Source organism: Nyctereutes procyonoides, unplaced genomic scaffold (genome assembly GCF_905146905.1).
Source record: "Nyctereutes procyonoides isolate TBG_1078 unplaced genomic scaffold, NYPRO_anot_genome, whole genome shotgun sequence".
Taxonomy (NCBI): Eukaryota; Metazoa; Chordata; class Mammalia; order Carnivora; family Canidae; genus Nyctereutes; species Nyctereutes procyonoides.
In genome coordinates, this window is record NW_026575024.1 from 4,231,985 (window position 1) to 4,294,686 (window position 62,702).

General features: G+C 49.1%; 1 protein-coding gene across 10 annotated transcripts; it reads right to left on the bottom strand.

Annotated features, from left to right (window-relative positions):
• Window positions 1–6,000: 6,000 nt before the first annotated feature.
• GNAS (GNAS complex locus) lies at window positions 6,001–60,605 on the bottom strand. Of its 10 annotated transcripts, none has more exons than XM_055306943.1 (13): window positions 58,682–60,605; window positions 21,127–21,199; window positions 17,857–17,901; window positions 13,515–13,569; window positions 13,309–13,428; window positions 11,265–11,362; window positions 8,058–8,112; window positions 7,853–7,926; window positions 7,680–7,738; window positions 7,451–7,571; window positions 7,145–7,275; window positions 6,748–6,815; window positions 6,001–6,511 (listed from the first exon to the last, which is right to left on the bottom strand). In XM_055306943.1, the coding sequence occupies exons 1-13, from the start codon at window positions 60,588–60,590 to the stop codon at window positions 6,365–6,367; spliced, it is 2,955 nt and encodes a 984-aa protein (XP_055162918.1). In that variant the 5' UTR covers window positions 60,591–60,605; the 3' UTR covers window positions 6,001–6,364. The 10 variants fall into 10 exon arrangements, with proteins under 10 accessions (XP_055162918.1, XP_055162978.1, XP_055162985.1 ...); XM_055307003.1 differs by lacking the exon at window positions 58,682–60,605 and adding an exon at window positions 27,531–27,726 and having other exon boundaries at window positions 13,515–13,572; XM_055307010.1 differs by lacking the exon at window positions 58,682–60,605 and adding an exon at window positions 27,531–27,725.
• Between the last annotated feature and the right edge of the window lie 2,097 nt (window positions 60,606–62,702).

The following is a 62,702-nucleotide window of genomic DNA, read 5'->3' on the forward strand; positions in this document are numbered from 1 at the left end:
TTTATTTATTCATTCACGAGAGATGGAGAGAGAGGTAGAGACATAGTCAGAGGGAGAAGCAGGCTCCTCACAGGGAGCCGGATGTGGTCCTTGATCCCAGAACCCCGGGATCTGCCCTGAGCCAAAGACAGACACTCAACTGCTGAGCCACGCAAGCATCCTCTCTCCAGATGTTCTATCCATTATTAAAAGGCTATTGATTTCTCATGTAGATCTTATAAACTTCTTCTTTACTAAATTCTTTTTTTTAGTAATTACTTTTCTGTAGATTTTTTGGGGGAACTTATGATAGTTACATAATTTGCAGTACAAGATAAAGTAAAAGTTTTACTTCTTTCTTTCAAATTCTCAGGCCTCTAATTGCTTTCTTTTGTCTAATTGAATTGGTGTATATTTCCAATACAATGATAAATAGTATGGTGATATGGCATCCTGGTCTTTTTTGTTTCTTGTTTCTGACATTAATGGGAAAGCTTTTAGAGGTTTCTCATTAAGTAAAATATTGGTTTGTTTGGAGTGAAAAAATGCGTAGAGATACTTAATATATCTATATTAATTGGTTACTTAATCATCAGTTATAATATATTTATATCTATAGCTAATGTGTGTATAATGTTTTTCTAATATTTAATACATTTACATATATAAAACATAGGAAAGCACATTTTGATACTATATGTTCATATACACACAATGTATTTTATATATTATATATACACACATACATATATATATGTAGTATACATATGGTCATTAAGAAAGCACCCATTACCATTTTATTGGATTTCCAAAAATATAAATAGATATTAAATTTTGCAAATATTACTATTCTGCTAAGATTGAACCAACCTTGAATTCATAGAATAAATCTCATCTAGGCATGATGTATTATTTTTTAAATGTAATATTGGATTCTATTTGCTTATATTTTAAGATTTTCACATTAATATCATAAATGAGATTGGTCTGTAATTCTATTTTTGGATGCAGTCTTTGGCATATTTTAAAATCATTGTAAGGGGTGCCTGGGTGGCTCAGTCAGTGAAGCATCTGCTTTTGGCTCAGGTCATCATCCCAGGGTCCTGAGATCGAGTCCTGTGTTGGGCTCTCTGCTCAGCCTGCCACTCCCCCTGCTTGTGCATGCTCACTCTCTCTCTCTCTGTCAAATAAATAAATAAAATCTTTAAAACATTTTTTAGAAAATCAATATTATAATTTCTTTACAAAAATAATTTTGAAATTTTCCTTTGGTTATACTCTGGAATAATTTAAGTAGTATTGGAATTATTTGATCTTTAAAGATTTAGTAGAATTCTCTGTGAAATTACCCAAGTCTAGTGCTTTCTTCCTTCCTCTCATTTAAAAAAATGTTTTTGAAGTATAGTGTACAGGCTGAAATCTTCATGAATCATGGCTATATAACTAAATGAATTTTATTAAATAACTTTGTTTAATCAGCATTTAGGTCAAGAAACAGATATCCCATAAGCCTCCCTCATGTCTCCTTCCACTTGCCAGCTTCCCACTCCAACATCAGCCCGGAGCCATCTTATCATGGTGCTCACTAGGCTCTGTGGTTTGTTTGTTTTCCTACAGTAACTGATTTGCTTAGATTGTTTTTGTCTCCACTGGAGTCAGTTTTGATAAACAGCATTTTTCTGGACAACTATCTATTTCATCTAGGCTTTCAAACTGATATACATAGAATTATCCAAATTGCTCTCTTATGATTTGAGAGTTTTTTCCTATTATCTTCCCTAATCCTTAAAAACTACAAGCACTAGATAGATCTTTCTAGATGCTCCATCAAGGTCTGTGCAACAGAAAATTGCAAATCCTCCTCTCTTTGTGATAGTGTTATTAAGCATACATTTTTCTGTCTGTCTAGCTAGTTATCTAGGCATCTAACTATCTTGCTCTCTAGGTATCTATGTGTATTTCACGTGGTTGAGAAAATGGAAGGGCAGCTACAAAGCATTTGCATTCCTGATAAAAGAGAGAGTTGACTAGGCTTTCTCTCCCTCTCCTCTCTGCCTTGGGCTAAGATGTGATACCATGTCTTGCAACCAGGAGAGAGACGCCAGGAGAATTGTGGCGGCACCGGCCCTGCCATTGATGAGCTGCTTAAGTAACAGGAGGAACCACTTTCAGAATTCTTCAGGACTCCTGTGAAGTGAGTTACAGGCCTCTCTTTCTCTGTGGCACTCCAAGTCAAAGGCTGTAACGCGTTCCTGACTGATAGAATAAATTAGACAAAACCAGCAAACTTTAGATGCTCATAGTATATGCGTGTTTAAACATACCAAAATTATCACAGAGACGCCAAATCCCTTAACTCTAAAATAGGAACCTGGGTAGCAATTACTCCAATCAAGTGCTTACTGCAATGGCCTTTTTAGCATAGGCATTGTTAAAAAGCATAATTTGCATAAATTATTCACCATGTCTCAGATACCACTTTTTGAAATTTTGTACAATGGGGTACAGATTGCGTACATCTTGTATAGATGACAGGACACATCCTCAAAGGGTTTCAAAGAGATTAAATGAGATAATTCACAAAAAGGGCCTCGGACAGCACCTATCACATGTTAAAGTACTCCATAAATATTATTTATAATCTTTGAATAATCAGGATTAATAAAACCCATTGATGTGAGCTACTCCTATGGATGGCAAGTGCCTTCTCAACTTTTGCATTCCCATGAGAAAATCACCTCCCCCGAGAGGCCCTCTCTGGCTGTTCTATCTAAAGTGGAATCCCTCCCCAAATACCTCCCATTCCTTATTGCCCCGTTCTTTTTATTAGCTCAGAGACCTTGTTGCCATCTGTAATTCTTTTGATTATTTATTTGGTAAATGTGTGTCTCCCCTGATAGAATGTAAACCCCATGAGAGCAAAACTCTCAATGGCTGGCAGGGATTCTGTACTCTGTATGCTTGTATTGCATAAAGATGACCAGTAATATCCGAGGAACAATTATAATAGAAGGCCATTTGACGTAGAAGGGTTTTGCAGAGGTGGTCATTTTTTTGGATATGATTTTGCCCACATTTAAGTAAAAATGACAGTGGATAAAGATTCTGCTCAATTCTAGATACTCCCCATATACTGGCCTTATTGGAGAGCTTGCTGGTTTATTATATTTATTTATTCTCTAAAAGGTCACTAAATAGTTTTATATGGTCTATACACCTTTAGAAAGGGTGGCACAAATTGTTACCTTTATTTTTTAAAATTTTTAAAAGGTTTTATTTATTTATTCATGAGAGACACACAGAGAGAGGCAGAGACACAGGCAGAGGGAGAAGCAGGCTCCACGCAGGGAGCCTGACAGGGGACTCGATCCCAGGACTCCAGGATCACACCCTGGGCCGAAGGTGGTGCTAAATCGCTGAGCCACCCCGCTGCCCACAAATTGTTACCTTTAGAAAAATGTTGTTTTGCATTCATATAGAGATGTAAAATTCAGCTGAAATTTTAAAAACTAATGGCTACTTGTAATCAAAGATTTAGATGAAATTCCTCATAATTTTTTGGTCTTCTGAAGGTCCTAGAATTTAGATTTTTAAAGTAGGCCTATAAAAGGAATGTTTGGGACCAGGTCCGATGGAAAATAGAAATGGAAATGTTTTAAGTAGAAGGAATAAATCCATAGGAACAGAAGGAACCCTCAAACACATTTGAGTGACTAGGGGTGGCCCCATGGCAAACGTCTGAACTGGTGGGGAGGCAGGAGTATGGCCAATGCCACTGTCAGAGGGAAGAGGACCCCCTCCCAGCTCAGCCACTGACCCCACCCACCCCATCATCACCACTGGCTTTAGAACCCAGAAGAGTCCTGCAGGATTTCCCCTCCTGACAACTGGCATCCTGGACCCAACGACAGGAGGCCATTTTCTCTTTTTTTTGGTACCTTCCAGAAGGACAGTATGGTATGGTACTCAAGCAGTGGGCTTTGGCTACCAGAGTTTGAAGCCCAGATTCCTGGTTAACCAGCCATGTCTTTTGTAGCAAATGATTTTGACCTCTCTAGGCCTTGGTTGACTCATTTGTAAAATGGTGGTGATGGCCAAAACTGTCTCATTGGGCAGTGGTCGGCACATAGTAGGGGCTGGATAATTGTGACTTATGTGACCCTCCTTCTAGAGGTTATTGTGAAGTCTGCCAGTTCCAGGGGGTGGCCAGGGGGTGGGGTTCTGGGGTATCATTTTCTGGGTGTAATTGCTTTATGGCCTGAGAATTTGTTTCTTAATTTTGATGGATCTGTGGCTAGTGCTGTGGTCATTTCCTGTGGATTCTTCAGAGAAGGTTCCAGAATATGTAGGGAAGCATACAGGCAGCCATCTTAGAAGAGCTGGCCATCTTGGTGGGCTGACCTTGATAGCTGATACCCAGATTTTAGTTAGCTGTTTATTTGGAGTACTTTGGAGGATTATGGGGATTGGTGGGCTGGTCTTGTGGCTTTATTTGCATAATAAGCACTTAAGTGGATTGATGTTAATTTGGGGGATTGTATGTTAATTTGAGGGTACTTTTGAGGGTTGTTTTGCAACAAAATCTACAGAGTATGCACACAATTTTTGTGTGGACTGAGACTGAATATCGTGTAGGAAGCTTTCAATGGGTTCATGGAGGTGAGTATTTGCTACTTTTTCTGCCCTCCTTGGGGCTTATTTTGCTCACCTCTGGTGAGCTATGCTAGAGGATTAATTTGGCTAGGATTAATTTTATCTGGAAAATAGAACCAGAAGTGGATTTTTGGGCTGAATTACAGAATCAACTTAAAGTTTCATTTGGCCACTTTCAGAGGGTGCAGTGGTTGATGCTGAAGAGGAGCTGGTCTCACTCTCCCACTTCCCCAGGAAGCCACACCAGGGGTGACCACAAGCTTAAGGTGTGACCCTGGGGATGAAGATTAGGGAGCCCAAGTGGACCTCAGGTCCAAGCCACCCACAGTTCATTACAGCTTTACTGAGTTTCATGTGGGGCCTGTGAATGCTGACGATCCCCACCACCCGAGTTTATAGTGTATATTTCATTATAAGACTCCCCATTTTTCCCTTTATTTGTAATTTTTTAAAGTAAACTAGGTTTATGAACTTTGCATTTTTATGATGGCTTATTAGGGAAAATCAACCCTGTTACAGATTTTTACCCAGTCTCCACCCATTCATATTTTGTTTTATATAATCTTAACTTCCTATAGCCCACCCCACCCCCATGGCTTGTGGCTATTAGGTCATATAGAAGGGGCCTCCTATAAACCAATATTCTGATTGTAAATATACCCATTTTAAGGTACATTAAAAAAATTAAACATGTGATTGATCAACCTAAAATTCCTTTGTGTATGGAGTGAGGTAGGGATCCAGTTTAAGTCTGTCCCCAAATATTTATCCATTGGTTTAAAAACCATTTCTTTCTGATAGCTTGTTCATTTTTTTCTGCCAGGTTTGAGGGTAATTGACAAAATTCTGAGATACTTATTAGAAGTGTACAATGTGAGGATTTGATAAAGGTCTACATTATGCACAATTTGAGTAAGCCCACTTCCCCTTTTGAAACTGCATTCCTGAATTTCCCCCGTATACGTGAGCCCTTACCCTCAAGTTGGACAGAGCCCCAAACTGAAAACCTATTTTGGGGAGACTCTAGGCACACTGTGATGCTATATATCAGGGAAGCTGGTGGAATGGGTAGGGTGGCAACCATCAATGCAGAATTCTTAGACATGGGCCAATGGTTTTCTATGGGGCATGGGCAAAGGACAGGGGTGGACCTTTATGAGTTATCTGCAAATTGTTTTCAGATACCCAAATCAGGTCAACAAAAAAACAGAGTGTCAAGATTTTACCCCATTTTATAAACCTTGGGGACTTTTCCACGTGGGGCTTCCCATCTCCTACAGCCATCAAAACCGTTAACAGGTATTTGCTCAAAACTGCAAATAATTCACAGGACTCACATCTTTTGCTCACATTTAATTTTTATTTTGATTTTTTTAATGCTGCACAAGACAATATTTATTTCATTTATTTCTTTTATTTCTTTTATTTCATTTATTTCTTTTATTTCATTATCTCTGTTTGCTGCTGTTATTTTAATTACTGAAAGAGAGAGGGAACTTTTGTGGCCTTTTTCCTTTTCTTTTTCTCTGTAGGCCACCTTAAGCCTTCTAAATTTGGAATATTTAAGCAAGCGGAAGGGAAGAAAAGGGGGTTTCGCAAAATCACTTGGGGAGAAAAGGAAAGGTTGCGTTGTTAATCATGCCCTATGGTGGGTGATCAACTGCGTGTACAATTACGTTTCACTCTTAATTAATTGTGCTTAAGGCTTTAATTAAATTTGGGTGTTCCCTTCTTAGAGCAGCTCATACTGACGAAGGTGCATGCACTGAATGATGTCATGGCAGTCGTTGAACACACGGCGAATGTTCTCGGTGTCCACAGCGCAAGTGAAGTGGGGGTAGCAGTAGTGGTGCCCATCTCCACTAGCAGTGCTGATTCTCTGTGGCACAAACACAAGAACATGGAGTCAGTGCCACCACTCTACGATCATCAACTGGGGATCTGCTGAGGACTAGCTGACCAGCTACTGATGTTATGTTAAAGCTAAAATTCTCAGTGGCTATCAGTGACATAAAATGGAAGAATTCAAGAGTTTAATCCCCAAATGTTCAAGTAAATTTGCACTTCTGAGAAAAAGAACCAGTAAAGAGAGATCTAAAGATGGGCTCTACTCACCAGAAATTCGTCGCGGATGAAGTACTTGGCCCGGGTCACGCGTGGGTCCTCTCCGGGCTCGGGAGTAGCTGTGAAGAACAGAAATATTTTGGTAAGGTAATTAAAAGGTTAGGAGCAGAGCTTGAATGATGGCATCCTTGTAGCCCCTTATCTCCTGGGATTTTTCCATATGCAAATTAGCAGAAATAAATTTTTCTTGCTTCCCCACAGACCCCCTTATACTTTGGTGGTGCAAGTGAAGGGAGACTTCCATTCTTAGAGGTGGTTCATTTAGGTGATTCTTCAACTCTACCTACATGAAAAACCTCCAGAAATGGAAACTTTTAGCACTTTCATGAATGTATAGGACCGATGAACTTAGACATGTCCCAGTGCAATGGCAGAAGGCCATACGTACCATCCTCAGGAGTAGTGTAGCGAGCAAATTCTGGAAAGTAGTCCTCAATCTTCGATTTTCCAGCAAGGACTTTCTCAGCGAGCAGGTCTTGCTTGTTGAGGAACAGAATCACAGAGATGGTGCGCAGCCATCTAACAAAGAGGGATGCAGGTTTAATGTCCAGGAAAAGAAATCATTCTTTCTGCGAGGGGTTTGACATTCTTACATGAATCTTTTTATAATAGTGCAAATACAGGGCCTTGAGATCACAGTAACAGGACCCCTGGGTGGGAGGGTGGGAGAAGCCGGGGAAGATGCTCCAGAAACCTGTTGTTCCAGATGCTCTTGAAAAGGTTCAGAGCCTCCTGCAGGCGGTTGGTCTGGTTGTCCTCCCGAATGACCATGTTGTAGCTGCTGCTGGCCACCATGAAGATGATGGCAGTTACATCTTCAGCACAAGAAAGCAAAAGCAATGCACGTTAGAGGTGAAAATGACCTTTAATGATCAAAAGAGCAAAACGTGCTTATAGAGCCGAGAAATCCATGGCTTCCATACCATTGAAGCATTGGATCCATTTGCGGCGTTCATCGCGCTGGCCACCCACGTCAAACATGCTGCGGAAGACAAGAGGACACCGGGTCGCTGCAAAGGGCTAACACCACTCCACCACTCTGCTGGTGGGAACGTAAGGGAACAATTCTGTTTCAAAATGGGAGTCATTCACTTACTGGAAGTTGACTTTGTCCACCTGGAACTTGGTCTCAAAGATTCCAGAAATCAGGACGCGGCAGCGAAGCAGATCCTAAAACAAAACCCAGGTTAACAGATCTCCCCAAAACCAACTGCAATATTAGTAATTGCCAATTGGAAAGCAAAATCTTGACTAGCTTGGAATGAGGGCTCCGAGTCCCCCGACCAAGAACTTCTGCATACCTGATCACTGGGCACGTAGTCAGCCTGCTTGATGACATCAATCTTGTCCAGGAAGCTGGGAGGCAAGGAGAGACACACCGCGGTTTTCAAGGAGCTCATAAGCTCATGGTGATTGGCCCCCAATTCCTGCCTCGCTACAAAGCTGAGCTCAATGGAAATGATGGTGTCATCGTTACGTGGCGTTAAGTCAATGGGAGTTTTGCCTGCGTTGGGTATGTTTATGACTCAAAGCTTATGCCTCAGAAAGGTTAGCTCAAGCAGCATTAAAGATAAATGCATTCGGCTGATGAGGAGATCTAGGAACCAGGAAGTAGGATGGACTCTTGGAACCCCTGGCCTACAGGTACAGCACAGGACAAAAGGTGGGGTTCTGGTTCTGTGCAACCAGCGGAGGCCCCCAAGCCAGGCCTATCTGATCTTGTGCCATTTGAAAATGATTGGCTAAAGATTTAAAATTTCTCGGGTTGTTTGGCTTGGACTAAAATGACAAGTAATCTGAAAACTGTATACTTATGCTCCATACCATTTTTTTTTAAAGTAAAATGGCACACTTAAAAGCAGCAAGGATTTTCCCCTCAAGGGACTCATGAAAATGAGATTGTTTGAATTACTCAGAATGGGTATCCCTTCCTCCTACTTTTTAAGAATCTCACTTATTAAAAGAGAACAAAAGAGGTTGACACAAGAGGCCCTTTCTGGCCTAACCACACCGAACAGGAAACGAACACAAAGTTCCCTTCCGTTCAATTTGGTCCATGAAATAGAACACTCCAGAGAGGAGACTTTTAGTTATTAAAAAAAAATCCCACAGCCCTCCAAGGTTATGGATCCTTCTCTGGCTCAGATCCTGCACAAAAGAGGGGCTTGGGGCTTGAGAGTGGATCTTCCACTGGAGGGGAAGTTATGTGGAAGAGGGGGCCCCGGCCATAACCTTCCCAGAGCAAAGAGGACCCTGCTGGTGTTGCTGGACTAGACACACCATTAGGAAAAATAACTTTGGAAAGATTGGGGGGGGTCATTTAACTAATATGCAAAGTTCATGTTAAAACTAGGGGGGAGTTTTGGGGGCACGCCGAGGGGAGGAGGGAGGGAGTATGGAACTGTTTGAAAACTGAAAAAAAAAATCACAAAGGGAGAAGAAGTCTACTGAACGACATTCTGCAAGTTTTTTCTCCCCTTCTTTTTTACCAGTTTAGAGTTAGTCTGGCTTAGAGGATACACTAACTTGCCCAATCAGTCCCACATTACAGCACCGGTCCAGAAATAGCTCCCCAGCCGCCCTGGCCTCCAGCATGTTGCCATGGCAACAGAACCACAGTTCTATAAATAGATCATCAGCACCAAATCTTGTGAGAGAGACATCTGGAGCCCCGCCAGCCAAACCCCAGCTCAACAAATAAAAATAGGCAGCTTAAGAAATGGGCAAGAGACCAGGATGGCAACTTTAACGTAAAGGCAGTTAAACCAGACACACGCTGGTCAGCGTGAATGCGGGGCTGTTCCAATCATCCCGCCAGGGAAGACATTTTAAAAGTTTGAAGCTGGGTTTTTTTTTTCCCCTCCAAGTTTCCTTAAAACTTTCCATAAACTGTGCAAACGTTGCCATTTTCAGATAAAATGGTGCTTTAAGAGAAAACTTTTAAATGGTGGGAAATAAAAATAATAATAATAATTTAAAAAATCCCAGAAACCTGGCTAAAATTCCGGTCAATGAACTTGTTACACCCTCCCCTGCCCCCTTCCAGGGCACTCAAAGCCTCGAGGGTTAAACCCTCCTAATCTTGTACCTGTGCTTCTGACTTGGATCCAAAATACAAAACGCAAACAATTCCAGGATTTCCATTTGTTTTGAGTTACTATAATTAGCACTTCCAGCTTTTAGTTCAAACTTTTGAGAAAATCAGGGACTTTGTTAAAGAAGTGGTAGGGGGTTGGGGTCACAGGGACTGGCCAAGATGGACTGTTTTTGTGTTCCTTGAGAAAACACACAGATTGGCATGTCTAGTCCACTGCGACACAGCTCTGTCTGTGACAACTGGAAACAATCCACTGGGCACTTCCTATGGGAAGGCGGGGCCAGGGAGGGAGGAATTGATAGGTTTCACAGACCCTACGAGAAGCTTCTGTGATTTGTAGATAACAGGATTCTAGGGGACTTGCTGTTTGTTTGCTGTTACCTATTCCTACCTCCTATTTATTCAACTGGTGATAGAGTCACAATAAATCCCTCAGGTTTGGGGCTCCTAAGTAATGCACTTGTTGCTGTTGCTGAGCCAACTGGGAACCTTGCTCCTGACTCCTTATTTTCTATAGCAAAGTCGTTTCTGAGTTTCAGCTACCTACATCACCATTTGTCACCTCCCTCCCCGCACCAAGTCATAAGACACCCCAACTTCAGAATATTTTCACCGAGACCACGTAGCGTGTTTGCGCTACCTTCAAAAACCCCTTTATGGCTCTGACCGTCATGTATTTACTGTGTCGGGTACAGGATCGGGGAGGCTGTAGGCTATTTAAAAGGCAACGTTCCAGGTAGGTACGGTGCTGTCCATTGGAAGAGAGCTCAGGAGGGGACAGGGCAAGGACCCCACAGGGGGAAGCATCCTTGAATTAAAGCCCCGTGTGAATGAACAAATGAATGAATGAATAATATGGGTAGGCAATGGAATTCAACACAAAACCTCAGTCCACATGAACAGCACCCAGTAACGCTGGACACGTCCTGCAGTCCCTTACCTGATCGCAGAAATAGCAAGGCCATCATCAGCCACCAAGGAGGGGGCAGGGCATGGTTCTGTCGTCATCATTTGTTAGGTTTTTAAATTATAGCAATAAAATATAGTATTTTTACATTATTCAAAGCCCGAGAGCTGCCCAGTCTTCCTTCCAAAAGCTTGGAGGTCAATCCAATGAATTACTTCAAGCTAATTAATTACGAACATCACTTTACTGCAAGTAATTATCATTTTGCTCTCACAGGCATTAATTGTTTATATAAAATAATGTCACTGCACTGAAAAGTGCAATTAAGGGCTTTCTGAAACAAATGAATCAGACTAGAACTTTCTACGTGCAGGTGGAGCTGACTGGCTGGCGTCTATGAACAGAAGCCCTCTGCCAGTAACTTCACAAGCGGGAATTGAGAGTTTGAGCACTTTCTCCACGTGTGCGTATCCCGCGTGTGGCTGTGGAAGAGGGGTTACTCACTACTGGGCGCAGTCAATCAGCTGGTACTCGTTGGAGCGCTCATAGCAGGCACGCACTCCTTCATCCTCCCACAGAGCCTTGGCATGCTCATAGAACTCCTGAGAGCAAACACAAGAAAGGCCAGGGATGAGCATGTGCCTGGGCAGGAGCACGACCCCTCCAACCCTCCGACTCAGGCACCACCAGGCGCCCTGTGACCAGCATGGGGTGGGGTTCCCGGTGGCGAGCCAAATTAATGACTCTCTGCTCACAAGAACTTTCATTCAATTTGTTAAACGTAATTAAAAGCCAAAGTAATTAATTCCTGCTGTCCTCTTATTGTGAATTAACTGGTCCTGGGTAGTGTTCCTCCTATGTTATTTTTTGGGGGGCGAGAGGGGGAACACAGGGCAGAGTAAACTACTGAATCATTTTGTTTCCTCACACAATTGCCTTTACGGGAAAGATATACATTAATCTGAATTAGGAGAATATGCCAAGGAATGATTCAGTGTTGTGAAAACAAGATATTTCATTTGTAAGATGTGCTGGGATGAAATTTCCCTTCCAGGAAAATTTGAATTTTACCCCAAAAATATGATGGTTAGGAATTGCTGGCAAAGCTGGCCTTCTTGGTGCCCATCCCTCAGGGAGGGTGGTGATAGGGAGAAAAAAAGGGAGCAAATGACCTCTGGGTTGTTCTGAACTGCAGTGGGGGTTACGATGCCCATTTCATTTGAACATAGAAACGTTTTTAATGATTTGGGGGCGATCTTCCCTTAACAAGGAAAGAGGTTTTTTTCTTCGATGTGAATTCAGCAAGAGAAGGATTAAAAGTAGGAAGAGACACAGTCTAGCTATCAGCACAACTAATAAAAGGTTACTGTTCTGGTGCATTTTCAACAGGCTGCCATTTCTTCTTCTATTAGAAATAGGCATTATATATATTGTGCTGACTGCTTGAATTTTTTTTTCCAAGCAAATGCTGTTTTAAAAAAAAGCACCTAGCCCTACTTATTAATACTGCTTCCCTGCTAGTAGTAGTTTGCAGCCAAGCCCATTTAAAATACACAAACACAAATTCCCAGGAAAGCCTGACAAAAGGCAACAATAAGTCATTGTTTTAACTGTAGACAAGTCCTTTCCTTCTGGGCCTTATAAACTTGCGCATCTTTCCATCTTGTTTCCCCGTTTTCCTCTCATAAACTACTCCTCCCCTACAAACAAGGGTGGGGGGGTCAAAAGGTATATGCTTGGGCCTGGGCAGTTTTGTGTTACCTAAAAATAGTCCTTTATGAAACAGAGGATTTTTGTAAACAGCGTCCTGCACACCAACCAGGGTGCACAGAAGAAAATCTCCAAGTTATAATTTAGGTGAAAGTCCTTTCTTTTCCTTTTTTTGCAAAAAAAGGGAAAAAAATGAGAAAGGGTTTCATTTGCCCAATGCCAAGGACTGATTTTTGGGAAAAACAAGACAAAAAAACCTTAATAAAGGTCAACTAGCAAATTGTTTAAAATGAGAAAACTCAGGGCTGGCACTTCGCTTCTGCATTCTTTGGTATCTTGGGATACTTTCCTCTAACTGGACAATTCGCATTTGTGTGCCATGTTTAACATACAGCTTTGCTTGTCACAAGTCGTGTACAAGGGCATGATTAAGGCTGTGACACAACTCCTGACACTTTCCCGCATGAAAATTTACGATCTAATCAGGTTGAAGATTAAAGTGTGTTTACTTGTGGGGATGGGCGAGGCAAGATTTACAAGGGGTGATGGAATTCTGCTCACCTATTTTGAGCAAAAGCTCTAATGATCTGATTATTAGGGTTTTGTTTTGTTTGTTTGAACATTAAGGATCCTAAGGGAATTCACTTTTTCCTAAGAATCAGGATTGCTGAAACGAGTTTTGCCCGAAGTGTGTGGCTTTGGCACAGGTGTGCCTGGGGGTTGTGTGTCACCCATGTTCCTGTGCCACATACAGGTGACTCGCCAACAGAGCTCACCACCCGTGCCGCCCAGCGTGCCGGGGAGGGGGTTAAAGGGACAATCCAGGAGCTGAGCTTACAGGAGGGAAGTCAAAGTCAGGCACGTTCATCACGCTCAGAATGTAGTCCACTCTGAACTGGTTCTCAGGGTTGGCCAGCTCCACGGGGGGCACCAGGTTGCTCATGGCGGCCACGATGGTCTGAAAACAATTTAGCAAAGAGGTCAGGGGGACAGCAATGTCTGAAAGGGAGGCGAAGAGAAAAGAGAAAGGACCCAGACACGTACTTCGATCGCCTCTTTCAGGTTGTTTTTGATGTCCTGAACTTTGGTTGCCTTCTCACTACGGTGGGATTGAAAAGAGAAAGAGATCATATTGCATCACATTGATGAGCAGGGCCTCTTTAGACAAGATATTCCAACTAAAAGCATAGTATTCTGTTCTTGTAAGAGCCATGGCTTCCAATCTGTCCAGATTGGAGGTTCCTGAATAAAGGATGGTTTCAAATTATCACTCCCAAAGGTGTGTCCTGAGGACATGCCCGATTGGGGCAGATTAGCAAACTGGCATCAAGATAATGATCAAGTCTACTGTACCAGAAGTCCGGCCTGGCTCATTGACCGTTTCAGATGGGCTCCATTTTGTGAAGCTCCCACCGCACAGCAACACTCCTACAAGGTTCCTATTGGCCCTTTACAACACCCCTGTGTGTGTGTGTGTGGTATATATATTGGGGCTGGGGGAGGCTGATAGGTCAATCACATATTGGGGAGGAGAAAAGGTTTCATGGTTCCACTTGGGGCTTACTCCATCACTGGATTAGTACAGGGAACCAGTGAATGCAGATGAGGATACTATGAATTTTAAGAATTTGGGGACATTTTTAAGTCACCATGTCAGTCACCAGCCAGCAGCAATGATGTTTTTCAGTGACATTAATATAGGTTGATCCTTTGATATGAATAGGGATAATGTAAGATTCTGTCCCCAGAAGTCTTCATGACCTGGGACTTGTGTGCTGGGGGTGGGGGGTGGCAAGAGGAGGGGTACCTGTTAGGAGAAGTTAAAGGTTTAGCAGCCTTTTCAATTGCGATTTGAACTTAAGTCATATAGGACATGTGGGATGATCTTTATTCAGAGTCACTGGGGCTGTAAGTAAAGGCCACACCCTTTGGCTCGGGGCGGGGGGGGGGGGGGGGGGGTGTCAGGAAGGGACCCTGATGGAATGTGTCAAAGTGCAGCAGGTGTCTTCAGCGCTGTCATTTGAGACAGGACCCAAGCAGATTCAAGAGTCTGTGTCTTCAAGGAATAAAAAGGACCTCTGCCTTGGGGTATAAATCTTATCACACCTATTGCCTCAACCTTGTGGTTTTGGGTGGGGGGGAAGGGAACCCGAATGCAGGACACACCTACAGTGCATTAGAGCCGCACAGCGGGACTTGATATTACCGTCACGTGGCAGGAGGGTGCCACCCCTCAGAGGGAACTAAGGCTGAGGAAAAGTGAGTCACAGAAGCAGAAGGGACAGGGCCTCCTCTTTTTCTTGCTGTGTAGGACTTTTAAAAAGAAGCTCAAGATTCGTATCTGTGAAGCTTTCACTTGGTGGATTCACCAGGAGTCCTGGAAAGGGGGGAGAATCAGGCTTGTGACCACCCAGGAGAAGAGGAAACACAAGGGGGGGGGTTGGTTAACAGCTCCTGCAGGCTGCAGGGTGATTAGTAGTAGAGCAGGGTGCAAGGGGTGGAGGGTAGAGGGGAGGTGCAGGGGGTCGTGTGCTCACCTGCCAACAGCCCTGCCCCCCCATCCTGGCCTTGGGCCTTCTAAGGAATAGCTAACATTTCCTGTTTCAATCCTATCAAAATAACGATCTGCATATTGATCTGAGGGGTGAGCCCAGATTTCGGATTTCATTTCACCCCTTCTCCAGAGTCAGCCCTCTTTCTCCCTTAAACTGGCCTCTGAGAAACTGCTTTTGATATCGAAGAGGCTGGTTTAGGAGTGTTCTCATCAGTGGGGGGAGGGTATGTTGTGGGGTGGGGGTAAAATATGGTCCCAGGAACACGCCCCCCCCATCACACCCACTTAAAAATGCTGAAGTCAGGAGAGCTTGAGGAGCAGACATGGCAGCGAGAGGCATCCTGCAAACAGTCCTGCAAACCGGGAGTGTGGGCATTCATGCCTCGATGGGAGGCTGGGCTCTGGCCCCCTCCTCTTAATGCAACCTCCCTACGCTGTCCTGACCCTCCTGTGGGGCTTTTCTGCTCTCCACATGCACCACTGAAGCTCATTTCTGAAATTAGGAACCCTGTGCAGACCCAGTGCTACTAGGGTCAAAATCAGTTATTTAGACATGAGAAATTTCTAAAGGATGTGTGTTTGCCCCTAAAGTTCACTTATGGACTCAAATTTACCTAAAATCCCACGGGACAGATCCATTCCCATTCATTAAAAACAGGCTCCATTTGCATGGTAATGAGAGCCATTAACCTTCGCTTTCAACGTCCCAGAGTAGTTAAAATTAGAGATGTCCGGGTATTAAGTACCCAAATGTACATACAGCAAGAGGAAAGTACTTCCAGAAACTAGGTTCTTTCATTCAGTTTGATATTTTGGTCTAAGTAGTAGTATGATAATTGGAAAACTTCCAGTCTTAAATACGGATATTTTGAGAACGTGTTCAGTATTCATCTACGTATGTGAATAGGTGTGGGAGTATATCAAGTATAAAACAGCTAAAATAGAAATCTAAAATCTAATTCGGGTGTGTAATACTAAAACATAAAATTCTTCCATTGAAGCAATTACTATGTAGATGGAGATATTATACTGGGGCTGGCAGGTTTATCATCATTTTTACTATCACTTAATGAATTTAACGTTGATTGTGAAAATCAGAGAAAAATCCCTCAGAGGTCTCTAAAACTACTTACAAAGCCAAATTATGTATCCATGACCAAGTCTGGATGGACTAAAATATCAGGACTGAGGCTGAAGTGCTTTTAGCACATTGCTCCCCCCTCCCCCCATATGTATATAAAGCCTGTTGTCAGGGTTTGAATTTTAAGAGCCCGTCCCCTCCCCCTCGTCAGCTGCCTAAGGGGTAGGGGGGAGGCTAGGTCGTCCTAAGAGTCTCTTTTCCGTCCTATAATACCTTATCATTGTGCTTTTGTGGGAAAGGACAGACAAAAGAAGACAGCAGACAGACGCAGGATACAGGGATTGCTGAGACATGCAGAGAATTTTTATTTATCACGTATGTTAATTCTTATATTTACTTGCAGAACAGAGTCACAGATAGAAGTGCAGGCAAGGTATTAGTAGGGTGCAAGGGTCTAGTACACAGTAGGTGGTTCAGTTAAGGGCTTGTCAGGTAGTTCTCAAACGCCAACTTTTGGTACAGTAAACGGTCACTTTTACGTAGATGCCTTTGGATTGCTGTTACACTAAGTTTTTGCCAATGAAGGATTTCATGTCATGTATTTTTTGTGTGTGTGGGGTTTTTGTAAATTGTTTTTTTTTTTTGAAAATTTTTTTGGTTTTCGGTTATCTTTAGAGGTTAGGTGGTAGGGCCCCTCCCCCTCCCCCCCACAACAGAATAGTATTCTTATTAGAAGTTCCTAAGACCAGGCAATTCCAGCATGCAAAGTGTGATAGGACATAGCCAGGAAGATGAGAAACTGTAGCCATCATCTAGGGATAATATATTCTAAAAGAAACAGATGAACAAACATGTGTAAGTTACTTTGTCCCAGGATCCTTTGCCCCGCCCCACCCTGGCCTCAGAAGCTATTTCTTTGAGATACCCTAGGCTAGGTCAATTGGCTCTGCGTGTTCTCATGAGAAATAGCTGCTTCATCACTGCATGCTGAATGTGCAAGCAGACCTGCAATGGTTACCTGGCATGCGTGTGCGTGTCGGCATGTGATGGGAGTGGGGATGGAGAACTGAAGAAACACAAAAAAATTGACAATGAATGGAGAAAAAAAAAAGCGGATGCCATCGTGAATTTCCTATCCACCAGCTAACACAAAATGCCTCCAATTAAAAAAGTACTTGAAAATCTTGAAGAGATCGGAGACTTTTCGAGATCATTCTTAACAATGACCTCCTGCGAGGTGCCGAGGCACTTTTTTTCCTCCCCAAATTACAGACAGTGCAGCACCACGTATTTTAATAGGAGAGAAAGATTTTTGTCTTCACCCCCCTCAAAGGTCTGAAATTTTAAAATCAGACCAAGCACTGGGTGGAGGGAATTTAGTAGATAGTTTTTAAAAACAAGTAGCCAATTTGAATGGACAGCTGGGGTAGGGGTGGGGAGTGGGGAAACAAACCATACGGAAAAACATCAATTCTCGAAATCTTAAACTGATCAGCTAAAGCTGAAATGAAATCTATAATTTGTCCCCAGCTGGATTTAATTATACTTAAAGGCTCCCCCCCCCATTACGTTCTGCGCTTCCCTCGCTCTGCAATGTTAAGAGACTGTTCATGTGTCATGTGCGAACGTGGACCATGATGGCTGATGGCCCTGACATGAGTTCTGCTTCCTCCCCGGGTCTCGGGTTCCCAGTGTGATCTTCGTGTGTGTGTGTCTGTTAAAAAAGTTTTTCTGTTTTTGAATGTGCCTACCCATCGCTGTTGCTCCTTGCAGCTTGCGGGTCCTCTTCGCCGCCCCTTTTAAAGAGAGATTGAAAGCTCGCCTCATCTGCAAGGCACCGCGATTTCCCAAAAACCCCACACAGCCTCTCTACATTCCTAAACAAATGTCCGCCATCCTCCCGGGTCAATCCTGGTCGCCTTCCTGGCTAAGCTGGAATGTCTCCTGAGACTGCGGCCGTGGAGGGAAGAATGCCACACCTCCGCCACCCTATTAGCCGAGCCCTCTGGAGACTCTCTGGTCGGGTATACAGAAGGGACGGATAATTATTTTCTTGTGCTTTCCCTAAATGTACACGCATCAGGGAGATAAAGCAGTGATTTATCTCACAATTCTTTTGAGAATACAGCAGCTCGTAAGGCTTATTTCTCCCAGATCTCAATCTCTCCCATGTTGTATCTGAACACACAAAGGCACAGACATGCCTGATTTTTGCCCATGATTTCCTGGTGCAGTATTAATTTCCTCCCTTCTTGTAGTCGGGGTAACTACCTCTAAAGTGTTTTTATTTATATAATTGTTCCCGATAAATTGTCATCAATTAAAATTGTGTCTGCACCGTGAGGCAGCAAAAAAAAAAAAAAAGAAAAAAAAGAAAAAGAAAAAACTGGAAGAACAAAATCCACTACCACCACCATAAAAAAATAAAAAACCAAAAGCCCCAAAACCCTACTCAAAACCTAATCTTCATAAATGGTAGGAATTCCTCCTTGAAGGTGGGAAGGGCAGCGCAGCTAAGCGTTCTACATGGGTTTTTTTAAAATTGATTAGCTTATTAGCTCAACCAATGTTAATGGCACCTTCCCCCACCACCCCAACATGAGGAAGAGTTAGCTTTGAGTTAGGAAAATCCACACTTGACCTCTGTATTTCTCAAGGTCAGATTAATATTACACTTTACTCTCAAAATGTAACCGGCCCGGCAGTGTGCGGATAGTTAAGGCAAATTTAATAGCTCAGCCCAGCCCTGACAAAGCGCACATTCACGGGAGTGAGGAGGGAAAGGCCCCGCGCCACGCAGAACACCCCGAGTGGATGGATGTCACCATTATTTCACAGGGAATCCCTAGTGAAGAAGGAAACCGCTTTTGTTGCAATACCGCAGTGAGGAAAAAGAAAAGAGGAGGCTCATTTGAAGGAGACAAAAATAAAGTTTCTAGACTCACACGAAGAATTCCCCTGTATGTCACTTCCACGGGCTAAATTTAACATCCTGAGAGATTACCTATGGCTTCCTCTACCAGGCAGGCAGACTGGGAATGTTGCTTCCTCTTTTTAAAAAGAAAATAGAAAAGAGAAGTTCTGGTTTAAATGCCTCGTGTGTGTTACAGACTGGTTCGTCAAGGGAGAACCCTTTCTCTAAAAATTAAAAAGAACTGTAGGGCAGCCTGGGGAGTGAGGAAGCCTTAAGTTATGGCAAGGATGTCCTACCTTCTGCTGGACTCAAGAAGGTAAACAGCGGCGGCTGCGTCCTTTTAAAAATGCTAGCCATGTCCAGTTTTAATCAAAATATTTATCTAGAGGGTACATGGTCAAATTATTTTTGCTTAACTAGCCTCGTGAAGAAGCACTCCCCGGCAAGTTGCGGGAGTGGGGGGGGGATAATTATACAAGATTTATCTTTAAATTACAAATTCACATAACTAAAAGTCAGTTTTGGGCTTTTTGTTTATCAACTGCTGGCAATCTCTGGGAATAGGGCTTTATTGAAGGGTGTGTCAGGAATTAAGAATCTCAGAATTGCTTTGTGACAAGTGAGAGTGAGCCGCTCTATTAGTGACCTGCATGTGCATATTGATAACACATCGGGTCACTCCTAAAATTGGTAAAGTAGCCCATCCTTGCGAATCCATGCTTAAAGCATAGAAATCATCCTAAACTAAAACACCCAGTTGTATGTGTGACATCATCCTCAGCCCCGATTAGCTGACCTAAGAAAATTCTAGAATGTTCCATTAAGGGCTGCCTTTAAGTGCAGTCCTTTTACCTCTGAAAGGTAATAAAATCCATCATTGTGTCCTCAGTGCCTGGTGCGTAGAAGGCATCCGTACGTAAAGTACGTAAATGGCATTTTATTTGGGGGGGGCAGAGGGGGTGCCTTTGGTGCATAACAAACTATGCAGCCTTGACTCAATGTCCCCTTTCGAAACCAAAGGGGATGCAACGGAGAGACAACTTTTAAACTGAACCCAGGTTTAGGGAAGGGATTAGGACTGCTAACCAGCTAGTAATTCCAAACTAGTGCCTTCAGGTGTTTGCAGTCTGGTGCAGTGAATGGCTGTCACCCCAGTGAAAGCAGAGGATGAGAGATTTAGTGTCTTCTGTTTCCCCAGGGGGGAGGAGGGGGTGTCCATTTGGGGTCTGGAAAGAAAAGCCAGTGCCCTGATGATATTGAAAGCTCCCCTCCGTTTGCATTCTTCATGGCAAACAGGACCCTACATTTCTCTTAGGTCCCTCTCTCTTAATCTTTGTTCTCAATGCGGTATTGTCACCCTGTCCCTATACCAGGATGCCTGCAAGGACTTTTCAAAGGCAAAAATGCCCCTTGACCCGGCCGGCCGGAAGTACCTAACTCCCAATCTCCATCACTTACATGTCTCCTTTTTCTTTCTTTAGGCAAGACTATGGATTTTTTTTTTAAAGAAAGGGAAACAATGATTTGCCCATAATATTAATTCCAAAGGGGGCTGGTGGGGGAACAATTATTAACAGGGACTACTTGCCTCTTCTAACTTTGTTTTAGGTGAGGACATTATTGAGACAGTGTTTTTCTCTAATAACTTAAAACATCCTGCATTGGTGCACTGCGCTGACATCTACTGTGATGCGGGGGTGGGGGTGGGGGGGGCTTCTCTGCAGTGGCCAGGGTGCCCGCAAAGGGGGTGGCCTCGGCAGGTGTCAGCCATGTTGAAGACCCACTGCACCAAAATCTGTGGGCAGGCCTGCGGCAGACCGGTCACAGGGCCAGCCAGGTGCTGTTTTCCTGGGGTGGGGTGTGGGGTGGGGGTGTTTTCCTAAGAACCCTGGTGCTTTATTATTACTGTTATTATTTATTGCTGCACCAAAGATTAAAAGGAGGGGGGGGAATCCCCAAAGAGCTCTTCCCTGGATTTTCTAACATGTAGGCTGAAAAAAATCAAGTGAAAATTGGCTGCCCAGCCCCCAAAATCTACCTAAACTTCCTAAAGGTTAGTATCAAATGTGTTAATCCTGCTGTGCCCTTGCCCAGAGTTGACACTTACTCTCCATTAAACCCATTAACATGCAGGATCCTCATCTGCTTCACTATGGTGCTTTTACCAGATTCTCCGGCACCTAGAAAATGAAAGTAAGTCTCAGGTTATGAAGGAGGCATTTTACACACTTCGGGCAGGGAAGAGGACTGCCGTCTTTTCCATAGGAGCAGCACGCAGAAAAAACAAAATAACAAGACTTGCAATTTTCCTTGACATTTCGACGCAGAGAAAAATGAAACACATGCGCAACGCTGTCTACCTGCAGTATTCACCATCACCGTTACCGAGGATTCAAAAGGGATTGCTGTTTTCGGGATTTTTCTGTCCCCCCCCCTTTGGGTTGTTTTAAAATTTGTGGGGTGGGGAAGCCAAGGGGCAAAGGGAAGGAATGACGCAGTTTTGTCATATGGGGGGGGAGAGAAAATTGAAGTTAAAACTGAAACTGAATTCTTGAAATAGGAGCATTCACTTGGTGAAACGCACACATCACTGTAGGCGGCCACAGAATTCACTGTTTGTTGGAGGTTTCATGGTTAAAGCCCCCAGGACTCACAAACAATGCCCAGACACCGCAGTCTCCTTCAGCTTTGCACGGACGCAGCATTTCCCTCCCGCAAATTCTCACAATGCAGCTTCTTTGCGGGCAGCTTTCTCCAGCCTTGGGCTACTCAAAAAATCAACCCCAACCCTCAAGGTTACGAGGATCCTCCCTCCCTCCCTCCCCGCCAAAGGTACTATCCTAAAGATAAATTCTCTCTGGATACAAGCACCACCATGTTGCAGGGTGGGGGGTGGGGTGGGGGTAGCTGGGGGGGTGGGGGGGAGTGGAAGCCCATCAATTGTATGTCATCTTTCTCGAAAAACACACTTTAATATCAAACGTAGTGCTTGAGAACAACCATATTCACATACAGCAACAACTGTAGAAAGTCTTAAAAGGACACGACTTAAATCATGAGGAAAAATATTCCTGGGAGCTACTGAATTTTCAGAACCCTCAAGCCCTTCTCCGGAAGTCAGAAGGAGCACATGCCTCCATTTGAAGTCACCTTTCATTTGTAAACATATATTTTATGGGGAAAAAAAAAGGCACATTTCCACCCAGCTAGAAGGAGGATTGCTATTTTTTTTCTTTTTTGCAAATGTACACTCTCCTCAACAAATACTCTTTGTGTGAAAAATTTTTTGCCCTCCTCCCACACAATCCTGTTTGGGTTTTTTAATTTAATTTTTTTCCACTTTTCATTTTATTAATTGCTTTTGTTTTACTGCCCAGAGAGCGAAGCATTCCTCCTTCTCTTGCCTTTTCACAAGGCTGTAATCAATATCTGTAAAAGTTAAAATTAGTTTCCACAGAAACATTGATTTCAAAGCAAACACTGTATCTTAATGAGACCAACTCTAATAAGTCAAAATATTATTCTCTAATAATGCAGAGAATACAGGACATTAATCAGGATCTGCAAATTCTTTTGTCAGAAGTGTTAACGTGTGTAACACCTCTCTCTCACAGACGCAAACAGGTCTGTGCCTCAGTTTCCACATTTATGAAATTAGAGGATTGGGCTGAAAAATTACTGCAGGGGCTTTAGTGGTGCTGTAATTTACTCAATTTCATGTGATTAATAAGATGCATTTACAAAGAGGATCTGGGGTATCATTAAGGTTTCCTCTGGGGGGGGCATTATTTGGTGAGAACTACCATTTAAAAATGCAAAATGTGTGGCACTGAGTTGGGCTGCAGACCCTTATGCCAGGGGCTATCAATAAATCATGATAAAATGTAGCCATAAAAGCTAGGACACCTGGGGAAAATTAGCCCACAGGGATGCAAGGTGTGTTTCAGAGTAACAGTCTCAAATTAAGCGGAGACTTTGTGATCTCTGAGCAAAGGTGTCAGAAATCTAAGGCACCTTTAGTATCACATTTGTTTCAAATTAGTATTCAGGTAGCAAGATGGCATTCCTAGGAAAGATTCTAGACTTTTCCAGGCTTCTACTTTGAAATCAAGTTATATACACATTAATATTCACATAGCATAATTCTACCTTTAGCAGTTTTAGGCAAGACTTCAACACAGGTATCATTTAATTTTTGAAATGGCAAATGCATAAACACCAGACTTATTACCACTTAATTTTCAGCTTTATAGAAATCTGGACCCAGGAGAACAAAGGGGTGACCCATCCAAAAAAAAAAAAAAAAAGCAAACCAAACACCACCAACAAAGAAAAACCAACCTTTTTACATTTTTATTCTTTATATTCAAGCTGTTTTGTTGAAATGTGACCATGAACTAGGCTTTAACCTAGCAAATTCACAAATTAACTCAGATAGCCAAATTACTAAGGAAGTGGAAAACTTCCATACTAATTAATGCTTGTGTAATTCTTCTGGTCATTTCAACAATTTCTTTTATGCTTCTGTTTTATTTTGTTCCATCCCCCCCTCCCTTAAGAAAAAAGGAGGAAAGGCCATCTCCTTATAGTTAACACGCCCCCCCTCCCCGCCTTTTTTTTTTTTTCTGGCCAAAGAAGAAAAACCGCAATCAAGAGAAAACCCAAAACCAAACAACCAAGTGTCACTTGACAAACAACTAATTAACGTCTTTTCATCTCCTTCCACCTGGAAAAGAAGTCTCCTCCTGAAAGCGCTCTCAATGCCCCCTCCCACCTTGAAAAGGACAAAAAAAAAAAAACACGCCATTTCCAGACCAAGAAGCCATTTACAGACAAATGTCATTTTCCAGTTCTGATTTGTGAATGTCTTTTTTTTTTCCTTCTTTCACAAAGCACTCTCAATGTGGCCGACTAACAGGAAAATGTGTGTGTGTGTGTGCGCGCGCGCGCGCGCGTGTGTGTGTGTGTGTGTGTGTGTGTGTGTGTAATGGTTTGGTGCTGGTGGTGGTGGTGGTGGAGGGGCTACAATTAAATTCTCTTTGCTTTTCAAAAAAGCCTGCATGTCTGGAAGAGGATAAAAAGGTCATACTGTAAAAATGACGTGTCATTTGGCTTCACTGGGCACTTAGCTTACTAACTCCATTTTTCCTTTTTTTTAATTTTTTTTTTTGTCTTTTTTGGGGTCTTAATTGTATTGGATTCTCCTGGTCTTCCTTCCACGGCCTGACCCGGCCCGGGACACGTCTGCTCCGCGCACACGGCGTGTCCTGCCCGAAACGCACCGAGTCGCGCCCAGCGGCGGCCGCGCTCCCGCCCCCCGCCCCCCCCCGCCCCGGCGCCACGACTCGCCCGCCCCCCTCCCCCCCACTGCACCACCTTTACCGCTGCGATCCCTTCCGAGGGGCTGATGTCACCCGCCCCCCCGCACGCTCCTCGGGCACTTCCCCCGCCGAAGCCTCCCCTTGGCGAGGTGCCACCCCGACCCGCGTCTCCCCCTCCTCTCCGGCCCCTTTCTTCTCCTTCTCCCAACAAATCACACATCCCACGGAGGCGGGTCCCCCTCCCCCTGCCCGCCACCCCATTTCCTGTCCCCGAAACCCTCTTTTTTCTTTTTTTTTTTGTCGCAGTCTCCCGAGCCCGGCGGGGCTCCCCCTCCCCCTCCCCAACATGCACCCAAACCCCTGGCGTCGTGTAGGCCTCGCGGAAAACAGAGAGAGGAAAAGAGAGCGAGGGGGAGGCGGGAGAGAGAGGGGCGGACAGACGGACGGACGGACAGAGCGGGCGGGCCGGGGGGGGGGGGGGCCGCGCCCGCGCCGCCGCGGCCCCCTGCCCCGTTTTGAGCCCCCGCCTGGCCGAATCCGCGCCCCGGGGTCCCCCTTCCGGCCTCGCCCCCCCCGGGGACGGCCCGCGAGCGGGCGGCGGGCTCGGGAGCACGCGCCCGGGGCGGGGGGCGGGCTCGGCGGGCGCGGCCTGCGGGGCGCCCCGAGGGGCCCCCGGGCCGGGCCGGGGCCGGCGCCGGCGCCCCCCGCCCCGCCCTTACCCAGCAGCAGCAGGCGGTGCGTGGCCCGGTAGACCTGCTTGTCCTTCTGCAGCTGCTTCTCGATCTTTTTGTTGGCCTCGCGCTGCGCCTTCTCCTCGTTGCGCTGGTCCTTGGTCTTACTGTTTCCGAGGCAGCCCATGGCGGCGGCGGCGGGGCGCGGGGCGCGGGCGGCCTCACGCGGGCCGGGAGGGCCGGGAGGGCCGGGAGGGCCGGGGCAGCGCCGGGCGGGCGGGCCGGGCGCGGGCTCGGCTCCTCGGGGAGGAGCGCGCGGGGCGGACTGCGGGGGGAGAGGGGGCGGCCCCGAGCCGGTGACGACCCCTCGCACGACGCCAACGCTCCACCCCCCGGGCCGCGTAGCCCTGCGGCCCCCGAGGCCGAGCGCCCCCACCCCCCTCCCCGCCCCTCCCGCGGGCGCCGCCGAGGGGCCGGGGTGGGCAGAAGGGGAGGGAGCGCGAGCCCGAGCCCGGACTTCGGAAAATTTTCGAAAAGAGAGAGAGAGAGAGAGAGAGAGACGGAGAGAGCCAGAGAGCAGGGAGAGTGTGGAAAAAGCGAGGCGAGCACGAACCAAAGGACAGAGCAACCGAAAAGGAAAATGTGTCCAAACACACACACAAATACTCAATAAAAATCCACACTACACAGCGATGGTGGTGTCTGGTGGCGGGGGCGGGGGCGGGGGCGCGGGGCGGACTAGATGAGCCGCTCGTCGCGCCCCCGGCGCCGGGCACCCTGGCCCGAGCCGAAGGCGCCGCCGGCCCCCGAGCGCCCGCGGCCTCTGCGCCTGGCGCGGCCGCCCAAGTAGGAGAAGAAGGCGCAGCCCAGGAACACTCGGAAGCAGCAGGTCGCCCCGAACACGAAGCCGCAGCCGCGGCCCTGCTCCGTGCGCTTCTGCAGCAGGAAGTTGAGCACCCACGAGGGGCTGCGCACCGAGAAGACCAGGAAGACCACGAGCGGCAGGTGGGCGCTCAGCGCGCCGGCCTTCAGCGGCCCGGGCCGCCACACGACGCCCCCCACGCGCGGCGCCGAGTAGTAGGCGTCGTCCTCGTCGCCCGAGTCCGTGTCCCACGCGGCCCAGGCCCTACTCGCGCCCGCGCCGCCGGCGCCCTCGCCGCCCCCGCCGGCGCCCTCCGCGGCGCCCTCCGCGGCGGCGGCAGCGGCGGCGGCCTCCGGGCCTCGGGCCTCCTCCGTGGCTTCGGGCGCCGCCTTCTTCTTCTTTTCTTCTTCTTCTCTCTTCTTCTTTCTTTTCTTCTTCTTTCTTCTCTTTCTTTTCTTCTTCTTCTTTCTTCTTCTTTTTTCTTCCTTTCTTCTTCTTCTTCTCTCTTTCTTCTTCTCTCTTCTCATCTTCTTCTTCTTCTCTTCTTCTCTTCTTCTTCTCTCTTTTCTCGTCTTCTCTTCTTCTTTATCTCTTCTTCTCTCTTCTTCTTCTTCTTCTTCTCCTTCTTCTTCTTCTTCTTCTTCTTCTTCTTCTTCTCTTCTTCTTCTTCTTTCTTCTTCTTCTTCTTCTTCTTCTTCTTCTTCACCTTCTCTAACTTCTTCCTCTCCTCCTTCTTCTTCTCCTCTCTCCTCCTCTGCTCCTGCAGCTTCTTCTCCACCTTCCTGCGCTCCTTGTCGGTCAGGAACTTCTCGGGGGGCGCGCCCCGCGCCGTCGTCGGGGTCCCCTCGGCGTCCCCGCTCCTGCGCGGGGCGAGCGGCTCTCTCGGCTCGGCCAGCGCCGCAGCCGCCGCCGCAGCTTCGGCAGCCACCTCGGCCGCAGCCGCCGCCGTCTTCCTCTCGCTCTCCGCCGCCGCTCGGGCTTTGATCTTCATGGCCATCTTCAGCATGGTGGCTCGGCCCCTTCGGGGTGCCCGGCTCTCGCCCGGCCCGGGCGCCCTGCTTGGCCCCGGCCTCGGCCTGGCCGGACCCCGTGCGCCCCGTGTCGGGGGAGGGGGCGGGGGTGGGTGGGTGGGGGGGACTCGGCCGCGATCCCCGCCGCGCTGCCCGGAGCGGGGGACCGGAGCGGGGGCCCGCGGAGCGCGCGCGGCTGGCTGGCTCGCTGGCTCGCTCGCCCGCCCTGCCGGCCGGCCCCGGCCGGGGCTTCGGGCTGCTGGGCTGGCTGGCCTAAGAGTTAGCGCCAAAAAGGATGAGCAAACGGAAAAAAAGGGGTGAGAACACACCAAAAAGCACCCAACAACAGCGAGAAACCAAAAAGCACCGAGAAATGTCAAACAACTCAAAAAAGAAAAGTGCAGAGGCGCGATGGCACGAGTTTGCTGTTACCCTCAGGCGCGCCTCGGTTTGGCTCTTGGGCACGCCAATGGAGAGGAGGAGAAAAGAGAAAAGAGAGAGTTGGGGGTGGGGGGTGCCCGGCGGGCTCGGGGCAGGGCGGCAGCGCCGGGGCGCCCCTGCCCTGTCCCGGCCCCGGCCCCGGCGGCTCTTGCCCCGCGCCGGGCGACTCGCACTTCCTCGGGAGGCCACGGTGCACCCGGACTTACATGTGAGTGAGGTGCGCTCACACGCAAGCAGCGCCTGCCTGCCTGCCTGCCTGCCTGCCGGCCGCCGCCGCCGCCGCCCCGCGCCGGGACAGGGGTTCGCTCCAGCCGGCGCCGCAGCCCGAGCCGTGGAGCCGGGAGCCGGGGGCCGGGGGCCGGGGGCCGGGGGCCGGGGAGCCAGCGAGCGCCGCCGGGCCAGCCACCTGACGCAGCCCGCTCCGCGGTGCCGACGCGACTGAGCGTCCCCGCCGGAGACGCGCTCCTAAGCAGCCCGATGACGCCCCAGCCTCTTCAGAGGACGGGCCCACAGCGGCGGCCCCTATAAACCGAAGGGGAGGCCGAAAAATCGGCCCGCCGAGGACGCGCCCAAACGGGCCGCCGCGCGCGCCGGGGGTGCGGGCCGGTGCGTGGGGGGCGGGGGCGCCCAAGGCGGTGGGCGCGGGACCCCGCCTCCCGGACCTGCCTCCCAATTTTCGGTGAGTGGTGTAGCCCTGGGCGGCGTGCAAAGTGTGCGACGGCGGCGCTCGCTCGCCCCTGCTCTGCCGCGCGCCTCCTCACCTCCGGCTCCCCGGCCGGCGGGCGCACGCGGGGACCGCCGCCCACCCCTCCCCTCCCCTCCCCGCGGCGCGCGCCCGCCCGCCCGCCCGCCCGCGGGCCCGCGGAGCTGGGTGTCTGTCGGAGACACTAATTAATCGCGACGCCCGCGGAGGGTGCTCAGCTGTCCTGGCGGGAGGCGCCGTGCGAGCGAGCGCTGCTGCAGAGGCCGGCGGCGGGCGGTGCTCCCGCGGTGCAGGGTGCAGGGCGCAGGGCGCAGGGCGCGGGCGGCGGGCTCCGGGCGGCGGGCTCCCGGCTGCACCCTCGGGGCCCGCGGCGGCTTCCCGGGCGGGACGGGACGCCTGCTTCTCCGCGGCCCGGCTGGGGAGCTCTGCAACAGAGGGGAAAAGTAGTTTATGGAACACGAATTAGTTTGAGCGTCGTTTAGAGACTTTATGATATAAAAGTGTGTCCCGGCACCAGGCACACGCACAGCACGCGGGCAGGTGCGGAGCAGCGACACTGAAGTTCTGCAGCAACGACGCTGCCCTCCTCCCCGCGGACCCCCCGCATGAGTCACTTGCACGGGTGTCTGCTTGGGTGCAGCTCGTTCGTTCGTTCATTCATTCATTCATTCATTCATTCAATAAAGGTGGTGCATGCGGCTCACCTTGTGCCCAGGTGAGCGCAGGTGAGCAGGCTAAGACACCGCGACTGCCTTTGGTGGGTGGGCGGGTACCACCACCTAGACAAGGTGGTCGTGAACTCTCTCCCACCCTTGACCTTCGTTGACTTACAGACTTCCCGGAGCCTCCGGTTAAAGTGAGGAAGGAAGCCCACCTGTAAATGGAAACACACCTAACAGAGCTAGGGGCCAGGGGTGACTGATCCCGCCGGACGCCTCGAGCCAACTGTCGCCAGCAGTTCCTAAGTTTTCTTTGGAAACCGAAAGACACTAGTAACCGTTCAACGGCACTACTGAAATCCCCTTTCCCAAAAGTAAGAGAAGCTGTGACAGATGAAGATGTCACCTATTATTTTTCTTGGCCCCATCAGGTACACCTCCATCCCTGTTCTACAAGGCCTCCTTTTTATGGATCCGGGAGACAACAGGGCAATTCAAAGTCACTAAAAGAACACTTGGAGTTAAGCACAGGAAGCAGAAGCCGCAGGCCAGACCCTCATAACCCTCAGCAGCAGCCTCGGCCTCGGCCTCGCAGAGGGCCTCCGAAGCTCTCCGCCCGCCGCCGGTTGCTGTGCTTGCCTTCCCCTCCTCACGCGCAAACTTCTCCAGGTCTCTATCACACACATCTGGCCTCTCTTCCACACAAAAATATACCTTCTTTTGAAAAGAGCTCAAAAGAACTGCTGTTCCAGGTTGACTTTTTTTTTTCTTTACCTAAACCAGAGCGGGTAAAAATAGTGAACCCGTGGACCCAAAGGGGCCTGAAAGCCACCTCCACAGCAAGGCCTTCGGAGCAACTATTCTGTGGCTCTTCCGAGAGATCGTGACTCACAGTCATTCACCGACTAGATTAGACACTAGTTGAAGACAGGGCCCACGTTTTCTATCTTCCTATATTAAATAAAAACTTATTGGTTGAATTTGATTAACTGACTGCGGATTTTTAAAAATTGGCAAAGATTTATAAGGAGGAGGAACAGGCCAGAAATTTGTTACGCTCCATTTGTACAAAAGCATCTTCCTTCCTGCTCCTAATGTGGCAAAACACAAATATGCTGTATTTAAGAGGAACAAGGTAAATAGTAACCAATGATACTTATGCCAGTAGCTACACCCACCTTACTACAGTGAACCTAATGCCCAGTCTCCTTATTTGGAAAGCCTTGAGGTGGGTTACCGTCTTCCCCCACTTCTAGATAAACATCACACCTAAACTTTCAAAGGGACGAACCTGTCCCATGTCACACTCAGAAACATATTCCAGGCAAGGTACAATTGGGACCACTGTCCCGGAAATGTATCCAGCAAGGTCAGACTTCATTCATTTCAGCCTCTAACCCAGCAGGCCATCCTCCAGAGGTCTTTGTTTTGTCTTAGTGTAGGTTTCACCTATATGTCATTATGACCACTGATGGACAAATAAAGCATTTACTTTGTAAATAAATGACAGCAGGTGGAATCAAGGGTTTACAGGTAAGCAAATGACACCGAGCACCCTGGAACACAAGCTCGTTTGTGGTCTGTTCGGCTTTCTGTTTTCACCCGACACAAACTGAAAGACGAGATTTTACTTAATTGGCGTGGTGAGCCGACACCGTCTAGAGTTTTCGGTCTAGCATTTGACCTACCCAGGCCTTAAAAGCTTTAATTTTTTTAAAAAAGGTTTTCACATTTGGAGGCCACCATGCGTGACCTTTTCATATGAATTAGTAATTTATTCTAATAGGTCGCTGCCATTTTAAGTACCTGCCTTACGCTTTGAAAGTACAGCAATCCATTAGCATAATTCTTGGAACAGTTCAGCTAGAGTTTTTTGATGGAAGGGGCCTCTCATTTGGCTCTGGGAGAGATGGAAGTTGTGGAAAATTGAAGGCTCCAGAAAGGGGCAAAGGGCCGGAATGTCCTGAGGATAAAATGTCTAGGGAGGGCACAGGTCCCTGGCTCAGGTGACCTGCTTCCTGGCCAAAGCCAGCAACTTGGGATAGCATACCCTTAACCTAAAACACTAGGTCCCCTCATGATACGCCTTGGATTAAGCGGAGCCGCACACTACCCAGAGGGATGGCCTAGCAAGAGATCTTCCCAACACGACATTTTACGACAATGAATTCACATGTCTCGGTTTGAATTTTGTGGTCTTGTGAGCTTCGTATTTAGGGATGGATGTGTTCCTTGGCTCTTTTGCATCTTCCTGCCTGGGTAAGAAGGCCTAGTCTGCTTTTAGAAGCAATAGACTCGCTATAGCTTGGAATCTTGAAAATATTGTTATACTTAATGATGTAATTGAGTTTTTGGACAAGGGTGTTCTTACTGGCTTTTCATCCGTTGGGGTCATGGAAAGAGCCCAGAGAAAATATAGTAATATTTTAACAGCCTCGGAAACAATAAATAGGTTTCCACTGAAACGGAAACCTCAGCGGTAAGATTTTAATAGTATTTAGTGCTTCCACAGTGTTTTCAGTCTTTAAAGCACATTCTGTACTTTATTTAGATAGAAGGACTAAAATGGTTGCAAATGAACGTGACCTGAAACCTGTGCTATGTAGATGATGAGAGTAAGAACTAAGACCCAGTAAATCCCTGGTAAGGAGGTCCTATTACTTAGGACCACAAAGTTCTTAAAATCTAACCTGGTGATTACCCAAGGCATTTTTTTCTTGTCATATTCCCTAGTTAGTAACTTCAATCGCAAAGTACTTCTAAACTTGCATTCCAAACTAAACGCAATGTTTAAGTCAGTAAAACTTCATTTCAGAAGATCTGAAGTCAAAGAATTAACTACATGCCATGTGAAAAGTCCCTATTTCATTGCCATCAACTAATTTCAAAACAATTTGTTTCAAAATCAAAACACAGCTGATCCAAACAGAATGTGGGAGCACAATGGTCCATGTGTTTGGACCCAATTTCTTGAGCACTGGCTCAAGAGCCAGTGCTTTGAGATGCCATTGAAGCATCTACTTGAAAATGATGGTGCACAATATGAGGGTGACTGAGACTTTTTGCCTCTTTACTGATCTTTCTTGACTCTGATGAGTGGGCCCCATTTATGAAGGGAGATTTCTGGTCTCCACGGATGCCCTGTGTCCGGGGCCATGAGCGCCCTCCTTACCTTTCTCACCAAACCCCCAAGAGCCCCCAGAGTGGGTGGGAGTAAACCTTTAACAAAGCCAGCCACCATCTACCTTAAAAGGGGGAAACCATCCAAGAGAGACTATGTGCTTTACTCTGTTCCTTTTAAAGCTTAAACCTAAATAATATGATACACATGTTAACCTTGACTGAAGATTCTAGATGGACAGACCCTTTGGATTAGGGGCACAATGACATCAAACGTAACAGATCCATGGACCCACTAACTGGAGATCATAATTGGGTTTGAAAAAAAAAAAAGCTGTACGAGTGTTACTGCCCTTGAGCAGGAAAATTAATTTTCCTCAACTTAAAATATTTTTAACTCCCCTTGGGGGAAAGTCTTTTCATGAGGGCTAAGGTAATGGCAAAACCTGTTGCTTAGAACTTTTAAGTTGGCCTTGAGGATGGAAACTCATCCAGGATGGGGAGTGGTGGAGGGAGGGCCGGCTAACTTCTATTTTCATTTACAGGGTGTCTTATTTAAATGGCATTTTGATCCGACATCTCACTAAACAAGGAACAGCGCAACAGGAAAAATATAAACAAAAAGCAAGTTGGCGCGATCGATAGAGCGCTGAAGTCCTAATCAGACCTCCTCAGATTAAAGAGGCCCTCTAATTGCTCTGATTTTAAAGATTTTAGTTTTTTTTCCCCATCGCATTCAATTCTTCAAATTCAGCCCCCTTTAATTAAGAGTTTAGAGAGTTAAACGCTCCGGATTAATCAGGTAATAAATTTCCTTTCACTAAATGCTGCTTTGTGTATATAACATTCGCAAATGCAACAATTTCTAGATTCAAGTTTTACGTCCTGGGTTTTACTTCATTTCCCTACCAACGAAATGCAGGTGATCATTTTCAAGTGGCCCTGCAGTTAGTTACTAGCCCCCCTTTTGCCATCACTGACATGCTGGCTGGCCAGGCTGGGGTGTCCTCTGCCCTCCTGGCTGGAGCCCCCTCCCCTCGTCCCATTTCCATCTGCTGTTGGTAAACCCTGAATGAAGCAATTCATGTGACATAATTAGTCACATGCCTTCTTCATCTAGACATGGATCTACCTTTTCATCTTTTTGTGTTTGCCCACACACGTTTAGACTGAAATAGAAAAATGTGTAATTATAGTGTGGCTCCACCTATTTCCCTGGGTTTTTGTTTGGAGGGGGGAACAAACCATCCGGCCGCCAACAGCATGGCCCCCAGATGGGGAAAGCCGCCTCCTCCTGGCTGTCCCCCCCACCCACCCCACAAACTCCACTCAGCCACCATTCGGTGTAATTCAGGGTTTGCTGGGAGGCCCGAGGCTGGGCCCCCTCGGCTCCCTTCCCTCAGGTTACGGGGTCAGCAGGGTGCACAACTGTGGCCGGCCTGCCCGTCAGGAGCCCACTGGACATCAGCAGAGCCCCGCTGGCACTCTGGCTTCCTGAGGTCTCTGCTGACCTCTGGAAGTTAGGACGAGAAAAATCACTCAGCCAAAGCACCAAGCAGTTGCAACCAGTCTGGGGATCAGATGAAAAGGAGATGTTTCCATGAGCTCCAGACCTCAGCCCTAGCCACAGCCGCATCTCGGGGTCTCTGCACTCCGGCCCAGCACTGGGAAGGCGGCCTCTGCCGCTTTCCTGAACATTCCTGCCCATCGGTTGCCTTAGTCTCTACTACCTGCTCAGATTACGGCTCCTTTTGTGCTAATTACACTGAAAAAATGGAAAGAATGTCGCTGACTTTACAAAGAACACACAGCAGGGTTGCCTTAAACCTAAATATAGCCAATTTCTTTCAGAAGGCAGACAACTCGGCTTTCAAACGAGCTGCACTTTGCGGATTAATTGCAGATGGCCAATTCATTTATTAAGACCCAGGTGACAGAAGGGCCCAGCGATTGGGAGGACAAATTAAAAATGTGTGTTGCTTTTGGGGGCCATTTACATAAAATGAGGAGACCTGATTAACGACGAGCTCCCCCCCATCTCACCCCACCCGCCCCGTCCTAGCACTTAATTGTAAATTATGACTTGCCAATGATGGCAGGCTAAGGTGGCAACCCAGGGAAGAGGGAAGAGACCAAAGCTGCAGACCTGCAGAAAGCAGTACCTGTTCTAAGGCAGGTAAAGAGATCAATGAAATGCAAGCCTCACCCCCCCCCCCCCCCGCGCTCCAAGGCGGTGGCTGCAGCCGAGCAGAGGATTTGGTTTCTGCTGCCCCAGCTCTCCACTAGGTAAGAAGCGGCCCCGGGAGAGACAACACCGGAAAGGATGAGCTATCCCCGGGAGCCAGGCAAATTATGGATTACACCACCCCTCCTTCTCTGAAGTCCTCCTCTAAGGGTTAATAGGTGAGCAGTAGCAGCTTGGAATGATTTATTTTTCTAAGGAACATTAAATACTGAGTTGCCCATGCTGAAATAATGCCACAGCTGTGACCCGTAGGGCTGAATTTTGGACACGGGCTCAAGTGACAGGTGTACTTGATGTATGCCCAGCTTGGCTGGAGTTGCAATGCCCCACTCAAATTTTCCCCCCAATTAATTGGTGGGGACTCTGGAGCCAGCCAGGAAAGCAAGTGCCTTTTGCCACAGACACAGAAGACCAGGTGTGCTCAGCCGTCAACAAAAAACGCCAGCCTGGGGGAGCTGCGGTGGAGGGGGGGGGTGTACGATGGAAGCACTGTTCCCTGAAGGTAAAACAAGAAATCCAGGCAGACCCTGGAAGGTGGGGGAAACGCAAAGGTGGGAGCGGAGAGAACTGATTGGGACCAAACCCTTCCCGGTTTTAAAGCAAACAGGTCTGTCCTATAATCACTTCTTGGAGGATTTTAGCAATTGAAGCGAGCCCGGGATTCTAGGAAATGTGTCACCAAAATTGCTATTATTAGAGGAAGTGGCACAAAGCTAGAAACACAGAGTCTAATCTGTAACATACTAATTATACCTATTTTTATCACAGGGTTGCCGTGACCTAACACCAAGATACAAGATCTCTAGAAAACTGGCCCTTTGTGTTTGTAAGACATGAACACCTTGGGAGTGGGGGTGCCACAGGACAATGGCTTCACTGAGTCCCGTGGTCCTCTCTGGGGTGAGAAAGCAGCAGTCACCCATGAAGGCAGCTGATTTTCATGGGAACTTGGAAGCAATGAAAGAAGCCAAGTGAGGCTCTAGACCAAACCTTGGGAATTCTGGGGTGATGTCAGCACACTGGGAAGAGGGCAACTCTAAAATGTCAGTCTGGCCAGGGCAAGCTGGATTATGCCCACAGGGTGTCCTGGTCTAGAGAGAGAAGGAAGAAGGCTGGGCTGTGTTTTGTCAAGCCAAGATGGATCCTGGACAGGCTTTCCTTGGTCCTTCCCACTGACTACAAAGGCCCCGGGTCCCCTGTCTTCTGGCAAGATGGCGCCACATGGCTGATGGATAGAAGACCAGCTCCAAACGCTGCCACGTCTCCCACTTTGGAGACTGGTTCCAGTAAGACTGCTTCTCGCTAAGGTGAAGATGGCTGAAGATGTTGACCAACTTAAAGCCATGTTAGTTTTCTCTGCTTCTTATTCTTAAAAGATTCTCATTCTTAATCTCTGCCTTCTGAGTACCAGTATTTCTTTAATAACTGGATCCCCAGAGCTGCTTCCAAAAGCATAGCTGTGAAGGAACCTTTCAAAGGAAGTTGATCTAGAACTTAGTTGGAACCCAAAGACACCTAATCTTCAAGTTAAAATGGATATTCCATTTACTCACCGCCATTGAAAGCATCCCCACAAGTCTAGGAAACCCTGACCCCAAATTCCTACCAAGAGGTTATTAACCCATGCCTCAGGGGGGCGCCCAGAGCAGGATAATTTTAAAACCACTCTGTGCCTTAAAAGTGAGTTTCTTAGATGGTTTTCTGTTAATTAAGTCAAGGAGTACTCTAAATATATCATTTCAATGAGCTGCCATGAGTTGGCTGAATGCAAAATGTGAAAAAAACCCAAACTGTTGACTAACTAGTGTGATCCCCAAGGACACTTAATGCTTGAATCTTCAATATAAATACCTTGATATTTCATTTCCCTTGCACATTCTTAAATGTGTTAAATAAACGTGTTTTCTTCAACCTGGCATAGCTATCTATCTGACAGACTGACTGAAGCTACGGATAGCAGCGAGGGGGACTCTGGAAAAAGGAGAAGGAAGGCAGGACCCGAGGCGAAGGAGAGAATTCTGCGACAAACATCTAGTTTCTAAAATGGATGCCAAAGGCAGGGGGGATTTGGGAAGAAAAGTATACATGTCATTTCTAAAGCATGCAGAGCACAACAGCACATTCTGCAAACAAAAAATTTTTAAAAAGCGACCAGCGGCCCACAAACCCCAGGGAAACAGACAAAAAAAAAAAAAAAAAGAACGTTCTGATTTATCATAATGGAACCTTTGCTTAACCTTCTTCCCAATACCTGGCAATTCTGTGAAATCACCCAGCTGTCACTCTCTTCCTTTTAGGAACGTGACACTGATTTGTCTGGCCGAGACCCATGATTAGAATTCTGAGGTCTGCCTAATGGGGCTACTAATAAATCTAAGTCAGCAATTCTTGACCTCTTTCTCCCGAAATTCTCGGTATTGTGGTCAACTGCTGCAAAGACGTTTTCCAGGTTCTGTAACTGTAACATAAAAATAAAGGATGGAGGCTGGGTGGGTTTGGAGGTCTGAGCACATCTGGGCTCTGCACTCCCTGTGGCCCGGAGGGAAAGTAAGACCCGGTAGAGACAGCATCTGGGGGTAATATCAACGCGCTGCGTTGGGCTGAGCTGTTTGCAAACAGGAATGAAGGGTAGGAGGCTGGAGTACGCCGGGGGCACCAGTGCCCTTCCCTGCCTCTCCCCAGTCCCTTCCTCCTCCACCTGCCTGGCTGCTCACCGCACTGAAAGATCAGGACAAAATGTAGCCAGAGAGTTGAAACTGGCTATCCACGCGAGAAAGAAAGAAAAAAAAGAGAGAAAAGATAGATGATCTAGCTCTAGTTGTGATGACTTTGCGATAAAGGGGATGGGGGGGCCAGCTTTTTTGAGAAAATGAACCGTGGACTTTTTTTTCTTTCTTTTTCTATAAAAGCTGCATCTCTCATCCTTAGTGTTGACTGGTGGGACCGGGGCAGGTGGCTTTAGGTTTTAGCTTCCTCTAAATTCTAAGATGGCTGCAGACACCAGACAAATCTCGACCTTGATAAGGATGTTGCCGAGAGCGAAGTCGTAAAGCTGTCTCTTGGCATCGTTCTGCCTCCCTGCGCCTGCCTGTAGGGACCGCCTTGCCACTTGGTCCCCGCCGCCCCTCCGCAGCCTTCCGATGGCCGCTGCAGAGAAAGCGAGACACTCGTGCCCTCCCTTCCTCGGCCCTCGGAGCGCAGCCTGGCTCCTAGGTCTGTTCCCTCTGGTTCCAAAAAATAAGTTTATCTACGGCATTGGGGTTGTGTTGGGGTGATGTCAGGGTAGGTGGCCGGATGTTCCTCTCAAGTGCTCGGGCAAACTGGCTGGCTGTAGACAAAACAACCAGATGCTCTTTCACGATTACATTTTTGACCAAATTGATTGGAAGCTTCGGTGGGAAGAAGACAAAAAAACTCAAGTCAAGAAGGTCACCAGAGCAGGAAACTTGTGGGCGCGAAGACGCCGTAGGAGAGTGGACAGCATTACATTTTTCTCGCAATGAAAAATCCGAGTTTCCAGATCGTGCTAAAGGACTCCAAATTTGCCAGAACAAAGCCACCGCAGAGAGAATGGATTTTTTTTTTTTTAAGGGTTATCCTGTTCCTATTTACTTGGCGTTGCCGCTGCCAGAAAAGTGGCCCGGGCCCTCCTTTTCAGCACTGAATAAAATGTAAATGGTCTAAATTAAGAAGCCATCTAATCTCAACCAATATTAATTCTGATTCTGACATGAAAAATGAGACCACTTCTCCAGGCAGCATGATGACCACCGCCGCCCGATATTAACCGATCGCCTCGCCGTGTTTCTCAAAGAACGAGCTATTTCCCCCTTTCCGAAGTGCCTATTTCTCTCAAAGAGGGGACGAAATCCTCACTGTCCTTATTCTGACATCGGAAAGGCGCAGTATCCTCGAGTGGGCTCGCCTTGACCGCCCACCCCCGCCCCCGTCTCCCACTCTGCCGGCTTCTGTATCTTGTCTGCTTTTCTGTTCCTCCAAACTATAAAATCACTATAAAATAAAATATCGAAGTACCCTGAGGGCTGTAAGTCAAGATGCTGTCCTCGAACGTTTCTCTTTGCAGACCGAACTGCCAGCTCCTGATCTTATTCTCCAAGCAAAGAGGGAGGGGAATGGGTTTGAGCATCTTTTTCTAATGTTTTCCCCTCAACTGGTCCACTGAAATCAGCCCGATCATGGTGCCTCCATCTCTGTAGCACACAGAATCCCCGAGTATCTAGATAGAGCAAGAATTTGCATCTCGGCTTGGCTCAGACGGGGAGACTGCAGTGGTTCCAGGGAAGGAGGCATCTCAGCCCAGCCTGCAGTACCGACCGCTGCCCCCTCCTCTACGAGTCTACAGATGTGGCATTCTGCTTGTTAATCCTCTTGTTAAGTGCGAGAAATAAAGTGGTTTTACTGGTAAATGTCCATAATTCATCTACCACAAAGCCCTAAGTCCCCGCTGTTTCATTATCCGCTGCCCGTTAATAATTGTCAAAATTAGAAGTGTCTCTAGCAGCACGCCAATTTAGCGGGGGCAATAAGGAGCCCCAGAAAAATCACAAATTGTTTGGGGGAAGTTGCTGCAGAGAGGGCCTCCTCGGAGGGACATAATGCCCACCGGTGTTTAATTCAAGGCCGAGGGGCGCGCGGCAGCCGCGGCGGCAGTGGCGGCAGTGGCGGCGGCGACATCACTTTTAACAGAGACATTGTGTAATTCAGTTACACAAAAGCAGCCGGGATGAGCAGGTTCAAATCATGTCTCCTGCTCTGTGCGATTCCGCGCTGGAGGCTCTGGACGCAGCCTACACCGTGCGTTTTGCGGCATGAAAGAGCCCTAACACAGAGCGGGGAGGTGAAAGGTAGCAGGAAATAATGCACCTTCTATGTCTGTGTGTTTTCCCTCTGCTCCCCTCATCCCTGGGGACCCCACAGCCAACCTGGACGCCTTCTGCTACTCTCTTGCTCACATTCCTAGTCCCAGCAGCTACGGCCCTTTCCAGCTACGAGAGTCCGGCATTCACTCTTACATTTCTCTCTAAACGCTGCCAGCCCCGTGGGCCCAGTGCCTCGGGTCGGGCCAGGGATTACAGACGAGCCGAGAGGATGGAAGAGGGAACCAGGGCTCTGTCCCCGATGCTTGCCTTGCGGGCACTGAACCCAGCCTATCGACACCTGCCTTCCTAACTCCCTTCCCTGCCCCTCGGAGCATCAGGCCCCGGCTCTCCCTGCAGCTCCAAGGCCCCTGAATGGCCATGTGGAGCCCGCACCTGACTTTAGGAAAAACTTGATTTTCAACGATGGGGTGTGTGTGACCACTCAAAACCCCTCCAGCACCGCTTCCAGCGCTGGTGGAGCCGAACACAGGCTGGCCTCCTCCTCCTGGGGTGAAAGCCCAGCTCACCCCCCACAGAAGGGAAGAGAGAGGCCAACACCCTGCAGCTTGCCGACTTCTGTCCTGTAGGCCCTTCCTATTCACTCCTCACCCCTGCGACAAACGACAAACAGCGAGGCGGGACCCACCGAGCCAGGCCGGGCCCCCAGGCCGCTGCCGCTTGTCTGCCCGCAGCGCCCCCCCACCCAGTGTATCCATCACGCGGGTGGCAGGCGCTCCGCACTCCCGCTCTGCAGTCCTCAGGCCCCTTCCCTTCCCCCGCCACAAGCCTCCTCTGTAAAAACCAAAAAGCATCTTGTTCTTTCATCATAATTAAAGTGCTGTCAGGGAAATGGCATGGCTGATTTTTGCTGCAGTTGAAATGACCCTCTCGTTCCTCTTCTCTCATTTGCTAAAGTGGTCCTTTCTCCGCCTGAAATCAGGCCCTTTGGGGATGGAAATTTTAGCTCGAAGCCGAGAGTTCTGAGCACAAGCCTAACCTTGGGAGGGTGGGGGGGGCGGAAATCGATGTTTCGAGCGGCCTCTCTCTGCCGCAAGGTGCCGGCGAAGCCATCTTAGCGGGCGGGAGCCGTGGCGGCGGCCCCTCGTTACCAGCCATTGTCAGGGTGCACCATTCAGACACCCCGGGGGGCCGATCCCCCCCCCCCCGCCTCTGGTGACTGAGCAGAGGGGCAGGGGGATGCTGCTTGGAGGAAGCCAATAGGTTCTGGATCTGGGAAGATAAAATCCGAATGCCTTTCACGCTCCCCGGGAAAGCGTGACTGTGTGTTTAACATCAGTGGCGGCCTGCGTGTTTGTGTTCGAAATAAAGCTGTAACTTACACGCATAATTAAATGCCCTCCTCCTCCCAGCCGAGCGCGACCGAGCCACTGGGTGACACTCCTGCCTGTCATGGACGCTGCAGCATTTAGGGCTCTAGTCCTGGCAATGGCGTCCCTTCTGGGTTTTGTGAAAACGTCACGTTAATCCTGCTGGCCATCGCAGAACTTTCTGCAAAGAGCCTCGCAGGTGGGGCCCCCATCAACGTTGCAGAAAAACAAAAGGCAGGAAAGGGGGAAAAAACGTGGAAGGAAAGAAGAGAGGAGAGAGGAGAGAGAGAGAGAGAGAGAGAGAGAGAGAGAGAGAACCCAGGGCCCCGGGTAGCTCTGAGCTCTGCCGCTGGAATCTATGACATATGTTCAAATACATATTATGGGAGGAAATCATAATATTCATCCTAGCCTTCAACTACTTATATTTTAAGGAAACTCGTATGTCAGGAGCTTTCAAAATTAGCTTAATTTCCTTTTCCTAAAGATCACACATCTTGGAAAGGCCCCTTTTGAGTTACACTGGGGAGCTTAATTGGCAGGCTTCCGGGTTTCTATGAGGGTATGCCAATATCTAGCAAGTCAAAATGGCAATCCAGGCCTCCCTCAATTGAATCATTAGTTGTTTTTTTTTAAGTTTTTTTTTTAAATTTGTGATAGTCACAGAGAGACAGAGAGAGAGAGACGCAGAGACACAGGCAGAGGGAGAAGCAGGCTCCATGCACCGGGAGCCCGACGTGGGATTCGATCCCGGGTCTCCAGGATCGCGCCCTGGGCCAAAGGCAGGTGCCAAACCGCTGCGCCACCCAGGGACCCCGAATCATTAGTTGTTAATGCACCTCTGAGTAACTGGAAGCTAAGGTGTGAAATCAACCCAAGTGTCACTAAGCACCAGTTTTTCCTGAGGCTGCAACGCAGGACAGTTGGGGGGCTGTTTATGTAACATCCGGGCAACAAGAGTGTTTTTGCTGCGGGATTATTTGCCGGCCTGGTCTCCTGCCTCCTTGCTCCTTCTCTCTAACCACCCCCGACAGGATTTTTTCTTCTTTTTTCTCTCTTTTTTTTTTTAAAGAGAGCAAAGCCACCATATAGTACTGGAGCCTTTTATTTCCTGACTGCTCTGTGTGTCATAGCAGAGGATTCTAGAGGAAAACATGGGGCTTGTTATTATCGACCTGAGCTGGAATGAGTCAGGCACCTAAAGGCTTCGATCTGGACCTGACTCGGCCACTCGGATGCCCACCCCCGGCCCCCCACTGCCAAGCGGAAGCCAGTAAGGCGCCCTGGTAGCACCTGGAGAGCTGGGGGTGGACTGGGGGGGGGTGGTGGAACCCTCAAGTCCTGCAGGGTCACAAGGAAAAAAGCCAATTCCATGAATTCACTGCATTGTGGGGGGGTGGTGGCAGGGAGAATGGGGGTAAAGCCCAGGACAAAGAATGGGGAGGGAAGTCCACTGCCCAAGGGCCCCCTCCTCATCCTTTCCCCGTGCCTCCAGTTACATTTTTACCTCTAAGGCCTCCACCATTAAAAATGTGACTCTGCTTTTTTCTTTTTTTTTTGTAGCCTCACAGAGCTCTTTATTAAAATGCAAATTTCCCTTAAGGGTAGCCCTGTAAGCCTCTGCCAGCTAATGGGATTAACTGAACGGAACACAGCCACCTGCGGGGAGGTATGGAGGCCCCGGGTCAGGTCTCCATTTCTCAGATTTGCCAGGAGCCTGGGAGGGCGCAGGAGCCACGCGGCATCCCTGTCCCCGACCTCCAGGCCTCGCACCCCAGCAGGCAGACCAGCTGCCTGCGGGGTCTCCGGCCTGATGCCCTCGCCTCTGCCCATCGCTTCTCTTTGGGCCGACCTGGCTTGGTTACTGTCCTGGACACGCCGCCGGGGGACAGAGCAGCCTGGGACACGGCGCCACACAGCGCCACACGGACTAATGCATGTCACGAAGGATGCTTTCAAGGGAACCTGGGTGACTGACTTTACTGAGCCGCCTCACGCCCTGAGACCAGTCTCGGCCCCTCCACCGGCCGCGGGGGTCTCTGGGGGCAGAGGTCACGGGGTCACGGCCGGCCGGGGCCTAACTGCGCATGCCAACCGTCTGTGCGTGCCTGCCCTGAGCTAAAGCACAGTCCCGGTCTGTGGACACTCGCACATTAAAAAACCGTCTTTTATACAGAGATCACGGAGGCGCTGAGCCTTACGGGAGGCCTACAGGTAGCACCATGCCCCTCCAAGGCTGAGGCTTAGAGTAGTTCCGTGAAACGGAAGTTGGAAATTAATTCTGGAATTTAAGGATGTGTGTTCTTTCCACAATGACTGGGAACTAACCGCGCTACTTGAATACAGAAAACCTCTACTTGGCTCAGAGAGCAGGAGAAAGGCTGAGGGCCCAAGATGGGGGCCTGGAACCAAGATGGAGGGCGGCTAGGGCCTAAGATGGAGGCTTGGGACTAAGATGGAGGGCAGCTGAGGTGCTAAAATGAAAGCACTCCACGGTCCATGAGGACCTCTGGCAGCAAATTATGAGCACGTTCCCCTCCCGCCCCGGCACAGGAATCCCAAAGCAGATCCTCAGGTCGGGGGGGGAGAATTTGGGCCCATCCCCTTGCAGAGTTTCCAGGTCTAGAAGGTCCGGGAGGCCCGGCGCACACACAGCAGGGGAGGGGGCGGCTAGCTAGGGGCCTGGCGAGCAGCCCGGCCGGTGACCTCCGGTGACCTCCAGTGACCTGGGGGCACGTCCCTCCCCCGGGAGAGAGGCCCGCAGAGGGCCTGACCCCGACCCCTGGGTACACAGTTCCAACCTCAGGCGACAGGGTACCTGCCCTACGTGGAGACACCACTGTTTGTTTTGACCAAAAGCAGCTCAGGCGGGTTCCCTGTGGTTAAAGGTCAGGGCGCAGTCTTGTGACCTGCACTGGCCGGGTTTGCTCCGTGGCCCAGGGGGCGCTGGGGGGTTTCTGACAGCAGTTCTCTGACCGTCCCTCCACTGTCCTCTCAGCACAGACCTCCTGGGTTCCTTCTGACGGTAGGACCATCAAAGGGAGTCGCAAGTCTTACACCTCCGTCTTCCCCGTGGGGAAGGGCACATGTGGGGCACCACGCGTGTCCACTGAACAAGTCAATGAATGAATGAAGGAATGAAAATGCCCAAGAGAAGGCAAACTCACCGACCGGCAAGCACTGCATCCTTCAGGGCGGCTTGGCAAACACACGGGCAGCGGCTAACGCAAGCTAAGAGATGCTACTAGGGAGGCAAAAAGGAAACAAAGCCATTTCAACATTCGACTTGACCCCCACTTCGGGAGATGACTTATCAGGGAGGGAGAATGGGTACACATCTACCAAGGACCGGGCAATATTCCGTGCTCTTTGCCAAGTTGGACATGATGCTGCATATGAGGTAAACCTCGGATCTGCCAATAGTCAAGAATTTGAAAAATTAATTTGTGACAACTGTTTTCATTTGGAACGGAGACTTTCCTGGGCCAGGCGTGTCGTTTTAGGCTAGATTCCCATTAAACGCTTCCCAGCCACCCTTCTCTTGCTCTGAAGAACCACCACGACCCCCCTCACCCCCCAGTGATTTCTAAACATCAGAGAAGGCCCATCTTATAAACTTATTTTGTGGCCGGTCCCTTTTCTTGGCCATCAGAACAGCAATTGTTGCTTCCCCCTCTCGCCTCCCTGCACTGGCCCCTAATTGACCATTTGCTAAGTCTCAAAGCAATACAAATTTAGGTCAAATCAATTAGTGACACATTTCTAACTCTTGGCACTTGGTGTGAACTTTTCCTGGTGGAGAGAAGCTAAGCCTTGAGAGCAAACCCCTTATGCCTCTGTGGGCTGTGCTTTTTTAAAACAAACAAACAAACAAACAAAACAAAAAGGGCAAAAACTTGGGAGACTGGGGTCCCACCACAACAAATTAGGACAAGACTTTGATTTTTTTTTCTTTCTTTCTTTTTTTTTTCTTTCACTTGAGTTAATGAATAAAGGCAGGACAGAGAGGCCGCTGACGAAATATTTTCCCCAGTAACTCCAGGAAGCTGAAGGTCTGCTCTAGCTTGTTGTTCCTTGTCATAGCCTGAGAGATTTGCATCTGGGCGTGATGGTCACTGTCGACCCCCCAGCACAGGGCAATCAATCTTGTGTCTCCTCCTGCAGAACCCTGCCCCCCATTCTTCCTCACTGAATAGAATGTCTCCCCTCTCTAATGAACATACCCAGGAGAATAAAACTTGTTTTTCCAAAAAGGGGGGGGGAGAAGAAAGGAAGGAAGGGAGGAAGGAAGGAACAGAAAAGAAAACAATGCCTATACTGGGTCTGGCTGGAGCCAGATTCTCGAGGACACCAACCTGTAAACTTCTAAGGATTTCCTCAACATCTGAGATGTATACGTAATGTACAGGGTGTTTTGCTTTTAACTTTGGGACTTGCTTTGTTTTGCTTCGAGTAATTATCGAATCAAAGAACTCATGAAGACTGGATTTTTTTTTTAAAGGAAAAAAAGAAGGTCCACTGGGTGCCAGATTTCTTAAAGCAAAACCAAACCACGGAGTGGGGTGGGGGGTAAGGCCTGCGCAAGCAGCTTGGAAAATCAGGTTGTGCTAGACGGGGCTTAGTTATTAGTTTCAAAAAAAAAAAAAAAGGATTCCAGGAATTGAACAATCATTGTAGGACCAGGAGAGGAATGTGGGGATGCAGAAAGGGCCCACTGTGTGAGAGAGGAGGCGGTGGTCAGAGCTCAGGGAATGAAGAGCCACTGTCCCTGCCATGCACACCTTCTGGTCCACCCCCCGCCCCCGCCCCTGTCCCACTCAGGGGGCTCCTGGCATCGACATCCAACCCTGAGGGCCCAGAGGGATGGGGAGGATGAGGCCCCTCAGCTGTGCTGGCTCCTACAGGACTGGCCGCTGGCAGCCCTCCATCCTCCGCCTGCTGCTGCTGCCCTGACTTGCAACCCGATCCGATCCTCTTTCCTCCTCCCTTCTCAACTGTAAGCTCCCAGAGGACAGGGACCCCGGCTGCCGCTTAGACCTAAATTTAGCCAAGGCACCTTTTCTCTCTCTTTTAAAAACTTCCATTTGATCTCTGTGTTTAAGTCTTTACTTCCTTTTGCACCTTCTTTCCTTCTCTTTCCCTTTCACAACAAAGGACTGGTGAAGGGGAGATGGTTTTTGACTTGGGGGGTGGGGTGCGGCGGTGGGTGGTTCACAAGCACTCTGGGATTTCTAGAGTTCAGAGTAGGAAAAACCAAGGAAGGGAATTCACAGTCCTTGCCCCACCCGGTGCGGGGACAGCACAAGTAGAAGTGGTAGGCACCATGGAAAACGTGGAAAACCTCTAAGGGAGTCTGTGCATGTGTGCGTGTGCATGTGTGTGCGTGCGTGCTGGGGGGCGGGTGAGGCACGAGCACAGAAGGGTTTGTATGCCGAGGTTAATACCCTCTTTAGAAACATCCATACATCTGGCTGAAGAACAGGAGATAAGGAGATGTAAAATCATGGCAGGATGAGGGCGGGGTAGGGGGATTTCCTGTAATATTATAATGTCATTTTAACAATAAGTACAACCTTCTGGAAGATAAAGGGAAAGGGGCCAGGGAAAGTCTGGGGCGCAGATTCCCAGTCCTGTGGGCAACACATGGGCAGTTTGGTCACCTGTGGAAGGCTCTGAACTCTAGAGGGCGAGGTCCCTTGTAAGGAAACGGGGTGTCTGTGCGTATGTATGGGTTGGGGGGCTGGGGACACTGGCAAAGAGACCCCAGTGAACAGACCAAAGCCCCTCCCCCCGTCCCCCTCAAAGCCCAGAATGGCAGGACTGGTGTCAACACTAATCCCTCTAGGGACCCAGGACAAGAGGAGACCCCAACCTAAGATGTCCCTAAAAGGTGGGGCTTTTTCCCGTTGGGTTTCCTACATTCCATCTAGAGAATTCTAAGTGATCCCACTTCCTGCGAGCGGGCAAAGCCATTCTGAGCTCTCTGCTGACCTCTGGTGGGAAAGGAGCTCTACTGGCCCCAAAAAGGTGTTCTAAACAGGGGCAGCCCACCTGTCCCTTCCCCAGCACCCCCAAAATCCTGAGTTACATCCCCGGGGGGGCCACCATGGTCACTTGCCTTGGCCAAGCTTCAGGGCTATAAGTTGGGAGGTGTGGGGAAAAAAGAAGGAGCAAGAAATGCTTTAAAGGAGCCCCAGAAGATTATGGGCTTAAGACAGGAATGTTGGAATAAACTTTGTTAACTTAAAAGAATTTTAATAGCGGAATGGGGGAAGCTCCTGCCTGAAATTAATACATTTTATTCAGTCCGTTTGGCTTTTCAACTATAAACGGGGGGAAAGTATCTAGGAATGGTGTATGGAGGATGAGTTTTGTTGGAAAGGGATGGATTCCCTTGACTGGCTTTGGAGGCCCTTCTCAAATGGATGACCTCATGATTGTACAGCCACTGCAGGGAGGGAGGGAACGGGGGTGGAAAGGTGGCAGAAGGGTGCCTGTTCTTTTTGGAACCAAGGAACCTAGCCCCAGACATCACCAGAGCGAGCTGCCCCTCCAAGGAAACTTGGTCTAAAGGTGGCAGAGGTGACCTGCTCCATGTCCTGAGGGGTAAGGTGGGGGTCCCATCCTTAGGCAGGGAAGGCTCTTCATACCCTAGTGCATTGTGGGTTTGTAGCACTGAAGAGTGGAGAGGGTCTGAAGGCAGAGGAAACTAAAACTTGCCCTGAAACCTCAGGGTCCCTGAAAAATCCAAGGACACCCTCGTAAGCAAAAAAAACAATAGGAATTCATCCTCAGCCAGAACCTTCTCTTGTCAGAAAGCACTGAGCCTCCAACCCAGACTCTACTCCCTCATCTCGTTGTATCTTCCCACATTGTCTCCAACGCTAACTCCTCCACGAAGGCTCCTTGGGTTTCCCTGGTAGAAAAGGGACCTCTGCCCACCTCTGAATCTCTTTTCTAGCCCTTGACTGGGGTGGGGAAGATGTACCACTCACCCCTGCTTCCTGCAAAGATTCTCCCAGCCATGGCTATCCAGAAATTATTCATTATTTACCAAAGGACAACAGATAGGCTGAAAATTTCCTGTAGGGTCTGCCATTTTGAAAAGGACACTTTAAAGGCGGTGGGGGGTAGAGGGCCATCCTACCTGTTCTAGTTAAACTTTTTACGAGGGAACTAAAGTTTTATTTCTTTTATTTATTCATTTTTAAAGGATCTTATTTTATTTACTTATTAGAGACACACACACACAGAGAGAGAGAGAGAGAGAGAGAGAGAGAGAGGCAGAGGGAGAAGCAGACTCCATGCAGGGAGCCCGACCGGACTGGATCCCAGGGTCTCCAGGATCACACCCTGGGCCGAAGGCGGTGCTAAACCTTTGAGCCACCTGGGCTGCCCGGAACTAAAGTTTTAAAGTGAGGAGGACATCCCTCTGATTTTTCAGATGAGGGAAAAGGGGACCCAGAAGATAAAGCAATTTGCCCCCAAGGTCTCAGAGCTGGTTCCTAGAACAACCACGGCACACGCGTGGGCTGGGACCTTGGAGGTCACTGTGATAGTGTGTTTTTCTGCCCTGGCTAAAGTCTCCAGAGCCACTAGTTAAAAGTGACAGGATTTGTCCTCAGATACCAATTGTTCAACAGAAAAATCTTTAAAACTATCCCTAGGCTGTGGGGGAAGGGTCTGTGTCCCTGAGAAAGGGGATTAGGGGAGGGGGATGCAGAGGCAGAGTCGCCTAGGCGGAGCACGTGGTGAGTTTTGAAAAGCCAGGCTCCCAATAGTAAAAGCCGAGCGCCATCTGCCAGCCAGCTCTGAACAGACTTGCTTTATTTTACTGTTTATATATCTCAGCCTCAAACAGTTGGGGATCTCACCTCTTTCCCTAAAAACAACCTATTTCCTACTCAGAAGCACCCCCCCACCCCTAAAATTAAGAATCTAATTGTTAAAAAAAAATCTCAAAAGAGAGGGGAAAGAAAAGGAAAGCAAGAAGGGAATAAGAACTTCCTACGAGGCTGATTTCTGCTTCCATTTCTGAGCGGGCCGACCTGTGTGGGGACAGGACAAGCCCTGATGGTGGTTGTCTTGACCCCTTCTTCCTGCGGGATGAGAGGTCAACCCCCAATTTTGAGCCTGCCTTCACATCTGAAGTCAGACCCCCACCTCTGGGGAATGAAGGTTTAGGGCCAGAAAGAAAAAGAGAAGAGAACCCTCTGCTACCTGCCAACTTAAGTCTCAGGATAGGGGTTTTTGCAAGGGTTTTGATGTTCTCTACCCAGAATCTTTTTCTCAAGCCCTGCCTTGGGTCATTACCTCTTTATACATAAAGTTGGACACAGAGACACCACCTGGCTTTCTCTTAGACTACCCATCAAATTTAAGTCCCTCTCTTGACCATGGCAGGACCCCAGGACTACTCCTGCAGAATCATCACAGAATGAAGGCTTGTCGACATTTTAAGAATCAAACTTTGGCCTTTTCTGGATGTCACACTTGGCAAAGTCATGGGATCTCTAGAAACCACCAACGTCCCAGGAATGAGAACCCCCACCCACCCCCAATGCCTAAGCCAGTGCTCTCGTTCCAATCTCCTAGAACCCTTCAGAAAAACTGGGGATCCTCTGTCCACTCCTTCCCCCATCAGACCAGACTCCCTCCCATCAGGGCAATGTGGGAAGACAGCAAGCAATAATCGCCATAAGCTCACCCAATGCCAAACCACCCCACGATAGATGATTTCCTAAGACTGCTCCAGAATGGCTGGATCCCATCAGGAAAATTTCCAAAGACTCCCACTTGGAAAGGGGAGCCCTCCTTCAAGTGTCCATCTTAAAACCAGCCCTGGCCATTTGTTTGTAAAACAAAATGATCTGGTATGCTTCTCTTTTAGCAGCAAAAAGGAAGAAATGAAATCACACAAATGTTTAATTATGAATAGCTTATTAGTTTTCTGGCAAATCCAACTTTTAAAAAGTTTCCCCTAATGTCTGGCATTTGTTTTTGGGTTCTGCCCGGAGTCTAAGTACTTCCTTGGAAAGATGCTGTACTTGGTCCCAGGCAAAGTGTCAAAATCAACATTCAAAAAACATGCCTTGGGTAATTTCGAGGATTCTGCAAGAAGGATGTGTTAGTTCAGGGGCACTTTACTTAGCTAAACTCAAAACATATAAAAAGATATTTTTTAGTTTTTACATATCCAATATATAATTTATCAGACTCCCAATCACTTTCTACCCCTCAGCTCTAAAGTCATCCTAATAATAAAGGGAAAAGTGTTTGCATTCATATAGAGGTCTGTGGGTGGGAAGTAGTTATTCTTTTATTTTTTTTTCCTTCTAGACTTTACAATTAAAGATCACAAATTTTAAATGCTCTAAGCAAAAACCCACAACACCTTGCTTAAGAAAAATTCAATCTCTGATGAACCTGTAAGATCTGAAAGCTCTATAGAAAGACCAGATGGGGGCAAGATTATAAATGTATTGGGCTCAAAATATAATAAAGAAGCAATAAAATCTTCTACCATAATGATTAAGTGAGGGAGAGGCTGTTTAGGTGCAAGTGTGTGTGTTTGTGTGTGTATGGGGGGGGTCAGGCCACTGTTTAAAACTAAAATCGTGATTTAGTCTTTATAGGATTATTACAAGAGGTGCTGGTTGTAGAATCCACCCTAGGATGGAGAAGGGGGCGTTGACCATCTTATCCAAGACCAAGTACAAGACTCTTGACCAGCAAATGTCCTTGGATTATTACTTCTACTGACACAACTATGTTTTATTTCTAAAAGATCTTATTTTACCTTTCTCAGGCAGTCATTCAGAGGTATTCCTTGCCTTTGCCCCTCCCACCCCACAAGGTAACTTCCTGCCTTGAAATATCAGTTGCTAAAGGTCATAGGGTCACTTCCATGCCCTGGGCTGCTTCCCTGTGGATCTGGGACCAAGATGACCCAGCTAAGAGCCTATACCCTCGTGTGCACACACACTACCAATTAAAGGCTCCATTAATGTTTGGTGGGCTCATGTCACGTGGGGCCCAGCCATCCCAGGGCTGCTATGTTAACAGCCATCTGAGCACTAGTCCTGACTATCCTGGCATCTTTCTTTACACTACCCAGTAAATTAATTTAGTACACGCCCGACAGAAGAGAGAATCCCCAGCCTGCTCCCAGGGCCCCTAAAACAACCTCTAAGTGGTAGAAATGATCATGTAAGGGTTAAAATCTATTTAAGCCCTGATTTATTCTGGCCCATTGATTAGCTACGGGACTGACTTCGTTAATCAGAGTCTTAGGCCAATTCATTACTTACATCCTTGGAATAATTCCCTTTTCTCTTCTACTTAGGGTCATCTGGGTCACCTCCTTTTCTGCAATTTTTAGAAATTACTTCTATTCATGAATGTGGGGTCGCCACCACCAGGCAGCAAATATTTCTGACTGGTTATTAGTAATTGGAGTCCACAACCCGCTCTCTGAAGATCTCTCTTCTTTTTCAGGTGCTCAAGTTATGAAAAGTGTGATCCCTATCTTCCCCAGAACTTGATACTGGTGATGCTAGGGAAGTAAGTTATCCACTGGGGGTGATGTCATCCCCCTGGGGACATAGTTGTGGTGGTCACACTGTCTGTACCTAGTGGTGGCATGGTGGGGTGGGACACGTGTGTATGTGTCTGTCTGTCTGTATGGGGGAGGGGGGCAGAGAGAGAGAGAAATGGGCAGAAGTCAGGGATGCTGCTAGACATCCTACAATCCCTCCCACAGACAGCCTCCATGACAAAGTATCAGTAGAACTCCTATAGAGAACCCTAGGGTTAGATATGGCCCCCTAAAATGCTCCCCAAATCCCAGTGCCTGGCCAACAGGGAGATGTCACAGCTTAAAAACAAAAGGCTGGGATGGACTCAAGCTTTGGGGCCTATGAGATGTGGGCTTTGTCGTGGGATGGGGGAGGGGTGAAAGTGGAGCAGGACCCTCCCCCACCCATTCCCTGTCCCCTTCCCCTCTCATTTAAGGACAGATATGACCCCTTTCTTCTGCCTTATATCGTCTCACCATCTAGTGGCCACCTGAAATATCAACTCACCTTTACCATCTCTGGACCCTACTAAGTCAGTCATCAAAAAAATTCACACCTGCGGGGGCAGTGGGCAAAGGGCCCCTGAATGACCGATAAAATTTCTTTACTGCGTTAATTATGCAGTGCGTAGGCCTTATGGGCCTATATACACAGGGGCTGTAAAGAATTAAGATGGACACTTTCTAGGATCTGAGAACCCAAGAAGACCAAAAAATTCAGGGGAATGACGACAAATGAGGTTTCTCTTTTTATAAAGAGGGGCCACACAGGCTTTTGCTTTTCTGTAGACAAGAAGCAGCCACCTATTGAAAGGGACATGTCCACCTGGCTCCAGACATTTAAGGACCCAGGACCCTTCCTAGATAACATCATCTATTCTCAACAGGTTGAGGGGGTTCCTCATTTTCAGTCGGACCCCAGCCAGTGAAACAGGTCCCAGACTCTAGCATGCCACCTGACTCTGGTTTTGGGCATTTGTATGAACATTAGTCTTTCTTTTCAAAAATCCTGCAGACTTACCTGAATGCAGGTTCCCTGGAAAAAAAAATCTGATCATCACCTGCACACTAGCCATTGGTCTGATGGAAGGAAAAACCATTCCATTTAATAATTAGGTACGAGGAGGGAGGTGACACGGTCTGTTGATTGGGGGAGGCAAAAGCTGTGCCAATCAAGGGCGTGCCTCTTGGGGTCCTTGGCCTCCCTGTTAGACTCATCTGCGGTCTCGGGGGGCCGTGTAGCTGGATCACGGCACTCCTCAGGAAGTGGGTACAGATCTTCCTTCCCATTATCAGCTCATTAGAGGCAGTTTAAGGTACTCACCAAATGTGTGTCGGAAACACTGACTGACTCATAATAAGTCTGGGATCAGATAACAATTTATACACCTCTCTCCTCGCCCCAAACTGAATCATTAAGAAGCATTTAGTAAGATCTAATGTTCAAGTTCTGTGGGCAGAGCTCCACGAGTCAAAGGCTCCCGAATACTCCCGAGGTTTAACAAATTACTCTGTAGCGCAATTGGGATTTTCCCGTTAAGTGAGTACAGCAGAGGCACACTCCCTTCATTTCCATTACTCTGTCACAGATCAGCTCCCTAACACTCTTCCCGTGTGACAGCCCCTGCTTCCTGCACCGGGGCACAACCGCTCTGATAATTCTAACGTGAAAGGTGTGCGTCTGTGTGCTCATGGTTTGTTGGGGGACCAGAGCACCCCAAGTCCCAACTGAGCGTATGATCATCAACAATAATCAAATGTCAAACATTGCTTTTTTGTGTTGTTCTTACCTTATTCTTGGAGGTCTCATCTTCAATTTTCACTGGCTGGTCTGCTTCATCATCCGGCTGTCGAGAAGGAAAACTAGAAAGAATCTTTTTTTTTTTTCATGTGTAGTAAATATAGAACAAGCTGTGCTCAGGTCCCTGGGTTCAGTCATGGTATGGAGATGGTTTATAGATAGGAGAATATAAATAATAAAGAGAGAAAGAGGCGTTGGGGGGGGTGTGAGGAGAAACTTTTTCAGGACAAGTAAAAACAAGTTCTCTCCTATCTCCTTTTGGCCATGTCACTCACCTGAGAGTGACTTCACACAAGCATAAATTTGGCAAGGTGTCCTCTGTCTCCTGTTTGAGCTGACCTTTATTTATAAAGGGTGTACAAAGAGTGTACTCTGAAACGTAGAGAGAGAAAGGGTGCCTAGTACTTTTAGAACTTAGAAGTTAAGTCTCATGGATAATACAGAAAACAAACCAAAAAAACCCCAGAATCTTACTCAGAGCAGGGAGAGAAAAGCCCAAGAGAGTTTCTAAAAACAACAGTTAGCATTTATTGTGCCCTTACACGTGCCAGGCACGGGGTTGAGAATTTATAGAGGGTTAACTTCACTTCTAGCACCTGGCCCTCTTTTTAGAGGAAATATAGGGGGGGAAAAAGACCTATCTTCCTTGGATTCTTCTGGATGCCCCTCCTCTCCCTTGTCCAGGGGCCCCCTGGCCTACCCCCATGGTAACTCGTACCTGGGGCATCCCCCCTGTCCTCCACTTTTAGAAAGGCCACTGAGGATTTGCTGATTCTCCAGCAGGACTCTCTCTCAAAGACACACAGACTCAGGCAGATTCTTCTCCCTCCCTGAAGAGGTCAGGATCTCATGCCCAGGGTGACCACAGGCCAGAACAGGAAGCTGATGGGACCAAGCCCCTTTCCAGTCTAATTCAAGGAAATCTGGGAGGGTGTCAGCAGAGCCATAGTCAGAGTCACTGTTCCTGGGGGGCCACCGGGGCTGGGGAGGGTTAATTAGCAGGACCAATGCTTGACTGTTTCACTTGGTGGGGGGCAACCCTGTCCTATCAGTTGGCCCTGCCCTTCCTTTTTGGAAAGGGCTCATCTTCCTTAGAAATCTGATTCTGAAATGGACAAGTGGCATGTTAATTTCACATTCCACTAGGAACCCCAGGAGGCACAAGGTGGGTTTGGAAAGAACCCTTTTGCCACCAGTTAAAGAAACCAAGAAGTGTAGAAACCAATTTCAATTCTATCGAATGAAAGGCTATTCCCGTGTCTCCTGGAAGTTACTTTCTGTAGAAGCACTGGAAGTGCCACATTTTGCTAGGGGTGAGGGTAAGTTTTATTTGGTGGGGAAACTGACTCAAAAAAGGAGAGGCATGACGGTATGAGGAATTTCAAATCTAGGCAACAAAGCTACCCTCTCTTAAAAATATATATATATATACCTTTTTTTTTTTGCTTAATGCCAACATTCCTGTATAAAAGTCAAAGGTGATTCCTAAGCCTATGCATTAAGTCTTGCTAAGTAGGAATTAAGCCTCAACTAAAAGTAAGGAATACCTTTTTATTTTTTAAAGATCACTATGAAAAATATTAAAACAAAGAGTTATTTTAATAGGGTTATTAGATCCAGGCCAGGATTTTAAAAGTCTGCTCCTCTAACACTGCAAAGGTAGGGGAGGGAGGCATAAAAGCACACTTTTTAGTATTACTGTAAATTATTATTATTATTATTTTTTTAGTGGGACTCTAAGTAAGGAAAGCTTTCAACCCCACTGAAGAAAACCACAGAGGATTCTAAAGGAAACCTGCAGTTAAAAGAGAACAAAGCCCAATAAACAAACTAAGACTGCGGTGTTGGCAGATGAGTTAAAACAAATGTGGAAACCAAATATCACCGTAGTGATGACAGGTATCTCAGAAATGGGGGAGCTCACGTGTCATGTACACTCAATGGACATTTATAACCAGAGATCTGTAGAGTTTGGCTATCCTTCAGAAAGCAGAAGACTGCTAGACACCTGTCATTTGACAAGGGATTTGAAGAGCACACAGCACACTCAACAGTCATGCTTTACATTTAAATAATGCCTTATCGCCTATTACCATATTTTTTTGGTTAAGCATGGTCTTATCTGAATTAGAAACTTTTGACTCCTTCACTTACCTTGCAGTCTTTGAGCAAAAGTCCCTGACATTTAATCTCTGAGCTTTTGGTTTTATTTGCCTATGACATGTGGTCCTACCACATTTTTATTGCCCAAGGCTGTTTCAAAGGACAAATGTGACTTAGATGAAAGGCTTTTAAAAATACAGTAAGAATGTGGTATCATTATCTGTGATCATCACTGTTACTGGTTACTAATACCTGAAGGCAGTGAGACTATCCCTTTCAAGTCAGGAGGGGGTATGCAAAAAGCCCAAGGACCCCACTTTTCTTTGCCTAATACCAATTTCCCATGATATACACAATGTGGGTAAATTACAAAAATGGACCTACTTATATAGAAAACTTTTTTTGAGAGAGAGAGAAATCTATGGGAAATTGGATTTTAAAAGGCAAGGAAGAATTTTGGGTTTCGAGAAGCATAAAATACTACTGGGAGACAGAGGGAAAATCATAAAAGTCTCTCTTAATTCTAAAGATTTGGTGGCCTGATAAGCTATGCCCTTCTCACTGCACCAAACAGCTCAGTGGAGGCATTCTGAATACGGAAAAATGGCTGTACTAAAGAAGAAGAAGAAAAAAAAAAAGGCGCTCCTGCACGAAGTGGGATGCAATGCATCATTGTTGCACCTGGTGGCATAAATAAATTATCATACAATTAATTGAAATTCACTGTATAAATAAAGTGTCATGGCAGGATGGCCATTATTATCTATAGCGTTTGCCTGCACACTTTTAATAAACGTAGCAGATACTAAAAAATTCTAATCTGCAATCTCCTTCAAATCTTAAAATACAGGGGGATCATACCCAAATTGGGTTTCCAAAAACATGGGAATACTTAAGTCTATTACTGATAGTGTCAAATAAGAAAAAGGCTTCATCTCTTACACACTGTAAAATTTTAGTCATGTTATTGATTATCTATCTATCTTCTTAAAAAAAATTCCCTGTAATGTGGTTAAACTGTTTGGGCAATAAAAATGGAAACAGTGTATACACAGAATTACACACACACAGTTGTAAAGCAACAGATGAATATGCATGTCACAAATTAGTGACCATATGAAAAGATGGTCTTTTGACATGCCTTTTTCACTGGTAGCAATATATGGATGTCTTGTTTTGTGTTAGACTGTTAATAAGAGGTCTTGTCCTAAATGCAAGTCCTCATCCTTCTTCCCCCTCCTCCTCAATCAGTAACTCAGACCCAGATGGGGTGCCTCTCTTGGTCACTTTGGGCAAATGAAGCCTGGTCAGAAATTAGCCTGGTTCGACAAACCGCATTATGGCAGCAGGTGACAGTGGCTGCCCTAGTTCAGGGTCAGGATGACGACCCCAGACGGACATATCCCATTTAATTAAGGTTAATTTTGCACCCTGGATACAAAACAAGGGTAAGCAAGGTAAACTTCTACTGTTCTTAAGACTTGACCCCAGACATGGACAGGTTGCTGCAGGGTGGGCATCTGCATAACCCATGGTTTAAGCTTCCAGTTCTGACTTAAGTGGACTGTGCTTTCCACCCCTCCCCCGCTCCTCCCCCAATAGAGGACTCAAGACATGGAACAAAGGTGACTGTGGTGGAGATCTGCTGGGAAAGCTTCACGTCACAATGAGACAACCAAGACCCCAGGAGATAAGGGACAATGCCAACTAGGGGTCAAGCGGACATTGTCACTTGGCTTCGTGTCTGTACCCACTATGTCCCCTCCCCATCAGAGGCTGGCTCCCTAGAGCTATGCTTGGAATATTGAGATGGGACTGTCAGGGCAAAGCCAGTTGTCTGCAGGAGAACAGCGCACTGTCCTCTAAGGCTCTGGCTGTAGTACAGTTGGGACATCCCAAATTTAAAACTGCTTCTCTTCTATAGGTGTTTGGGAAAGTGATGATGTCATTATTTCCTTGGGTGGGCGTCACTGAAGTGACCACCATATGTAAAAGTGTGATTTGTGAAAGACACACATGTCACAAAAGCACACAGTTATGTCCATAATGTCATTAATAAAAAAGCGTCACACATTATAAAATATTTAACAAACAAATGTAGCCCAGCTTTAGAAGTTGTGATCTTTAAATCCCTTGAAAGATGTTAGAGAATAAAATAGAGAAATTAAGATTGTGGAGTTTCACTTTTGAAATCTTCATTCAAGCCACACATTTAGACCCTTGCTAATTGCTGCTAATTTGATGGACTGTGGCACAAGAAGCCAAAGCCTCAGATGGGAGCTAAGGTGAGGGTGGAGCAGGGGCAGTGGGGGGGGGAGTGGGAAGGACCACTGAGGTAGGGATGGGGTGAGGGAGGGACTTGTGTGTGTGTGTGTGTGTGTGTGAGGGGGGGGAGAGACTCCCAGACAGAGGGTGGGGGTGGGGCTCTCAAAGGTGAGAAAGATGAAGAGAGGAGGGGGGTAAGGCGGAGGGCCGCCAAACGTACCAGATACGGTTATGAACACAAGACCTTTTTAATTTCTTGGTATCCCAAGTCCGTGCGCAGAGGATCTTACCTTTGATCCTCTCTGCCCCCAGCTAAAGCTGCTTGAAAAGATTCACATGCAAACATTTACATATTTCACAAGTCAGAGTCACATTTTTACCACGTTTCGTCCACATACTTAAAATACACTGGAAACATTTTTAAAATGTTTTTATTTTAATTGCATTTCGAAGAACAAGACAGCATTCCACTCCCAACGCAGAACCCTCTTTTTAAACCAAGCCCCTCCTCCTGTACTCTCTGTAATAGCGTAAATGATTGGCTTACCTCGGGCTCTTCCCTAGGAAAAAAATCATTTCATATTTTTTAAACACAGCCACGCCCACCCTCTTGGAACCAGCCCCGTGTAGGTGTGGATCCAGACCTGCCCGCGGCAGGTTAAGTGAGGTGTTGCTTTTCTTTTCTTTTCTCCCCCTCCTCCCTCCATCCCCCCACCAGGTGAGCTGAGTGTGTGCACAATACTGAACTTCGGTGTGCAGCCCCGGCGCCCCAGATACCTGAGTGTCTGGTTTTTCAACCGTAAAGGCGGGAGGGTTTGGCGAACGAATGAGAAGTGAGGAAACGCTTAGCGCAAAGGGAAAAAAGAGAGAAAGACATACAGAGAAAAGGTTACGCAGGCCGACGAGGGGCGGCCGCCTCTCCCCCGCGCCAGGGACCCAGCACGCTCCCCGAGACGTCCCACCACCTTCTCCTGCGCATTCTTCGCGCCGCCCGCTGCAGAGCGCCAGCGCACAGGTACCACCAGAGTGTGCAAACACGGAAAGTTTTTGCCCGCGCCAAGGCGCAAACCACAAGACAGCCCGTTCCCCGGTACGAGTACACAGTCGGCGGGTAACCTGGGGTGCCAGGGGCGGGGGTCGGGGGGCACTTGAGCGGATCATGCACAGGCGGACACAATATGGACACCGACACACACCAACGAGCAGCTGTCTGACCCAAGCAGCAGTGCCAGGCGAGGCGGGGGCGCACCTTCCCCAACGACCCCAGCCCACCGCGGCCCCAACCGGCCTGGCCTGGGGAGCCCCGGGGCCCCTCCCCGGCCGTTCCTGGCTCACCTGAACCCCCGCCTTCCTTGCCGGCCCCCACCCCTGGGCTCGGGGGCATCTTACGGTCGCTGGCGCTGGCTTGTCCAGCCGGAAACGACCCTCAGTGTTGCTCGGCACCACTTTTCTCCCTGGAGGGCACATACTTCGGCCACCCAAGCCCAACCGAGGCCCCCTCCCGCTCCCAGGGCAAAGTTGGGGCCCCTCACTGGAACTTTCTCGCAGTGTCTTCCCGCCTGGGCCTGGCCCCCCTCCTCCCGCTGCCAGGCCCTGAGCTCCACCGGGCAGCCCTGCCACCCGCGCCCGGGGCCCCCCGGCGGCCCTGCTCCCCGCGGGCAGAGTCCGCCGCATTACCTAGAAGCAGCAGGCGGTGCGTACACATGTACCCCATCTTTTCTTCCTGGAGTTGCTTGTCGATGAGCTTGCTGCGTTTCTTCTCTGCGCGCTTCTGGGCGCGCTTCTCCAGGGCTTCCTTGCGCATCTGTCTGCGCTTCTCCGCCAGAGGAATCTTCTTGACCTTGGGGCTGTGCGCGGCTTTGGGCTGGGGGCTCTCAGCTCGGCCGAAGCAGCCCCCGAAGGCCTGCAGGAGGAAGTTGCGGAGCAAGTTGCGCCGGGGCTTTCGGCGGCGGCGGTTTCGCCGGGGCTGCAGCCAGCGGCGGCATCCGGAGGTCCCATCGTCGGACTCATCGCTGCTGTGGTCGTCGTCGCTGCTGACCGACCCCTCGTCGTCGTCGCGGCTGCGGCCAGACCTGCCCCGCCAGGCAAATGCGCGAGGAGGCTGCGGAGTAGGCGGATCGGCAGCCTGGATCTCGGGGCTGGGGGGTCTAAGGAAGCGGAGCTTGGGTCGGGCTCCAGACGCAGGGGCGGCAGGGGCGGCAGGGGCGGCAGGGGCGGCCCGGGAGGCAGGAGCGGCCCGGGTGGCAGGAGCGGCTGCCCCGGCGGCAGGAGCTGCCCGGGCGGCAGGAGCGGCTGCCCCGGCGGCTGGAGCGTCAGGGGCGGCTGGAGCGTCAGGGGCGGCAGCGGCTGCCCCGGCGGCTGGAGCGTCAGGGGCGGCAGCGGCTGCCCCGGCGGCTGGAGAAGCAGGCTTGGCCCGGGCGGCAGGGGCTCCGTCCCCCGGAGAGGAGACTTTTCCTCCCTCCGCAGCAGCGGCGGCCGAGCCTCCTTCCATCTCGGCTGCTTCTCCCTCAACTGGGGGTCTCTCTCCCTCTGCTCGCGCTCTCTTAACTGGGGCTCGGGAGACCTCGATGGGCGGGCCGTCAAGCGCGATTGGGGGGCTGTCCATGTTGACGGGAGCGTCGTCGACCCCAACGGGGGCGCTGCCAATCTCGAGCGGGGGTCCGGAGATCTCCATCGGGGGGCTGTCGCCCGCGAAGTGTGGAGGAGGTCTGACAGCCTCTCGGGATGGGCTGCCGATGGCGCCTGGGACCCAGAGGGGGGGCTCGTTCGCGGCGGGAGCGAGGAGGACCGCACTCGGGACCGCGGCTGCCGCGGACTCGCCGCCGCCACCGCCGCCGCCGTCGATTTGTGGGATAGCTCGGGGGAGCCCGGGGGGTGGGCTGTCGTCCCCGAAGGCTGCTCCATCAAACTCAAATGGCATAGCCTCCTCAGGGGGAGGGCTCCTGTCTCCTCTGAAGCCTGCGTTTGCAGGTTTGAGAGCCCGGGGCTCCTGGGGAGGGGTGGTATAGACCCCTGCACCTGGGCCTCCTGGAGCCAGGTCTGAGACCTGCAGGGGAGGCTGGTTGCAACCTCCCTGTGCAGGCTGCTCAAACTCAAAGGGCATGGCTTCCTCAGGTGGAGGGCTGTAGCCTCCCAGGCCTGGTCTGGCATCATCGAAGGCTCCGGGCTCCATAAGCGATGGGCGGGAGACCTGAAGGCCTGCATGGGCCCCAGTGGTGTCTCCAGGCTGCTCCGGGGTAGGCCAGAAGCCTCCTGAGCTGGGCTGCTCGACCTCGAAGGGCATGGCTTCCTCAGGTGGTGGGCTGTAGGCTCCATGGGCTCCGGCTTCCTTGACAGTCTCGCCCAGGTCTTGGAAGTTGGGCCTGGAGACCTCTGGGGGTCCACAGGCCTCGCCTTCAGTCTCGACGGGGACGGGCTCGCTGTGAGGCGGTTGGGTCTCCATCTCTTCGGCTGCGCCAGGCCCAGGACTGGGGGCAGCTGCCCCTGGGGCCTCCAAAGATGGTTGCTCGGGCTGTTCCCCGAGTTCAAGGGGGATATCGCGTTGTCCTGACATATTATTGCCGTCGAGGCAGTTGCGCACGCCCATAACACGGTGGCGGCCTCTTAAAATAAACTTGGGGCCCCGTAACACGGAGCACCCAACCGAACTAGGGTGAAAAAATTTTTTTTCAAAAAAATTAAAAGTAGCGGCTGGAAAGTTCTCCAGCCTCACTTTTCAACCCCCTTGAGGTCTGGGGGTTCAGGGCCTCAAACCCAAGATGGTGGCGGAAGCAACTCTACCGTTGCTGGTGGAGTCTTGGTCCTTCCTGGCCACTTTTTATCCCTTCAGGCTGGCCCCTGGGCCGCCCCCCCCCTTGGCCTGTCCTTGTCCCCTCCTCCCTCTCTCTCTCTCTCTCTCTCTGCTCCAGGCCAGCCCCGCCTGCTTGGATCTGAGGAGCGTGCCGATTCGGTCCGAAAATCGCTCGTAGTGTTCGCTCGCTGCCACCAGAGGACGCCGGCCCCGGGCCGAGGCGGCTCCGGGAGCCGGATCCTGGCGCCGGCAGCCCCGGACTTTGGGTAAGGGGGCTGAGGAGCGCAGGCCTCGCAGGGATGTTTTGGCTCCTTCCACTCCTCTCCCTGACTGATTTGGAGTCTTTCTCCTCTCTTATCCCCTGGCCAGAGAGAGAGAGCTCTCCTGCGTTGCGGGACACGTGACGCAAGACGTGGGCCCCGGGCTGCTCGAGCGCAGGAGCTGAAACCCTCCCTCCCAGACCTAAATGACTCTCCTTGGGGGGAGGGGGGAACTGCAGGAGGGTTTCATCACCCCAGGATACCCCTGCACCCCTGAGCCGCAGCCCCCAGACCCGGGCAGCCCCCCACCTTAAGCTCCAAGTCCGGAGTGTGAGGCTTTGGGCGCGTGGGAAGGGGGCGCGGCGCGCGCAGGGATGCGACAGGTGGTCGTGAGCCCACCAGCGCAGCGGACCGCAGGCGAGGGGCAAGGGGCTGCGGTGTGTGCGCACATAATTTGTTTTTAAAATGCCTTGGGGTACTTTCCGCCGCTTCTGCAGCTTTTGTCTGCCGGCTCGCCGAGGCTGGCTCCCCCTAAAGCACTTCAATGTCCCCCATCCCCACCACACTGTGGGGGTCCTCGCAGCAGTGTAGGGTGGCGCGAGCAAGGGTCTCCCCTGGTTATGTGGATGATGATGCAGAGGAATTAAGAGGGTCTTGGGCGCGCCCCACGGAGACCCTCCAAGCGGTAGTCGCCCGGCACAGAACTGGGGGGGGGGGGGCGGGACGCACAAGGAGACCCCATCCCGTGCAGGCCTCAGAGTTCCGGGGGTCCCACTGTTCTGGGGGAAGGGCGAAGGGGATTTCGGTGGGGATTTACGGCCGGCTTAGCGTGGTCTCAGAGACCGGACAGCCCTGTGCGCACCGAACCCGAAGACAGACAACCGTGCCGCGCCGGCGGCAGCGGCTAGAACGTGCCGCTTATCTGCCTCGGATGCCGGCTGCAGGGTCGGTCGGCCAGCGGCCCCAGTCCCTCTCCGGCCCCCTTCCAGCCCCTCTCCCTTCGCTACGGGTATCCCAGGGCACCGCTCCACTTTTCCACCACTGGAGCCCTCAGAGGCGGCACTGAGCCCGGCCGCAAGTCCGCCGGCCGCCTGGCTGCGCTCCGGTCGCCGAAGCTCGCGGGGGTTTGGAGCCGGCTGGGGAGAATGCCAGCCCTCTAGGTGGGCTTGGGGCGCGCGCACTGCTCTGGGTCTGGGGGCTGGTGTCTGCCGAGGGATTGGGGCCGCGGGAAAAAATTACTGCTTGCGGATCACGTACGATCCGGGACACGGGCATGAGGTCTGTCTCGCCAGCGGGTGAAGCGGACCTGCGAGCCACCTTTAGGTGCGGGGCATCGGGGACGGGGCGGGTGGTCGCCTGGCGGGCGGGCGCGCGAGACCGCAGGCTGAGTGTCGCCAGGGGTGGGCTGCGGCGAGCGGGAGCACCGCTTGGATCGCTGTATCTACGAGCCGCGGGCGGGTGAACCACGCACCGCTCAAGCTCGTTAAGTCGAACGCATCCCTCTTAGAACGATGGGACCACAGCCACGGCGCACCACTGCCGCCCCGCATCCGCCATCCACGTGGCCGTGCTGCAGAGGAGAGCTGACAAAGTCGGACTCTGGGCAACGCGTGGGGTCCCCCAAAGGCGCATCATGTCAGGTCGGCGG

Bases quoted from the DNA above. Each gene is read 5' to 3' on its own strand.
- GNAS (XM_055306943.1), bottom strand. From the start codon at position 60,590: ATGGGCGTGCGCAACTGCCTCGACGGCAATAATATGTCAGGACAACGC. The intron at 21,200-58,681 runs GTAATGCGGCGG...TTCATTTTCTAG, and splicing joins GCACCGCCTGCTGCTTCTAG to GTGCCGGAGAATCTGGTAAA. The intron at 17,902-21,126 runs GTAAGTGTCAAC...TCTCTTTAAAAG, and splicing joins GTTAATGGGTTTAATGGAGA to GGGCGGCGAAGAGGACCCGC.